We start from the raw sequence: 72,089 nt of genomic DNA on the forward strand, positions 1-72,089 counted from the left end.
GAATTACTAAGAAGGTAGAAAAAATTCTCAAGAGTGTAAAAAAACACATGTTTTTTTTTTAAATTTCAACTATGCAAAAAAGGTAAATGGAAATAACACTGGTTTATGTACAACTTTAGGGATCAACCTTTGACAAACCAGAAGATGGAATAATGTTTAGAGAACAGAAAATACATGTTATGCATTTTTGCAATGTAAAAGTCAACATACAGTTTACAGAGGATGGGAGACGGCAGAGGGTAGGTAAAGACAAAGGAAGGGTGTACTCATATTTTCTTGTAAATAAGGGGTAACCACAAAGTCAACATAAAATTGATGACTTAGGAAAGAAGTGGAGAGAAGTAACTATCAAAATGGCAAAGGAACAGAGAGAAAAAGAAATTAGCTAAATTCTTACCTTTTCTGCCCAGAGCCAACAAATAATGTCTTTAAATAAAAATGGTAGTGGCCATATAAAGGTGGCTCCCAGAAGAAAAACAACAACAACAAAAAATATTTAAAAAGGAAAACCAGAAGAGAAGGGAGAAACCAAGAAGACGAGGGGTTAGGAGACTGGATACAGTGGGGAAACATCTAGAAAAATGGCACGGTTGGCTCTTGGAGGAGGGCAGTGAGTTCGCAATACCTACAGGAGTCATGGGGCCAAGAGAAAATCACAATTTTTCTCGCCTTGTATAGAGAGAGCCCAAAGTGCTTTAATTCCTTTATGGAAAGAGCCAGTAGAGGAAGAGATGATAAAGATATTGGAGAGCGAGCACAATCAGAATTGGGGGAAGGCTGTCATCGGTTGACATGTCCTCAAGATGAGGCGGTGTTAGAAACCCACTCTCAGGACGAGGGTTCATTGTTACAGAGGAGTGAGGCTGGGAGGAGAGAGACAAGGGGGCTGTGCATTCTAGCAATGCCATCACCTGCTTCTCTCTCAGTAGGATTTTTCAATTTAAACCGGAATCTCATGGGCATTTAGCACAGTTGAAGGAAGCTGAATCCTATTTGGATGACGTGACTAAGCCAGGGTCTCTCTCTAAAGAGTCAGACCCAGGCTTCTTTTGCCTGTTTCTTTCATGTGGGTTTTTATGACCGGATGCAAACTCCTATCTACTTACTTGCTAATGCTAAGGACCTACTCCCCTCTTGGCTCTTTTCCATTGAGGTAATGTCTCCTCAGGGACATATCATCAAACTAATTCACCCGAAGACTTTGAAATCAACCTACCTACATTACTGTGTTAAAAAAAAAAAAAAAAAGAAAGAAAGAAAGAAAGAAAGAAAGAAAGAAAGAAAGAAAGAAAGAAAAAAGAAAAGAAAAGAAAAGAAAAAGAAAAAGAAAACTGCCAAAAGGAACGCCTTGCCAGGAGACAGTTCTAGAGTGAAGGAAAAGCAGGTCTGGGAGAGCCTCCAGGGAGCCTAGATGTCTGATATAAAAAGAGAACTTCAACTTCCCCCTATCTCGGTGTTTAGGACTTGAGCTTTCATTATTTTCTACCAGTCCAGAAAAGGAGAAAAAATAAAACCACGTCATTCTGGAAATAAGTGAGCTCGCTTCCATCTTATAAGAAGGGAAAAGCTTGAGGCACCTGGGTGGCTCAGTCCGTCGAGGGATCAGCTCTTGGTTTCTGCTCGGGTCAGGATCTCGCAGGTTCATGGGTTCGAGCCCCAAGTCAGGTTCTGTGCTGACAGTGCAGAGCCTGCTTGGGATTCTCTCTCTTCCTCTCTCTCTGCCCCTCCCCAAGTGACTCTGTCTCTGTCTCTCTCAGCGTAAAAAAATACACTTAGCAAAAGAAGGAGAAGAAGGGCAAGGCAAGGTGGCAGTGGAGAACAGGACGATTGTGGCTCAGGATTAAGATTAAGTTAGCGCAATCCTCCTATAGCAGAGGCCACATGACAAGGTGGGGAAGGGGGATTTGGGCTGTTTGCAAGCACATGGCCAGCGCCGGGACGAGAACTGAAGCCGCCGCTCAGCTCACGGCATCTGTATCTCGTCTAGTCTAACCAGGAGAATCAAAAGTTAGCAAATGGATGCTGGGGGTGTCAAAATCCAAATACAGCAAGAAGCCCCAGGCGCTTGACAAGGAGGTGCGCTAAACCAAGGGTCAATCTGTAGCCACAAACACAATGCGCAAAGCCTGGTTTCTCTTCCCCGAGGGCGCAGACACAGAGCTGTGGGAGGAGAGTGCTTCCTGCATTAAACAAATGGAAGGATTTTTCTTGAAATCTGATGCGCGGGATTTTCTTTGTTGATGTAGACTGTGTTACTTATGGGTCCATGTGAGAGTGAACTCCTTTGAGCTTATCTCGGGATTGAAGGCAAGATAGAGGGTAAGGTCAGTTCCATGGACTTGAGGCAAATGTCCTCATCTGTAGTGTGGGGTGATAGCATCGTTCTCGTGACAGTGTGAGAGGGTCCAGTGAGCTAAACCAAGGTCTTGGCCCAGAGGGGGGCGTTGGAAAGACGCTTCTTTCCTTTCATAAACCATGACAAAACATTTAGAGTTTTGCTTTGTCCCTGGAAAATTTCTAGGAAGAACAAAGTGAATGTAAGAAAAAGGCAGGGAAAAGTAACCTGGGGAGATTAGAAAAACCAATGTAAGTAGTCCTACATTTTTTTCCTTTTTTTTTTTTTTTTTGGTCTCTGAGGTTTTGTTTGTTTGTTTGTTTGTTTGTTTTAATACATCAGGGATTCTGGAAGTCGAGATGAGGTCCTATTCCCCAAAATGTCTATCTTCATGTTTAGTTGTTCCCAACTTCTAAATTCCCCTAAAGTCATGATCATTTGTTTGACTTTTCCCTTAAGTTCCTGAATACCTTTGAGCTGTTTACTTGCTTGTAACCTTGGGAAGTTCCTCATGGTGATCTTTAGAAAAAGTCCTCATTGGGCACCAGTCAGGCATTGTGCTGCGTGTTTCAGCCCCATTCTTTCTCCTTGTTCTCTCAAGAACACATTCAGGTCCGTAACAATACCCCCATTTTACAAAAGAGGAAACCTGAATTTAAAAGAGCATGACCCTGGGAGTGGACTTTGGAGGTACCTTGCCTGGGTTTGAATCCCAGTCTCCTGTTTACGAAGTGTGTGATTCAAAAAAGTAATATTGTTCATTTGAGACAGACAGGAACAGAGTGCAAGCAGCAGGGGGACAGAGAGAAAGACACAGAACCCGAAGCAGGCTCCAGGATCTGAGCTGTCAGCACAGAACCTGATGCGGGGCTGGAACTCATGAGACATGAGATCATGACCTGAGCCGCAGTTGGATGCTTAACCGACTGAGCCACCCAGGTGCCCCAATAACTGTGTGAGTTTGAGCAAACGGCTTGACGTCTCTGTACCTCAGATTTCTCATCTGTAAAATGGGACTGATATTTGTACTCATCCCATATGATTATCATAGAGCTGCAAAGGGAAAATGCATGTTAAGTGCTCACAGTACCTTGCACTAAGGGGGCGTAGCATAAATATTAACCATTGTTACTGGTATTGAACAGTTGAAGTAAACGACATCTAGTAACCAGAAGCACATCTTGTAAAAGGCAAGCCAGCCTGTCTCCAAAATCAGGAGTTCTTCACTATTAGGGTGTACATGTATCATGTATTGTGACATTTTATGAATTCAATTCAAACAGTCTTTGGAAGAAAATTATTATAGCTGAAAAATGCTCATAAAATTCATTTGAGAAATTTAAAGGTGGCAGAACATTGTAAATATTTTATTCTTCTTATAATTGAAATTGAAGGATGGATATGTATGGGTGCAAATAAAATAAAATACAAGTGCACATACGGTGATTTAACATGAGTGTCTCAAATAATGAAAATGGTAAAAATGTGTCTTTCCTTGCAAGGGTAATGAACAATTTACCAGAGAAGTAAATGCAATCTGCAGCTCATTAAAGTCTTAGCAATAAGCTCCCTGTGGCAAAAAGAAACTTATTAGGGCTCCAATTCAGGATAGGTGAGGTGTGATGACAGACTCTAGGAGGAGCTGTGCTGGGGAGAGGGGAGCAGTTAAAGGGATAAAGAAACAGAACAGAAATACGCTGCATGGAAGGTTAAAGAACCATTTAGGAGCCCAGCCTGGCCAACATCCCCTTTGTAACGGCAGATGACTCAAGGGTGCCCTACTTCGCACGGGGATTACAGAATGAAACACGCGTGCTTCTCTGATTTTTCTGGAACCAGGTGTTTTCAGACAGTTGAGCATCTAGATGGATGTTCTGCTTATACTTGACACTTCCTTCTTCTATTTCTGTTCGCCTCTCCTCACCCTTTCTAAGCATTCTGAATCTGAGCTTGATTCCTAAATCTGTGTAATTGTGTGATGTTAGGACAATCACTCCACTTCTATGCGAAGGCAGGTGCAAAATGGGAGCCCAGAGGGAAAGCAATCCTCTCTCTCTCTCTGGCAATATCGTAAAAAGGATCATTTCCCTGAAGTTTTTGCCCGCTGTGTAGGAGCTTGTTTAAGAGGAGAAGCCAAAGGGACCACGGTGCTTGGGGATTTGGAGGTTTTCAGATGTTTGAAAGATAATATGGAACACATTTTTTATATTACATGATATGCTCCATTGCTCTGGACAGCGCCACAGAATCAAACCAGTATTTCTGCAATAAAACAGATGCTCATTCTGCAAAGTGGGGTAAAAAAAAAAAATGCCATAATTAGCTTTTTATCAGTTCAATTGGTTGAATTCAGTCAAGTTTAACTGTTCTCCTGTTAAGACAGTTTTTCTTATAAGCATCGCTACCTCAGGTCATATCCTTTGTGTCATAATTAAATTTCTCTCTCACCTTGGGGCATTGGCCTCTCCCCAACTCCCTGCACTGCTCTATAATTTTCCTTAAGAACTTGGAGAGCAAATGCCAGACTACGTTGTAGCGAGGAAGAGGTGCATAAGCCCATGCACCAGAAATTAACATACAGGTTTCCAAAATGTCACCGCTGCTTTTTTTTGTAACTGAGACTCTGTGAGTTTCGTTTCCAGCTAACAGTGTCCTTTAAAGTCTAGCATTCGAATAGGATTTCTTTGTCTCTTCTGTGTACCACCCCACCCCCATAGACACAAGCAAGGTTTTATTGTAACCATCTCAGTCACGAGCATGGTGGATTCATATAAAGAGAGTTAGAACCTTTTTGAGAATTTCACATTGTATCGTTTCATGGATGGAAACGAGAGAGGATCCTCTTAGAATTTTTATGCTGAACAATGCGTGGGTCCACCTTACCAGACCATCACAGTAGTTCTCAAAATCGTATGTGCTTCAGAATCATCCAGAGATCCTCATTTCCAGCGTTTCTGGTGCAGGAGGTCTGGGCAGGGGCCCCGGGAATTTGCACGTCTATCAAGTTCTTTGGAGATGCTGCTGGTGCTGAGAATTACCAGGCTGTAGCACACTGCGGGGGCGGGTCAGCTGGTGGGGGCGGGGTGGGGGTGAAGGAGACCAAGATACATGGCTGCTGGGTCCCCTAAGGGAAAGGATGAGGGATGTATCAGGCCACTCAGCAGATAACAGAGGTAAGAAGGAGCTGAGCAACTGAGAACATCAGAGATGTGCCTTTGACCTTTCCAAATCACAAGATTAAAACCAGGTGGCTTCAGGGTACCTGGGAGGCTCAGTCGGTTAAGCGTTTCTCACAGGTCTTGAGTTCGAGCCCCACATCAGGTTCTTTGCTAACAATGAGAATTCTCTCTCCCTCTCTCTCTGCTCCTGCCTCGTGCTCTCTCTCTCTCTCTCTCTCTCTTTCTCTCTCAGTAAATAAACTTTAAACAAAAAGCAGATGACTTCAGCAGAAAGGTTTGTCAAGACTCTTAGAGAGCAGTGCAAGGCAAGAGGCAGAAAAGGGCCATTGAATCACATTTATGACTTATTAATGATGGCGCTATTAGGAGGCAGAAAGAGGAGGGATGAAGAGATTGAACTCTAACACCAAACATGCCTTGGTTCAATTCCAGGGTTTCCAATTTCCCCAGGTGTTTCCAGTTTTTGTAAGCGAGTTAATCTCCCTGACGCACAGTTGCCTTATCTGTAAAACAGGGGCAATTGTACTAACTTCATGGAGACCCCGTGGATGGGTCTCACGGAGTTGAAGAATGAATCTCACGGACGACAGAGAGGAAGCAAAGTGATAGAGTTTATTGAGAGAAAGTAGAAAGCTCTCAAGAGCTGAAAAGAGTGAAAGGGGCCCCCACTGGGTCGCTACTGAGGAATTTTGTCGCTGGCTTTTTATTGAGACCTTATCAGAAAGTTTGTGAGGCTCCACGCCTGGCATCTAGCCCAGATGGGTCTGGAATACCCACATCCTTTTTCTTCCCCCAAAGACCACGCTGCATTAGCCTCCAACTTGCAGCTGCATTCTGCCTCCTTGAAGGTCCCTTATCCCTCCCTGCCCAATGTTAACCCTTTCCCTATTCAATAAGAGGGTATTATAAACTGCAGGGCAGCCCCAATCCCTCACCCTCAGTTATTGGGGATGAAGAGAAATGGTTGAACCAGAGCAAAAATGTGTCACTAGTCATATGACCCAAAAGCCTTGAAGGATGTTTACGAATGTCCCTCAGGATCAAAGATCTGTTCCCAGACTCTAGAATATGTGATTCCAGAGATAACAGAAACAACAAGAACAATAATAAAAGCAATAAGAAGAATGGGTATTTATGGAATTCCTTCTAAACTTCTATGTACCAGGTTGAGTTCTATGTGTATACATACACACATTTGTGCCCACATATGTGTGCATGTTGCATGCATTTATTAGCCCTCCACAGAATTTTATGATGGGTTTTTATCACTGTCCCAGTGCACTTTGGGGGAAACCAAGATATAAACAAGTCACCCGACATGTGAGAAAAACTCCACAGCCATAAATTTCAACATTCAACCTTAAGTAAGTCTAGAATCAGCCCTCGATTCTCCTGTACCTTGTCCTGTGTTTGTTCCTTCATATCTCTTGCTTCATTGTGTCAGCTACTTAGACACTCCAGTCCTTTTTGTTTAAGAGTCCAGCCCTCTGGTCCACGACCCCTCACCATGTTCCCTGACCTTTCCTTTTTATTCCTGCCATGTTGCTTTTTTCTAAATTCGTTCTCGATAAATGACCTCTCAGGACCAACTCGGCACAACCAAAGGGTTGCTACCCATGTCCTCTCCAGTCGTGGAGTGTGAGGAGCAGTACGATATCATCCATCCTTGTGAAGGGACTCAGGATGGACTTCCTGGCTAGGAGGACTAACTTTCTGAGCAGGAATTATCTACCAAGTTTCTATCATTAATCCAGGCTGCAAAGAGAACACCGGCCCGGACTCACATGGACTGCCTTGCTTTAAGAGAGAAGAAGGTTGACAACCAAAGTTTCTTGATATTAATCACCTAATTAAAGCTCTAACTTTCCAGCTGACATAGTACCTCATTATTTTTCTAGTTATGTCTCTTTGCCTCTCAACATCCCCCCCCACCACCCCATCCCCATCTCCAGCTTCAGAAGTCACCCTACACTCTGTCCCTGGAATCCCAGTGAGAATGAATAATGCTTCAGTGTAGAAAATGAGCAAACATGAGGATTCAGTAACTAAGACATATTATTCTAAGGAGACCGAGTCAACAGAGTTTGTTTCCTTAAGCTAAAAAGCTTCAAGAGATAATTAGCACCCTAAATTGAAATAGAACACGATTTCTAGAGATTATCATGCTGGTGAGGTTGCTGGAACTTCAAACTTACATTCAGCGTAAAATTTACTCTTTTATGACTTATGGCTACTCAGAGATATGGTTGAAAAGACAATGAAATTCCCCAGAGCATTTTTATAAAGATGGAGAAGGAAATTCTCCCCTATTTGGGGTACACGGCTTCCTCTGCTTTCATCGCCTCCAATGCCTCCCATTATCAATGAGCTTATGCTGTCACACTGAAATATCTATTTAAAACTGCTTCCCCCACTGGTCTATGAGTTAATAGGACCCCATCTGATTCATCATTGTGTCTTCCGCATCTATCTCAGTTCCTGATATAGAAAACGTGTCTGAATAGTGGCTGTCATATTGAACTCAACTGAAGTGGCATGAGGGGTGTTGGGAAAAGAGGTCCTTCTCGGATTAAGAACATTATAAATGCTTGTGGCAATCCCACTGGCTGGGCAGGTGTATACCCACTGCATATCTCTAGGGCTTATGATTATTGACTCTCGTAGTAGCTCATGTAAGTACTCAAATGTCAGTTATCCAGGGTCAGGCTGATGGGTGTGCAAATTCTCGCTGGTTAACAGAGATGTCCTTCCCATTCAAGAGGGTGGGTGGAGTCATGATTAAGCAACCTCTCATTTCCATTCTCTCTAACTTCCATACACAGTCCCCCTACCCTGCATCACCCATCTCCACATGCTACTTTATTTTTTAAGGTCTATTTATTTATTTTGAGAGAGAAAGAGAGAGAGAGAGAGAGAGTGAGAATGAGTGGGAGTGGAGCAGAGAGAGAAAAGGAGCGAAAGAATCTCTAGCTCCATGGCTCCATGCTGTCAGGGTGGAGCCCGATGCAGGGCTCAATCCCATGAACCATGAGACCATGACCTGAGCCCAAACCAAGAGTCAGACACTTAACCAACTGAGCTGTTCAGAAGCCCCCCCATGTGCTGCTTCAAATCAAGTAGCTTAAACTGGGTCTGGTGTACAGTATTTAACAGATAAGGAGCTTGGGTTTTCCAGATAATTAGGATTTTAGAAGGAAGAAGTTAGCATTTTAGCTGATGGGGATCAGGACAAGGGGAGGCATAGAAGCCTTCATTGACTGGGGTCTCTCCATATGTCTCCGCTTCTCTAAGCTTTGTGAGCATAGATGACAAGCACGACATCGGGAGGTCCTTAGATGGAAAAGAGGAAGAGAAGAGAATCACACCCACAGTGGGGGAGCGGGGCGAGCTATCAACAATTAGATCAGATTTGGTGCCAGCTCGGTCATCCCTGCGGTACCCCCCGCTGGCATAATTTTGGGTTATTCATGTCCGGTTCCCTTTCATTCCTTTGTTGTCTGAGAGTCAACTATCACTTTCAGTATAAACTCAAACTTTCAGGAACCTTGATGGTCAAGGCTTATTTCTCACATGCAAATTAGATACCTGGGAGATCCTTTTCTCTTCTACTTTTGAAAAATGTATCTCATCTTTTCTTTTTGTCAAAGACAATAAATTAAGGACAAACTCGAAACTGTCAGCTCTGATCCAAATTTTTTCTTGACCCCCTGATGAGACTAAATTCAAAACCAATTAGCGATTTCATGACTTTCACCTTTGATGGATGGCAGCAGTTGCCTCTCTCCCCCCTGGAGTAAAATAAGAAGCAGAGAGCTGAAAGGGATAAAATAGCTTTTGGATCAGAAATCCTCAGTGTCTACTGTTTTAGTGATTACCTAGGGCAACGATGTAGCATTCTTCCGGCTGGGGATGGCCTTGGAGAGCAAGCAGTTCTAGCACCTCTCATAAAGGATGAGAAAGTAGTTTCAAAGTTAGGTGACAGGCTCCAAGTCACTGATGCAGTGAGGGAAGAACGATGGATGAACTAGAAATTTTAAGATTCCCCATCCTCCATCACTGAGTTTCCTCTTCCCCAGAAAGCTGCCTCCTTGGTGAATAACACGCAGAACTTCTTTGACACTATGGAAAAGGGTTCCGTTTTGCGTCTTGAATTTGTAGTATTTACTCCGAGCCCACAAGAAGTCTTTCCAAGGCCCCCTGTTGTCTCTTTTGTTTTGGGAGATTCCACTGCCTGCCGTGAACCCTTTCCCCAAAGGTGCTTCTCTCACATTCAGTGGAAGGAGGTCACCGGCAGCATAGTCAATGAGGAAATATTGTGACTCACCACTGTCTCAATATCGCTGTTGGCCTTTGCTCATCCTGGAATTCATGACTTTCACCTTTGATGGCTGACAGCAGACCCATCCACAGGTAATTTCCCTCTGCCTTCCTGGGATTCCCTCGTTCTCTTGTTCTTTAGGGCTCCAACGTTGTCCACTTAAGACTTCCTAGGTGTGTCTGAGTGGCTCAGTTGGTTAAGTGTCCAACTTCGGTTCAGGTCATGATCTCGCAGTTCGTGAGTCTGAGCCCCATGTCAGGCTCTGCGCCGGCAGCTTAGAACCTGTAGCCTGCTTCAGATTCTGTAGACACAGAATCTCCCACAGGCATCTCTCTCTGCCCCTTCTCTGCTCACACTCTATCTCATAAATAATTTAATAAACATAAAAAAAAAAAAAAACAACCTTCCTAAATATACCCAACCCCTGGTCCCTGTAACTCCGGTGGTTGTGGTTTATTGACATCTATGGAACACCCCAGTTAGCATGATATCTAGGGAATGATTTTTGCCTTGGGTGGGGGACATCAGGCTGAGCAGTGGACAGAGTTACCATATCCAACATCATGTCTCAATTATGCTGATCCAGAAATAATAACAATAGTGACCACTCATCAATCACTTACTTAGTAGAATATGCTGTCTTAGATCCTATGGTGAACACTTGTTAGACATCATTATTTAACATTGTAGCATTCACGAAAATGTGACTTGGGGACCTTCAAAAACAGGGTGCTTGCTTGACCAAAGGCCCTACCTACCATGCTCTGAAGTCTATTGTCACATTTGCACTGAGGCCACTCTTTTCGTGGACACATTCTTAGCCAGTGACTGAGATGAGTCCACTTTTGGAGACATAGCTCTCATCTGATGGCTGACCTTGACTGGAGGACTCCTTGACAATGGCCTTGCTGAACATTCCTGAGACTGCCTGTTAGTCAAGGATGGTGCCAACAACTTTCCTTTCCTCTTGCCTCCACTAGGATTAGGGCTGTTCCAGATCAGTCCCCAGTGTTTCCAGCTTCTATTTTTCTAATGGAGTTTCTACCTACTAAATCCTTGGACATTTATTCCAGTTGTGGCATCTGCAACTTGGAGGATCCAGACTAATACAAACCCTTACGATGACTCTGTGAGGCAGGTGCTATTTTCCTCATATTTGGATAAGAAAACAATAAGCCCTGAGAGTCCTGCTTTCATATTGGTTAAAACAAAACAAAACAAAACAAAAGGACTAGTTGTTTTCATAAATACTACACAGGTAAAAGACTCAAAACTTATTCTTGTCGTTGTTTGAAAGTTTAGTAGAAGAACTTTCTAGTTTGTTTCATTTGATTATTATTATTATTGTTTTTAATTAAGCGGGTTCCATGTCCAACATGGGGCTTGAACTCATGACTCTGAGTTATATACTCTACTGACTAAGCCAGCCAGATGCTCCTCATTTGATTATTTTTCAAGTTAAATATTCATATTACTGGGGAGCCTGGATGGCTCAGTCGGTTGGATGTCCAACTCTTGATTTAGGCTCAGGTCATGATCCCAGGGTCATGGGATCCAGCCCTGAATCGGGCTCTGCACTGAATGTCAAGCCTGCTTGAGATTCTCTCTCTCTCTCCCTTTGCCCCTTTCCCACTTACTCGCTCATGCTCTGTCTCTCTCTCCAAAATAAATTTAAAGAATTTATATTACTGACACATTTTTAATTTTTACAAATTGAAATATACGTTACATGTGACAAAATTTACCCTTTTAAAGTGTACAATTCAGTAGTTGTTAAGTGCATTCACACAGTTGTACCACCATCGTCATTAACTAATTCCATAACATTTTCATCAATCCCAAAAGAAACCCATACTTAATAGCATCGCTACCCATTCTCCCCTTCCCCTAACTTTTAGCAACCAATGTACTTTGTTTTCAAGGTTCCTATTGGTAAAACTTTAATTGTAAACTTTCTTTCTATCAATCTTTGTCATAAAAAACTAGGCATGTTTCCAAGTCTAAATACTTTTTTATATTTACCCTGAATTCCAATGTAAGTAAGTAGCGGACCAGTGCACAAATCCAAATTAATGGTGGTTACAGTCATCAGCTTTTAACTCAGAAAACTAATTTCCCCCCTTCAACTTCAATTCAACTTTTATCAACAGTTTGGGGAGGAAAGAGGAAAGAAATCACTGATGATAATTACACAGAATGAATATTTCTGTGAAATTAATAGAGCTGGTCATATCTCCCACTTTGCTGTACGTTTCAGGACGCTCAAATTTCAATTTGAATGTATATTTAGCAATCAATTAAGGCATTGTAATTAATATATTTAAATTATTTATTTTTCTCTGGCTTTGGACACATTAATATATTATCATTATTCTTGTTTTGACAAAATTATCTGGTTTCTGATTTTCATTTATATTTCACTTTTCATTCCATTGTACAGATTTTTGTAAGCTATTTGTTACAGTTTGAATCTTGAGGTAAGGTATAAACACTTTCTAGTAAAAACATCCTATGGAGAGGTGGATTGGGGCTAGAAAAAAATAGTATATTATGGCTAAGTGTGTTGTCGAAAATTATTTCTCTTTAATAATTTTGTTTTTCTTACCTAAAGTACCCTACTGAGTTTTTGGTGAATGTGGCTGATAAGAATTGGAAAATGTTAGTAAGAGAATGGAAAAGAGCAATTTCTTTAGAATGGTCACCACATTCCATTCACTGTTTTATCCTCTAGACCTGTCATTATCTCAGACCATGGGATGTGATCAGTCAATATTTGTATAGGATTCGATATCGGTTTCTGTTTTCTTTCTTTTGTTAAAAGCATTTTTATTTATTTTTGAGAGACAGAGAGAGACAGAGCGTGAGCATGGGAGGGGCAGAGAGAGAGGGAGACACAGAATCTGAAGCAGGCTCCAGGCTCCAAGCTGTCAGCACAGAGCTCGACGCGGGGCTCGAACCCATGAACGGTGAGATCATGATCTGAGCCAAAGTGGGACACTCAAGCGACTGAGCCACCCAGGTGCCACTGATACCAGGTTTGATTCCGGGGGCTGGAGTAGACTCCAGAGATTTTGTGTTTTCTTTTTTCTCGAAACCTGATTGTCATCCTCGCTAGCTGTATTTTCTGCCAGCATTAGTTGAGAACCTGTCACTGCTAAGTTTCAATGGTTCTTACTGGGGGTCATTTTGCCCTTTGAAGACATTTTTGGTTGTCACAGCTGGGGGTGGGGGTTATGACCGATGTCTAGTAGGTAGGATGATGTTAAAAACATCACTGGATGCACAGGAAAAGTCCCCGTAATAAACAATTGTCTGGTTTACATTTTCAATAATGTTGAAGTCAAGAAACTCTAGGCCGAAGACTTATTTTAGACGATTGGTAGGCATAGTCTTGGACATGATCTGTCATACTTTCTCTTGGATCACTTCCTCTGTGGAAAGCCAGGTCCATGAACAACTCAAACAGTCCTGTGGAGAGGAGGAGCTGGTACCTCCTGTCAACAGCCAGCATGCCCTTAACCGCTAGACACGTGAGCGCACCATTTTGGAAGAGGGTCCTCGAACCCAGTCAAGCCTTCAAATGACACGTCTGGTTAATACCTTAACTGTAACCTCATGAGAGACCTTAAGCCAGAGACACGTGAGAGACCTTAAGCCAGAGACACGCATTTAAGTCACTCTCAAATGCCCCACCCACCGACCCCCTGTGCCATCATAAATGTATTGTTGTCTCAGGCTTCCATGTTCTGCAGGAACTTGTTTTGCAGCAATTAGTAGCTAATATTCTGCTCCAATGTCATATGTCCAGCTTCCTCACTGTTCCTTCACCATCTCTGGGAGGTGACAATTGTTTAAATTTCCTTCTGAAGTGTGGCAGGAAGAATCTAGGCAACATTCTTTCCATAATCAGAAGGAGTTAAAAGAGTTGTGGAAAGAGTGGAGTTTCCTCCCAGGACGGCAAGATAACGTTTTGGAGAAGTGAGCCCATTGTTTTCCTCAAAAGCATCTGGAATTTTGGATGATTGGATTATCAGCTAACTCAATCAACCTGCACCTTGGAGAAAGCCCATTTTAAAGAATAGATCAAACTTTGTTATTCCACCAAAAATTAGCTTTTTATCTTATCCCTTGTGGCTTTGTCTGTTCTGAACAGGATGCCAAACCTTGTAGATATTTCATGACCTCAAAAGCTATGTTACTGCATAGGCATTTTTGTTCTCATGGAACTTTAGTTGTCTAGGAAAAGGGATTCTCCTTTTCCTCCTTATCTCAACCAGTAAGTATTTTCATTCAGATGACTAGTTCTTATTTTAACCACCTTCAAATGAACCCTTCTGGGATACAGCACATTGTTAACATTTGTAGTATAACTTATTACTTAATTAACAACCAACACATTGGTGATAATTGCAATACACTGGGGACAAGATGACAAGACGATAATAGTGATTTGATGAATGCTGTGGCAATAATAAGACGAGAATTGTTTAAAAGTCAGCAGGCCACTTTAAAAAAACATGAAAACATGGACTTATGAGGAAATGATTTCCTTGTATGAGTCATGAAGGACCGCTGTCTGAAAAATATAAGAAAGCGTGTCAACCATAAAACACGACCGAAGGATTTTGACATACAATTTGTTTAGAATTCCCTTAGACATTCTACAATTAAGATGATGCCATTCAAAACTCCCTGAATTGGAATACCAAAAGCTCTGCAATTGAATTGCTGGGAAGATATGGAGGCTGTCAGATTTCAGTTTCATGTTGGTGACATCAATCTGGGCATGATTTAAGTTGATCTGACTTTTTATTCAAGTATTTCTGTCTTCTAGTGAATTGTGGTTTCCTGAATGGTAACAAATAATGCTTTATTCATTATTTTTTTTTTCCATATTGCATTGTTGAACAAATAGAAGGCACTCAGCTAATATTAAAGTTAGAAAGAAAGCAGGGAAGAAGGGAAAAAATGGAAAAAAATGTCATCAAATAAGACATAAAGTGTCCAACTTCGTAATAGATCTTGAGAGTGTTCTGTCACTAATTTAGCAAACACTGAAAGCTTACAGTTTCAGAACCCAAGTACCAAAGAGAACTTTCGATAGTTCCAGTCTTGAGTAGTTTACGGTGAGACAGAGGTAATAGAATATCAATCAGTATGAAATCATGGTAGCAATTTATTAATTTCATAATAAAGCCTTAGGAAAACAATTTATGGAAAGACAAAGAAGGTACCAAATACCTTCATCAGGAAAATAAGATGGAGAAGCTTGATTGTGGGGATTTCATAGAAGATGCCAGGTGTCAAAGCACAGGAAGATATTAGAAAGGATATCCTTACGGAAGGAAACAGGTGGTATATGAAAGGCAGAAAGATAAGTAAGAGACGGGTCCTTGTAGAGACAGTAGCATGGATGTGGCAAGTTGTTTTATTTTTATCTTTTCTCTCCTACTGTAAGAGAATTTTCAATGCCGTGTGTTGACATGTGACTTCTGGTGCCACTCGCCAGCATCTAGAGATGGCTGCACATCACTGATATATCAAGATCGGCCCTATGCCCTGCTGCAGGAAGGAGAAGGAAATAAGCAGTGACCTTATCCTACTCACACAGAAGCTTTCAGATCCTTGTGTGGTTTGGATGTCGTTTTCCTTTCTTTTTATCCTAAGGTTGAGGTAAGGGCGGATTCTTAAAGCTGCGTTGTGGAGTGCAAAGAGGCTCTGAGCAGAGCCACGGCAACCTGCAGCTGCTGACACGTAAAACAAGAAAAAACTAAACCTTTGTTATTGGAGGCCGGTGAGATAGCAGATTGCTGTTGATTATCGCAGCATAACCCAAAGAAAGCTTACAAAAGCGGTAATCAAAATGATTAAACTTGACATTGCCAATGGCTGTGATCACTCTAAGTATACGCTTCTGCACACCGTGGCCTTCGTGATCAGTGTGAAAACTCACAAACACGCACACCACCTTTGGAACTGACGTGCAGTGAAAGTACAAGCCAAATTTCTTGAATGCTTCATTCAGCTCTCTCTCTGGGATCTCATGCTCACATGCTTTTTGCTCTGTGTGGGCTGTGCTGGTCCCACATAAGTTGTTTCTGTTGTTTATTAAGAAGCATCACATAGCGGTGCCTGGGGGGCTTAGTCGGTTAAGTGTCTGACTTCGGCTCAGGTCATGATCTCACAGTTCGTGGGTCCGAGCCCCGCGCTGGGCTCTGTGCTGACAGCTCAGAGCCTGGAGCCTGCTTCGGACTCTGTGTCTCCTGTCTTTGACTCTCCCCGGCTCTTGCCCTGTCTCTCTGTGTCTCTGCAAAATGAATAAATGTTATAAAAAATTTTTAAAAGAAACATCATATATGGTAGGAAATTCATTGATTTACACATTTTTAATAGAAGCATAGTTAATATACAATATTGGATTTGTTGCAAGTGTATGACATAGTGACTTGACAGTTACATATATATAATGTAGTTGAGACCACCATGATAAGTGTGGTTATCATCTGTTACAATACAAAGTTATCACAATATTATTGATTATAGTCCCCATGCTATCCTTTTTATATTGATTTTAAACTCAATTTCTATCTCTTATCCTCAATTACAATATAATTATAGATTAGATCATAATGATGTTTATTTTAGATTATTTCAGGCCAATGACTAAACTTGATGACTGTGAACATCATATTAAGAACGACGGTTAGGGTATGCTGTGTCATCAAGGGGGACGAGCCGAGGGTATCCGACTACTGGCTTGTGATGGTCAACCAAGTTCACGGAACATGATAGGGTGGGAGCATAGGAGCAAGTTAGTGCCAACAAGGAAGATGTCACACACTCATGTTTATGGCTTGGGCGATTTGAATGATTTCCAATAAAAATAAACACATTTTCCCTGGACAACTCATTATGTATCTACTAATGTGTATCCAGATGGTGTGTTCCATAAGTAAGTGACAACTGCCCTCATGACAGTCTGTTGAGAGGCCAAAGCTGACTGAAGCAAGAGGTGAGACAAGCAAGTTCAGGCATGATGTGACAGGCGGTAGCCACGGCATTCCTAGAGTATATGACAGGTGGGGCAGATCCTTTTCTTTTCTTTGTCTTTCAATTCCCACAGAGTAATATTCACCCTTTGAAAGTGTAACCATCAGTATCATCTAATTCTAGAAACTTTTCATCGCTCCAAAAAGAAACTACAGAAACTACTACATAGTCATCGGTAGTCACACCCCATTCCCCCCTCTCCCAACTCCTGGAAACAACTAATCTACTTTCTGTCACTAAGGATTTGCCTATTCTGCACATTTTCTGTGAATGGAGTCATACCAGATGTGACCTTTTATGTCTGACTTCTTTCGCTTTGCATAATGCCTTCATCGTTCATGCACAAAAGCAGGCACCAGGACTTTATCCTTTTCTATAATGGAATTAATACTCTATTTTGTGGATTTTTTTATATGTTGTTTATCTATTACTCCGTTGATAACTATTAAGATTGTTCCACTTATCAGTTATTATAAATGATGCTTCTGTGTGTCTGTGTATAAGTTTTGGTGTGGATGTACGTTTTCATGCATTTTGGATGTACACCTAGAGGTGCAATTGCTTTCAGATAGTACCTCTATGTCTAGTATTTTGAGGAAATGCCAAGCTGTTTTCCAAAGTAGCTGCAGTTTTCATTCCAAAAGTCTTTACAAATTTTATTTCAAATTCTTTACTTCCTCTCCAACACTTGTTAGTGTGCATCTTGTCCATTGTAGTCATTCTAGTATGCATGAAATGGTATCTCATTTTGGTTTTGATTTGCATTTCTGTAGCAAATAATGATGTCAAGCATTCTTTCATGTAGTTCTTGGGCATTTGTGGATTTTCTTTAGAAAAATGTCTATTCAACTCTTTGCCCACTTTCTAATTGGTGATTTGTCTTTTTATTCTTGAGTTTTAAATGTTATTCATATATATTCAGGACACTAGATGCTCATTAAATATATAAGTTGAAAATACATTCTTTAATTTTGTTTGTTATCTTTTTGCCTTCTTGATGTTATCTGTTGAAGCACTTAAGATTTTAGTTTTGTTAGAGCCAATTTATCTAGTATTTTTTTCCTTTTTGTTTCTGACGCTTTAGTATAATAATTAAAAATTTATTTCATAAAACCCAAAGTCACAATTGCTGCCTAGAACTTCCAGTACAAAGTGGAATAGAAGGGATGGGAGCAGAAATCCTTGTCTTGATCCTTATGGTGGAGAAAGATCTCAGTCTTCTACTGTGAAGTCTGATGTTAAATGTGGATTTTTCATAGATGCCCCTTATCAGGTTAAGGGAGTTTCCTTTTATTCCTAGTTTACTGAGGGGCATCTGGTTGGCTAAGTTGGTTAAGCGTCTGACTCTTGGCTCAGGTCATGATCTCATGGTTTGTAGGGTTGAGCCCCATTTGCGGCTCTGCACTGACAGTGTGGAGCCTCTCTCTGCTCTCCCTCTCTCTCTCTCTCTCTGCTCTTCCCCTGCTTGTGCTTTCTCTCTCTCTCTCTCTCTCTCAAAGTTAATAAATTAATTAAAACTTAAAAAAAATCCTAGCTTACTGAGTATTTTTATCATGTACGAGTATTGGATTTTTCCAAATGCTTATTCTGTGGGTATTTATATGATTGTGAAAGTTTGTCCATCTTTCTCTTAATATGGTGATTCCATGGATTGATTGACTTTCACATGTTGAACCAAACTTATATTGCTAACATAAATCCCACTTGGTCACGATGTATATTCCTTTACATAAGTTGCTGAGTTTGGTTTCCTCCTAAATTTTTGAAAATATTTGCATCTATATCTGTAAGGGTTATTGGTCTGTAGTTTTCCCTTATGTGATACGTTTATATATTTCAGTATCACAGAAGAAGTTGGAAAGTTTTACCTTCTCTTCTATATTTTGGAGGAGGTAGTGAATGATGGATGTTAATTCTTCTTTAAACATTAGGTGGATTTTTACCAGTGAAACTATCTGATCCTGGGCTTTTTTTTTTTTTTTTTTTTTTTTTTTTGTAGAAAGATTTTGATTAATAGCTGACTCTTTTTTGCTTGTTATAGTGTATTTTTTATTTTCTGTTTATTCTGGAGTCAGTTTTGGTAGTTGGTGCTTTTCTGGGAATACGTGTGTTTTACTTCAGTGCTAATTTGTTGACGTTCAAATATGTGCAGAATTATACGTGTTGAGCAAGGGTCGCCTGTTGTCTTCCATAAAGAACATCAGCCCCAGGATAATAACCCAGTGCATGGCTTGCGGGTGTCAGGGTCACCAAGACAGACATGACTCACACAGGCACTTGATGGAACACATAGAGGGGGCAGAGAAAGATCAGTGAAAATAACAAAAATTGATCCTCCTGGCCAATGGGTCCCATCTTGCCTCTATGCAGGGAGATAGCACTGCAAGAACCCCTTTTGTGCTGCAGGCAAAGAAGCCCTTTCCTTCCCCCCCAAGAATAGATGCCTCAGTGGGGTTAGCCAGGTGCCATATGATACATAGACATTGACTAGAGCAGAGCGGTATACATCAAGTCCAGAACAGGGAATGATAGGCTCGAATGTGGCAATGAGCACAACACAGATGTGAGGGTTCCTGTGTCCATGTACATAGTTATTCCAGGTCTGAGGTTCACTTCATGCAGCTATACAATGGCCAAACAAGTCTCACATAACTGCTTTTCATAAAACGTTATAATCCTGCCTCTTTCTGTGAGGGTCCTAACAGGGGATCATCTTGTATGCCTGATTTTAGTAATCTCTTGTTGTTGTTGTTGTTGTTGTTGTTGTTGTTGTTGTTTCCCCCTTAGTCAGTGTAACTAGCTTGTCAAATTTTTAATCTTTTCAAGGAACAAATTGGGTTTTTAACCTTCTCAAGGAATAAATTGGGTTTTGTTGATTTCTCTCTACTATTTTTCGGTTCTCTATTGTATTTCCATTCTAATGGTTATTTCCTTCTTTTTGTTTGCTTCAAGCTTAGTTCTTTCTTATTTTCTAGTTTCTTAAAATGAAAGGTTAGGCTATTGATTTGGGTGATTTCATGGGCCAGACATTTCTATGTTAAATCCTATCACTGCCTGCCTCAGATGTGACTGTATTTGGAGAGATCTTTAGAGAGGTAATTAAGTTAAGATGAGGTCATCAGTGTGGGCCCTGATGTAGTATGACTGATGTCCTTATAAGAAGGACGAATTTGGACACGAGCATGCCCATAAAGAAGACAACGTGAAGACACAGGGAGAAGGTGGCCATCTACCAGCAAGGCGAGAAGCCTCAGAAGGAAACAACCATGTGAACACCTTGAACTTGAAGTTCTAACTTCCAGAGTTGTTGAGAAATACATTTTTGTTGTTTGAGTCACCCAGGCATGTTCTCATGGAAGCACTAGCAAACCAATCCAGGTACTATTTTTTATCATTTTTAATATAGGCATAAGGACCTATAAATTTCCATTTAAGCCCTCTTTTCATTATGGTCCATGAGTTTTATTTTTCATATTTTTATAGCCTATGAGTTTTTATATGCTGTGTTTCCTTCTTCATGCATCTCAATGTATTTTCTAAGTTCCTTTGTCATTTCTCTTTTGACTCATTGGTCATGTAGGAGTGCATTGTTTCATTTACACATATTGGTGAATGTCCTAAATTTCCATCTGTTGTATATTTCTAATTCCATACAATTTTAGTAGGAGAATATACTTTGTGGGAATTTAATCCTCTAACAGTTATTGATTTTTTTTTTCATGGCTAATACATGGTCTATTTGGGAGAACATTCCATGTATTCTTTTCAACACTTTGGATGGCATTACATTGCCTTCTGCCCTGCATATTTTGGTTGTTGTCAAAAAAATCACGTGTTAATCTTACTGAGGAACACTTGTACATGATAAGTGCTTTTCTCTTGCTTTCAAAATTTTCCCTGCCTTTGATTAGACATCATGTGTCTAAGTGTGGATTTCTGAGTTGAATTTCATTGACCACTGTGGGTGTGTAGGTAAGAGTTTTTCATCCAGTTTAAAAAGTGGACTTTATTTCTTCACACATTCCCTTCATTTTCTTTCTCCTTTTCATTTCCTATGAGACTCTGGAAACTCCTTTCTATGAATGTGGTGTGCTTGATAATGTCCCACATGTTTCTGTGTCTCTATATTTTTCTTCATCCTTTTTTTTTCTTTCTGTTCTTCAGACTGGATAATCTCCATATTACATCTTCATGTTTGTGGGTCCTTTCTTTCACTTGCTGCAATATGTTGCGGAGCCCCTCTGGTGATTCTTTCATTTCAGTTACTGTATTTTCAACTCCAGAATTTGTGTTTAGTTCTTTTTTTTTCTAATTCCTATTTTTTTAGTGATTTTTTATTTGGTTAAAACATCATCCTAATACTTTCTTCTAGTAATTTATTTATTTTTTTTGAGAGGGAGAGGGGCAGAGGAGAAGAGCAAGAGGGAGAGAGAGAGAGAGAGAGAGAGAGAAGGAGAGAGAGAATCTTAAGTAGTCTCCACACCCAGTGTGGACCCCAAAGCAGGACTTGATCCCATGATTCTGGGATCATGACCTGAGCTGAAATCAAGAGTGGGACTCTCAACTGACTGAGCCTTCCAAGCACCCTTAACTAGTTCTTTAGACAAGGTTGCCCTATGTCATGTCTGTCTAGTGAGTCCAATGCCTGGACTTCCTCAGGTACCATTTCCACTAATTGATTTTTTTTTTTCTTGTGGATAGGCTATGCTCTGTTGTTTCTTTCATAGCTCATAAATTTTTGTTAAAAAATAAAACAGACGTTTAAAATAATATAAGATGGCAATTCTGCAAATCAGACCCTCCTCTCCCCATGATGTGTTGTTGCTGTTGTTTGCTCTTTGTTTGTTTAATGATTTTTCTGAGCCAATTCTTTAAAGTCTGCATTCTTTGTCATGTATGACCACTGAAATTTCTCTTCTATTAACTTAGTAGTCAGCTAGTTATTGTACAGAGATATCCTTAAAGGCCTGTAACCAGTGAGTATCCCAGACTTTGTCAAGAAGCTCTGTATGCATGTTTGTGCATACCTTAAATATTCAGTTAGACACTTGACACTTTTGCCTTATAAATCACTTCCTTACTTCTGCAGAGCCTCAAATGTAGGTAAGACGAGAGTTGGAATCTTTTCAGAAGAACATGTGGAAATTTCCGAACATGAACACAGCCCTACACATGTCATTTCCAGGAATATGTCAAAGCTTTTCAAGGCCCCCTGCCTATCTCATTCACCAGTCTTTCCTTTTAAATCTTTTTCATTAGTTTTTTGTTTGCCTCAACTGTTACCCACTGCCCTAGGAAACTGTGAAGTTAGATGTAGGAACACTTCCTTAGGAAGTTACACAATTCCCTGTGTATGTTTCTGACAGTCCTCAGGGAAAAGACTTTTTCACACTGAGTAAGCTCTGAGTGCGGTCAAATGAAGGCAGTTCATGTGGGGTCTTCTAAGGAAACAGTAGACTAGTCAAATGTCAATACTTCGAGAAGGAGGTTGAAGAAATTCCAACCCACTTCCACCACCACGATAGCAAGCTGTTGATTTTTAAGGTCATCATAGAACTGGACAACAGAAAATAGGACAAGGGCAAGTTAGGACACCATGAGTCTCACAGTTCCTAAAAAGAATGAGCCCTTTTTCTTGAATAAACAATCTGATATTCCTGAAAGCTTTTGGTTACTTTCCAGAGTCCTGAAAAATTTGATTATGACAATTTATGCCAGTTTTGTGTTACCTTAATGAAGGAGTGAATTTTGGAAATCTGCCATTTCCACTGACATCATCCAGAGATCATTTTCAGCATCGTATTTCCTCTTTGCAATTATTTTTTTCCAGGTATAGGTAATGATCACTAAAAATCATTATTTACTTTTTTTCACTTAATAAAAAAAAATTCTTACCAATTTTAAAATAATACACTCCAGTGGAAGAGATAGTTTTCATTCACATTCTGCAAAATAATTTTCTGCATGAACTAAACTGGATTTACCACATAACAACATTTCACGTTGTGTTTCGCTGTGTCCAATACAAACAAATATCCCAAATGTTTGTATGCAATGATAGGATTGAAATGAGCCAAGTGGAGTTTCTGCAATTTTATAATGCATGTGCTGTTGTTGTTTATTTTGAATATACCTTTTTGTGCAGAACTATGAAGTACCAAAGACCTTGGAGGCCCAGAGTCTCCCAGGTGAGCTTGAACTCGTCTGCACCCTTATGAACTTTTGTACTTACTCTCAAATAGAATACATTTCCCTAAGTACGCATGGCAAGGGGCTGATGGTACCAACTGGTGTTATCCAAATTAACTTCTATGAGGGATATAATGTTTACTCAAGGATAAGTGTTAACGTACCAACTTGAATCTCACATACAGGCTATTAAAACTCAGTGATAGCTGCAGCAATTCTTTGCGCTAACGTTGTCCACAGTTCACAACTTTATTGTCTGAACGTGGGGTGGACAGCTTCCACCATCTTGCCCTGCTGTGTCGCTATGATACGCATTTTCCTTTCCATCTTTTAGGCATAATACGGGCATGCTGTCTGTCATCTGAGCTCTTCTCCCTACTCTTGTCTCTGCACATTCTCTTCATTATAATATTTGTTTAATTCCTGCTAGCCTTTCATGCTTCTGCTACAGTGTCACATCCTCAGAGAAGTGTTCTTGATCTCCCTCACCTCCATCCCAAACCTGTTTAGGCACCTGTGCTTTCGTACCAAGCATCTTGTATATACCTGTATTCTAGCACTTGCCATGCTCTGTTGTCATTGTCTGTATGCTTGTCTCTCTTCTGCAGGCAGGAAGTAAATCTTATTCCATTTTATTACCCACAACCAGTGGCGCTTGTCACATATCAGTAATACAATAATTATTTTTGGAAGGAAGGATGGGAAAATGACCACTGTCTCTCACTGAAACGATTTTATAGCAATACAAAGTGGAGGGACTTGAGTAGTTGATGTAGCCAAGTATTGGTGGCCAGCATACAAAACCAATTTCTACTCTTTCATTATGTATTTATTCCCTAAGGGTGACTTTATCATTCAAAGGCATTTCTCAAAGTGTGGGCAATAACTCCCTTAAGGAAATATTTCTTCATAAAATGTGTAAGATGCATGAAACTTTTATAACTCTGGTGGCAGTAGGCAGACTGCCACACTAGAAATATAAGGAGATTATTCAAAGATGGGGCATTAAGTGGAACACAGTTTGAATTATCTAAGGCTGATGGCATGAATATCTTTGTACACTTAAAATAAAACAATAAGTAATACTTTGAGTATATATTATTGTATTCTTATAATATGGTTACATTAAAATGCTTATAAAATTTTATTCAGATCATCAACATGTGTAAGATACCATTCAGATCATCAACATGTGTAAGATACCAGAAATGTAAATATGAAAAATTTAAGATACTGATAGCCATAATATTCACTGTTAAATTTTCCTTATTTTTATCTCAATTTTCCCTCTCTTTGTAACTAGACATTATACGTATATTTTAATTTAAATTTGTATATATATACAAATATATATATACAAATGTATATATATATGCATTTATAGTTTATTTAAAAATTATATCACATTATATACATTATTTTGCTCCCCACTACCACATTGTTTGCATTTGTATATATTACTTAATATTCTTTTTATTTATTTATTTTTTATATTGCTTAATATGCTCGAAAAATATTATTTAACAGTTATCATTAGCTGGGTATAATATAATATGTTCAATATTTCCTCTTTTGCAGGTTATAGATTGTTTCTTTTTTTTCTTTTAATTTTGCTAATACAGGCAAGCAGAAATATTTATTATTTTATGGTATATTTCGTATACATATATGTATACACATACATACGATTTAATTCTTTTTAATGTTTAAATTTTTTTTTTTTTAGATAGAGAGAGATAATCCCAAGCAGGGTCCATGCTCAGTGTGGAGCTCCACACAGGGCTTGATCCCACGACTCTGGGAACATGACCTGTGCTGAAATCAAGAATTGGATGCTCAACTGAGAAACCCAGGTGCCCCTCGACTGCACGATTTTATGTGCTGTCTTAACCTTGATGATTCCAAATGTAGATCACAAGTCCTACATTCTCCCATGAACTTCACACCCGTTTGTCTGTCTGTGGCATCTGCCCACTGCCTAATATACACCTCAAACTTAACATCCCCCAAACCTAATGTTTGTTTTCCACCTGCACTCAAATCTGCTCTTGTCTAAGTTATCCCCATGTCACTAAATGACGAGTCAAAACTGTAGCAGGTGTGTGGGCCCAAAACTTAAAATCATTCCTGAATAATTTCTCTTCCCATGTTTACAGAGAACCCATCACAAAGTAAATATTGTTATAGCTTTAACCTCAGACTTCTTTTCACAGACCCATGTACATAACCCTCATTGTCGTCATCTAAGAACAAATACCACCATCTCTCAACATACACACACAATTTCCACACAGTTGCATGACTATGATTTTAAAATAATCACACCTGTTGAAATCTTCCAGTGCTGGCTTTTCTCACTAAGAGAAAAGCTAAAGTTTTTACAATGTTCTGCAAGATCCCACAAGTTGTGCCCCTAACATAATAACATGTTACCACACATACTTCTGCCCTAGGCTTTTTCACTATTTCTCAGAACAATTTTATGGGATCTTCCTGGTTGGGGAAATTGATTTATAAAGAATTGGCATATTGACATTACAATAGTCCCCTCTTATCCACAGGAGATACTTTCCAAGACCCCCAGTGGATGCCTGAAAACAAGGGTAGTACCATGCCTATATATACTGTGTTGTTTTCCTGTACATTCATATGTGTGGTGAGTTTTACTTTAGAAATTAGAAATTGTAAGAAGTTAACAATAATTAATTATCAACTAGAATGATTCTAACAATATATTGTAATAAAAGTTGTACGAATGCACTCTCTCTCTCTCACCTTTATTCTTGTGATAATGTGAAATGATAAAATGCCTATGTTATGAGATGAATTGAGGTGAATGATGCAGGAACTATGATATAGTGTTAGGATTCTACTGACCTGACATTATTCAGGAGGATCATCATCTGTTTCTGGAGGGCAGTTGACCACAAGTCACTGAAACCGTGGAAAGCAGAGCCACAGATATGAGGGGCCTCCTGTGTTAAGTTTCTCTATCCTAGAATAAGCTATATTTTTTCCCTCTTTCTTTTTTATACCTACATCTTATAAGAAAATTAATTATACTCTTTTTTTTTCCAAAAAGAATTCCACATATTTTTTTTCTATTTTTCTCTAAGTAAACGGCCTTGGTTGTTATTCTTAATGTGTGCCCAATTTTCTCCAATTACATTTTATAATTCATTATTATCTGACTATAACAGGTTTTTCCAACTTTGGCACAAGTTGGCATTTTGGGCCAGATAATTGATTGTCTTGTGCATTATAGGTTATTTAACAGCATCCTTGCCTTTATGCATGAGATGCCAATAGCATTCATCCCCCCCCCCCCTTTTATGTTATTAAACTTAAAAAATGCCCCCAGACATTGCCAAATGTCTTGTGAGGCACAAAATTGCCCCTGGTTGAGAAGCACTCACCTTTATGAAGGTCCAGACTGGTTTTTAAATGCCGTATACAGCCCATTCTTGTTTGGTCCAAATATTCCCCATGCTCCCTTCATCTTAATCAGTTCTTAATTTAAAAACGTATGGTACCTGACACATTGTCTATACGAAAGAGCCATGGCAAATGATTTCCTCGGAGCCCCACATAGACTGAGTCCACAATTCCAGGTAATCATAAGTCTACAGGTTAATATGCTTTAGCAAGCACTAAGTTATGGAATGTGTGTAGACGGGGGGGGGGGGGACGGATCACCCGGGTGTCTAGCAGGTACATGGCTTTGTGCCCATGGCTTAGCTTCTCCAAGCCTGAGTCTTCTCACATACAAAAGGGATGTGGAAGCAGCCGCTTCGCACAAATGTTATGAAGTTATAAATGAGGCCTGTGCGGCCCAGAGCACAACTTAGACAACTTATAATTGTAGCTATTATTATTTCCCCGAAGTCAAAGAAGTGACAATGAGGAGACTGTCCTAAGACCCGAGGGAGGGGCTGCAGGGGTGGAAAATACATACTCCTCCATCAACACTGCCCTGGACAGTACACCATTGTCGCCTGGAACGTTTATTAAATGCCCTGTCTAGGAATTATGCTAGCACTGAATTTTTGAAAGTGTAGTATCCAGACTCTGTCTGTAAGAAGTTCCCTACGTTAGAAAGAAAACATGGTGAAAATGAAGGCCTGTACTGTAACAAATGAGTGAATTAGACGAGTACAGGGGACAGAATCAAAGGGGCATTTCTGCAATGCCTCAACTCAAGAGAAAGAATTGACGTGGTAAAAATGATTATCCACGTACCGTATCTATATGACACTATTAATTTGTTAAGGTAAGAATTCGCTTGCAATGACAAAATTTCCACCAGCAGTCCAAGAGTCTGGAAATTTCCTTTTGGTGTTAGTGACTTGTGTTATGCAATGGGTCCTCTTTACCCAAACTCAAGAAATGCCTTGGAGGGAAACAGACAAGCAGTTTCTCCCTTAGGCTGCTAAATTGCATAAAATAATTAACCAGAGAGCTAAGAGGGATGTGCAGTTGTTTGGCAAAGTTAGGATTAGTAGCAGAAGAAAATAAAATAAGCCCTGATTTGCAGAGAGAGACTCCGTCCTCCTGTGGGACCCAGCTTGCTGAATGCTGAATTCTGGTCTCCAGAAAGGGAAAGAGCTATAATTCACAGCAGAAATCTATTTATCCCCCAAGTAATAATGTGTAATCTTTAAAAACGTTTCAAAATGTGTTCTACGATAACTGCATCGAGATTGTTCTCAAAAGAAAGTCTCCTTATGTCAAATCAGACATGTCACCTGTTCAAGTTCTTTTTTTCTTTAGTTTTGTTAAGAAAATGGAACCCAGAGTAATGAAATGACCTGCTCAAGTTCACACAGATACTTTCTTTTAAAGCAAAAGTTAGAGCACATTTCCTGGTACTGAGCCCAGTGTTTTTCCCCTCTACACTTTATTCCCTCTCCACATACTTCACTTTGTCATCTTTTTCAAATAAATGGTGCTTGGAAAAGTTCCAGAGGCAAATGCACCTTCAGCTCCATTTCGAGAGTTCATCCTGTAATTGTCACACCTGATCTCTGTCCCAGTGCCTGAACCCAATCACTGGGGATAATTTGAATCGACTGAAGCTTCTAGAGTCTGTGCATGTTGCCGTTGACCCTCCTCATTCAAACCACGCCGTTGTGATGGGCAAGGTTGGCCACTGCCACTTTAAATTAGTGGTTTATCTTGAGTCTTGGAGAAAGGAAGTCCTTTCAGGAGGAGAGGATGATGAATCACACGGCAGGGAACAAATGTAACTGTGATTAATGGGACATTACACAACAACAAAAAAATAGAGCCAACTGTGTGCGGAGATAACTGGAACCACAAAGACCAACTTATTGTCTAAGGTGATGTAATTAACTTCAAGCTCCTCCATAGCTTGGATGGCTGATTCCAGTGAGCTTTTCCATTGTGCTAGTAATAATGACAAGGTTGTGCCTTCTTATTTTGAATATTAGCCTATTAAGGACCATTTTTCTCCAATGCATGGCACTGATAAAATGTCAAAGACTAAGATATGGCAATTTGAAGTAGCATGATTTTAAGTAACTGCAGATTCATTCAACTTTCCCTCTTTCCCAAGGAAGACAATGGAAGAAAAGACCAAACATTTGGTTTATGATATATGAGCTTCTTCAAATATTTCCATGCAAGAAGGACTCACTGATTATCTTTTCCATTTTTATTTATTATTATTATTGGTTGCTCTAGGTAAAGTGAAAAGAAGTTTTCAGAACATGTTATATTATAGTAACTGTGATGAAGAAAGATTTCTTTTTGCTTCTCACCACCTGCTAGGGTACCTTGTCCTGTTCATGCAAGTGCATTTCTCTCATCCATAAGAAATAAGTAATTGCTTTGTCTATCAGACAGAATGGTTGCCTTGGATTTTTGTGAAATTATTATGGATTCAAAAATTATTCTCTGCATTTTAAATAAGGGAAGAATCAGTATTGTGGGTATTTTCACCCATTGCAATCTTGTCCACATACTTCAGTTAGCAAAGTTGGAATGAAAGTCTGAATTTAAAAATGCATGCCAATCCCTTTGCCAAGTTTGGAGGCTTTCCAAATATTTGATACCTGTTTCATTTCATGTTTTCAGAATCATTTGGCTACTCCCACAGCTCACAGAATAACAAATCTTCCGCTAAAATTCTGAGATATGATATATTTGGAAGGCCAACTCTGTTCCCAACCGTCAGGTGTGTTTTCCTCTTCCTGACTTTGAAGTAATAATAGCATCTTTTATTTTTACAGTGTGTCTATCTTAACAAGTAACATTCACCAGATTGATTCTACCCCGATAGATGTTAAGAGTAGAGATGTGCCGTGGGTGAAACAGTGTGGACTCTGGTGTCACCCGCCCAGGTGTGGCTTTCAGTTCAGGCAACTATTCACATAGATATTAGATAACTTATTTTCTCCATCTGAATCTCACTTTTCTTGTCCATTAACACAGGGTAATAATACTTCACACAAGTGTGTGAAAGCAGAAAGAGAATATGTATGCACGGTCTTTCCACAACAACTGCCACCCCATTTTTTACTAGAAGAAAGTACAGTTTTCTGCTTTATTTACATTTGTGTTTCCCAAGCAAGGGGAAAGAAAGGGGGTAATATAGACCTTAGTAAAGACCTACCATGGTTCAAGACCTGTCGTAGCTCGTTTCAGATACTTCAGAGTATTCAAAAGGTATTCTCTCAGTATTTGCAAATAAGGGAAGCAGATGTGGAGGTTATCAAATAAATGGCCTGAGATACTCAAGTGCCCAGACCAGTGCCTTACGTTTAACACATAATTTTTGCAGTGAACCGTGAAATGCAAGTCTGACTTCTAAGACACTGGGGCGAGCATTCTGGAATGTGTCCCGCTGTCCTGCTGCCATGCCGCCCTTCAGCGCAGGCATGAGACCTGGTATGAGACTCTGGCCACATGTGTGGTGCCCTGACCTTATACACACACTCTCTCCTCTTCCCTCCTTGAATCCGATTCCACTCCATCCTGGCCCCACTGCCATCAATCTTGCTCCTCATCCTTCATTTTCCATACTCACCTGCTCTTTGCTCTTGGCAATGACCCCCAGCTATCACTTTTAGTCCTACCCATGATTCTGGTCTTCACCAAACTCTCTGCATCAAGGACTGTTAGAGACCGGCATCTTTCCAAACTTGAGGGGTTCTGACATGCTTCTTATCTTCACTTCTTCATTAACTAAGATTCACACCTAATGCATCCTGGTCACGTAAAAAGGAACTGGTGTCGGGGGGGCTTGGGTGGCTCAGTTGTTTAAGCATCAGATGCTTGTTTTCAGCTCAGGTTCATTCTCATGGCTCATGGAATCAAGCCCCATGTCATGCTCTGCACTGACTGGGTGGAGCCTGTTTGGGATTCTCTCTCTCTCTCTCTCTCTGCCCCTCCCTTGCTTGTGTGCTCTCTCTCTCTCTCTTTCTCAAAAATAAATAAATAAACTTAAAAAAAAGGAACGAGTGTCAAAGAAAAATTATTCAATGGCACCCGTTAAAGCACCGTTTAGAAGACTGTTCAAGGTAGGGGACCATCATGGTAGGTATAAGGACAGGTGTGATGGAATTTTGCAGTGAGTTTGCAGCATTTGCAAGAGGGAGTTCATAGTCAAGGGGCAAGGTGAGGGTCAGTGAATAGAAAATTAATAAGAGGAAACTTCAGGGGTAGGGCAGGATTCTGGTGTGAGCCATCTAACAGGATTCTTGCTGAAGATAGGCCTGGGTCATCAGACATCACCTAGAGGATGGTGATGGTGAGGAACCCTAATAGATATCGAGGGTGATCAGATGTCGAGGGTGTGAGTTCTGGCTTAACTGACTCATCAGGATTCTTGCTGAAATTGGGCTATGCAGAGTCCAAACGTCAGGACTAGTTGCAAAAGAATTCAGGGAGCCTGAGTAGACCTTGGCCAGTGAGAGAATGTTTGTCACTAGACAGACGAGGAAGGGGCGTGAAAGAAAAATGGCTTTCAAGTCACACCCTGAGTTATGGGACTAGATCTGTTGTCACCTGGGGCCTGATCTACTGCCGTTCCCTTTAGACCAATGGTTTTTAGTAAGGGGTGATTTTAACCCCAGACATTTGGCAATAGGTGGAGACATTTTTGGTTGTAAGGTTGTTGGTATCTAGTAGGTAGAGCTCAGAGATGCGGTTAATATCCGACAAGGCACAGAACCCCTCTGCAAACAAAGAATTATCTGGCCCCGAGTGTCTACAGTGCCACAGTTGAGAAACTGTGGATTAAAGTTGTGAATCCTGAGGAAGCAGGATTCAGTCTCCCTCAAGTGATTTCCTGCTTTTTTTTTCCATGTGAGAACAACTTTGTGTAGCCATGATTAAAAATGGAAGTCATGAGTCTAGAGTTCTATTTACATATTTACCGTTGATTTACTTTGTGGCTTCCCATCCTTCCCTTCACTCCCAGCCGCAAACATTTGCTGAGACGCTCATGTGTGTAACTATAAAGAAGGTGTCAGGAAACAGGAGTTTTCCATATCAGCACTGACCACTTGTGCACTGGCAAACACTATTTATTCACTCCAGTGTTCATTTGACCTTTGTAGATACAAGGAAAAGTATAAATTCTCCAATTTCCCTGTTATGTTGAGGCTATAACATCCACAGAAACATGACCTAAGTGCTATATGTGCTATTGGCCAAGTATTAAATAATGCAGTGTAAATTAATAATGTATTGTAATAAAATGTTCTTTACTACCACTATATTTATATTCCTTTATGAATCTTTCTTTTGTTGGCTTTCTTTATTCTTTTCTTTCTGCCAGCCACCTGGTCACAAATATTATACTGATTCCCTGCCAAATCTCAATTACTCTCCTTCACTTCTTGCTTTTCTCACTTTCTTTTTCTTCTCTTTTCTCAGTTCTAGCTCCCTTTTATATATATATATATATATATATATATATATATATTTCATGTTTATTTGTTTTGAGAGAAAGAGAGAGTATGTGAGATCACGAGTGGGCATAGGACAGAGAGAGGGAGAGAGAGAATCCTCAGCAGGCTCCACAATGTCAACACAGAGCCAGACACGGGGCTGGATCTCATGAACCATGAGATCATGACCTGTGGCTCCCTTTTATGTTAATCTTAGGTTGCCTTTGTTTGGTGTCTCTTTTATCATCTCTTCAATTACAGCAGTTCCCCTTACCTGGGGTGGATACATGCCAGGACCTCCAGTGATGGCTGCTGCTGTAGACAATACCAAACCCTCTGTATACTGTTATTTCTCCCGCCTAGGCATACGTGTGATTAGGTTTAATTTATAAATTAAATACTAGGAGATTAACAGTAGCTGATAATAAAATAGAACAAAATTATGACAACAGGATGTAATAAAAGGTACGTACCTGTGGCCTCTTTCTCCCTCTCAGAATATCTGATTGCCCTGCATTCACCCTGCTTCTTGTGCTGATGTGAGCTCACGAAATGCCTGTGTGATGAGATACAGTGAGGCAAATGAGGTAGGCATTGTGATGTCGTGTTGGGCTACTACTGACCTTCAGAAGGTAGAGCATCTGCTTCTGGACTGTGGTTGACTGTGAGTAAATGAAACCATGGAGAACACAACTGTGGTTAAGGGATGGGAGCTACTGTAATCTCCTCTCTCTCCTTTCTTTGACTCTTTTCCTCTCTTAAAAACATGTCCCCAAAGCAGTTATAAAAGAGCAGAGGGAACTGGAAAAAAGAAGATGATTGTCGATCTTAGAGAGCTACTTCCTTTAGCTCTCTTCCACAAAATTATTGACCTTGTTTGCAAGAACTAGACAATAAGGACAACGTGGCAGCCCACACCTTCAGGAAGAGGGGCAACTTACAGAAACGACGTGCCCCTCAGGGCACACAGCATAAGGCCATGAGGCTGCTGGGTAAGGGATGCCTTTGAGATTCAATAGAACATTTACTTAGGAGGATGTAAACATGAAAGTTAGTCTTGCCACTGCTGGGCTCCTCACTGCCTTTGGAATAAGGCTATTCAAGATTTGGTTCTTACCTCTTTATTCTGATCCCTTCTATCTTGGACCCAAATGCTCTTCTTATAAGCCAGAGGAGACATGTGACATCCTTGAATGCACCATGATGGTTCTCTGTCTTTCTGTCTTTACTCCCAGTGTTCTTCTCTCTTAGGACCCCCTTCTCCTGGTTCTCTGCCTAGAACCTTTCTGTTCATTCTTAACAATTTAGCTCAGAAAGGTCTTCTCCCAATCCATCTTGACTTAGGCAGGCAGCCTCCACTGCATTTCCAAGTGCCAGCTACTTATTTCAATTAATTATATGGATGCATTTGTCTGTTTTATCTTCCTTACCACTTAGTGAATTTTTAGTGAGAAATGGGACTGTGGATTTCTCCTTTTATCTCCTGCACTAGTCCCATGGTTTTGCAAACTAGATGGACAATGGATACCTGCTTATTGAATAAGTGGATGACAATAAAATGGGGAAAGTATGTCAAGAAGAAAGAGGCCCCAATGAGATGCACTCTTGGTGTACAAATATTGCAGTCAAGAAAAAATAACAATATTGGTTTCCTACAAGATATCTTCATTTGCATGGGAAAAAATGATACACTAACTAACTAGGAATTATGGAAATAAACTTCTATCATTTTATTTTTTTAATTGCCAACTCTCAGACATTTAATAGTTCATAGTTTTGTTGTTGTTGTTGTTGTTGTTGTTGTTGAGTAACATCATTGCTTCCTTTAAGATAATTTCATTATCATTACTAAACAAGGGTCTTCTAAAAGGAATTAGAACTTAAACTCTACTTATGTACAAGTCAAATTTATTGTTTGAGCTGGACTTGGTCCTCTATCACTTTATGCTTTCCCACCAATGTCTTTCCAAAGCAATTTACTAGAGTTGCTCTTCTCTAACCTTGGATGAAATTAGAGGAAGAAATAAGTTTTCTGGTTAATTTCAAGTAATAAAAAATAGTATATTTTTTTCCGATATATTTAAAGGCAGTGCCTCTCTACATAGTATCAAGCTTTACATTACTCACCCCATTTCAAAAGTTTCTTACTCTTTAAAGCTTAGGCTTGACTTACACCAGAAAGCATGGAATGGGGAAGGAACTGTGGTCTGCTTCCCTCTTTTCCACTTCTTTTCCTCTCCAATCCCTAATTGCTGTTTGCGGTTCCCTCTCAGCAGGAAGAAATGAAGGGGAAGAATTAGGAAGAGAAAAATCTCTTATACCATTTAAAGTTTTAATTTGGCCCAAACATTTAAAATACGTGGCTAATTCCTTCCTTTATGCTGTATTTTATTGGGGGCTATTTGAAGTGCCTATCCAATATCCTCAGTCCTACTTTTTTCTTTTCTTTCTTTCTTTTTTTTTTTTTTTTAATCGAGGCCATAACTCAGCTTTCAGACACTAACAACTCAATCCTTCACCTTCTATTACCCTTCCCATAGTTGGGGACACCTTGCTCCTCGAGGCTGCCCTCTTGGGTGAACTCCTCAGGACCACTCTGTATACCCCCCTTCCACAGGATCCACACCTGGCCCAACTGCAAATGTTTTCGCTGTCTTATCTCATACAGGCTGTTTTTCCTCCATGTAACCCGTGCCTTCTCTATGCTGCTGGCAGAAGGGACTTCTCAAAGCAAGGGCCAAATGGCATTTGCTATGTCTCTCATCTTCCTGGAAATACACATTAAACTTTCTAAGTGGTCACTTGGCTTGAGTAACAGGAATACTCCTTATCTCATCTTCTGTGTTGGTATTGGCCAACAGGCAATGGCGTTCTGGTGATTAATTTCAAAGAAATCCTGTTGTCCTAAGTCACTGATGTTCACCCTTGGGTGCAAAAAGATGTTTCCTTATTCTCGGCTCTACCCTTTATAATTCTACCACTGAGATGATCTGACTGTAACGGATCAACCTTTGCTGGTGACCAGCGAGTGACATAGTTTGTGTTCTGAGTGGCGCTAACGTAAGATTTCAACGTGAGCGGGAGCTGACATCTTTGAAGGGCATTGTTCAGTTGGACAGAGCCTTCCATGCTAGTACTGGTCACTAATGTCACAAACAGGAAGATTTTTTATTGGTGCTAAAGAAGACTGGGTATCTGCTAATTGCTGCTACATAACAAACTCCCCTAAAAGTCATGGTTTAACCAAACAACTATTTATTTGGCTCGCAATTGCAGATTGGCAATTTGCACTGGGCTTCGCTGGGCAGTGTGTCTAGTCCATAGGGCTCGCTCATGCAGCTGTGACCAGCTACCAGTTTTGTTGTGGCATCTCAGTGGGAATGGCTCATTCCTGCTCCATGTGACACCGCATCCTCTGGCACTTTCGACTGGACTTCATGCGGTGACGACAAGAGTCCAAGAGAATGAGCAGAAAGAGAGCGGATGCATGCCACTCCCTGAGAGCCACGGTTCAAAACTGACACGTTGTCTCTTCCATTGCATTCTTTTGCCAAAGTGAGTCACAAAGGTGACCTGGGTTTTAGGGGGAAGAAACAGATGCCCCTTGGTGATAGAGTGTGGATACAGGAAGGGGAATAACCGCAGCTCATTTGTAAGCTGTCTGTTACGGATTGTCACAGATTGTCTACGATATCTCTCTCTAGCCTGTCTTGATATCTGTATACTCTTTTCGTATCAGATATGAAATCGACTGGCCAGAATTATGAATGGGTAAGTCATGTTTTTATATAGGAGATGTAAAACTCAGATTAGCTGAGGGCTCATTTGACAAAATAGGGAGATAAAAGCTCAAATGGGGGGTAAGATCTGACAATCTCTAAACGTTCCGTTGTAATGCTTTCTGTGAGTCCAGCTTTGAAACATTGGATCTTGAATATTGCTTTATGGTTATTATGTGGTTATTTCCATATCTCTCCCTCTAAAATGGAGCAATTTCCTTACAATTCTCAGATTATGGGAATTGGTTTTACTCGTCCTGAGAAAATGTTCAATGTATTGTAACTATCAAATATAAGATATCAACATATCTATGGGGTTTAGCAATTGAAATATGGCTATAACTTATCTTTTTTGCTGCTCTTTATAGCTTAGATTTTAAAAATCCCCAAAGATATGATTTTACATCCACATTCCTCTGACTGTTCTTTTGTTTGAGATTTCTGTTTTTTATTTTTATTTTTTGGTTTATTTATTTTTGAACCAAAGAGAGTATGTGTGTAAGGGAGGGGCAGAGTGGGGGTGGGGAGAAGGAGAATCCCAAGCAGGCTCCGTGATGTCAGCATAAAGCCTGATGTGGGGCTGGAACCCACAAACCGTGAGATCATGACCTGAGCCAAAATCAAGGGTCCGATCCTTAATTGACTGAGCCACCCAGGTGCCCTGAGAAGATTTGTTTATGCATTTTGCATGTACCAAATTGTCCTACAATAATCCATCACCAATAAACCACTTACTGGCAATATTTCTGTGCTGTAGTTATTGCATTATTAATTGATAAAAGATTATAAACATGATTTATGAATTATTTAAAAAGTATCTACTGGGAAGGAAGAAATCTGAATGCAGGTAATGCAAAAGTGTGTATGAGTTCCAGTTTGTACAGGTTACCATTTGGGGAACATCTGTTTGAAGTATACAATGGGTAGCTTGACCTTTTACCAGATAGAGGTAGCTGGCACATTCTCGGTATTATGAAAAAGTCCTTAGAATTCACATCATGGTAGAATATTGACAAGTAACGTAAGATTGGCAAGCACACTGCATATTACTTTTCCTATCAAATTAGTCAAGTGTTTTGTAAAATGTGAGGCTATGGACGAGAGATGCGTTATATTATCAGTGTGTTTGCTCTTTGAAGGATGGAAAAATAGATTATTATCCTCTGGAAATATAGGTAAAACCCTAAGAACACTGTTGATATTTTGTTTTTGTTGAGGGAATCACAAATAAAGGCACCCATCTTCTCTACCAGGATTCTGAACCAACTTAGAAGTAAGACAATGGATTCAACAGATAAGGGACAAGATATTTCTTATACTGCTCTCAGAGGCTAGGTTGAAGACATAGTTTATATGTCTAGGCAAATAGTCTTCTTAATGCTTGATGATAGTGAAGTCCAGAGTTATAGAGCCTTATCAAGCCAGTCACAGGCAAAAAGTCTTTCCCTGTAAGATGGGAGGTGAGGGCAAGAATTTATAGAAACCTAGGGCACTATCCTATCGAAGCTAACTCAAGTTCGGTGTATGGTCAAAGAGTGTGGGACATGCACGCTGAGCTGACTCTAGCAGACCTGCCTTGCAGTAAACTCTGCGTGGGTGAGATGGTCCTACAGCAGCTGGGAAACAGGAGAGCCGCATGGAGGAAATGTCAGACAATAATGTCTATACCTTGCAAAACTGAATCTAGTGTGAATGCCAGCAAAGCCAGCAGGAATAGCAGCTGAAGGCAGAGGCAGGGGACAGAGAAACTCTCTGAGAGGCTAAAAATTGTTATTCAGTCATTCGAACGTGAAATATATGGAACATACTGACATGATCAAATTGCCCTGTGTTTCATACTACATTAGATAATGATTTGTTTTATAGCCTTTCAACAAGTGGATGAGTGGCTTAGAGTGGAGAGAGAATAAATAAACAGTTCACATATATAAAAACAACAAATTTGAAATATGAATTAAACTTTGGGGTGCTACCATGTTAGGTTTGTGGAAAGAGTACTCCCTTAAAACCAGGAGGCTTGTGTTTAAAATTTAGTTTATCTACCAAATGGTTGTGTGGTCTTGGGCAATAGCTTTAATCATTATATCCCAAAACTTGCTCTTTTTTTTTTTAATTAGGGAGTTAGCCTAAATGATCTCTAAGGACTTTATCCTACCCTATAATCCCAGATATTATTTTTAACCTATCTTTAATAATAGCATATATCATATATCTATACATCATATATATCTCTCTCTATATCATATATCTATGTCTATATCTCTCTATATATCATATATCATTATATCTCCTTTACAGGGGTATAGTTAAATAGATGGCAATTTCTGAATAGGCAACCATCCCATATTTCTGCAAATTATTTCTTCTTGAGAAGACCTAATTAAAAATTGTCAAAAGGGGCTTGTCAAAATCTAAACCAAAAGAGCCTATTTTTATTCCTCATACAATGGTTTCTACTAAATCACTTATAAACTAACTTGTACACCTGTTCTTCTATCTCCAGAGTCCCACGCACATACACTTAGAAGAATTAAGGCATTGAAAAACATCCATTTAGGAAATAGTAAATAGAACAGATCAGACAGTTCCAACTATGGTTTTAAAGCTCATTTCCATGTTACTGACTTGTTTAGGTGCCTCTTGCTTAAAACAGCTAGTATTATGGATTATTTATTGTTTTGACTTTAAAAAACTGACCAAAACCGCAAACAGTGTCTGACCACTGAAACTTGACCATTGTCTTCATCTACAAGTATTACTTGGATCCTCAAATGTACTGAAAAATCTTAGTATCATCTGTTGCATGATACTGCTGGGATCTAGGCAGCTATCAAGAAATAATGCTTCCATATTCTTCTCTATTTTGATCCAGGTGACAGATACCTGAACATAGAAATCCTTAATAGTTCTTGGAACACAAAAATACCATTGATCAGCAGTAACTGGGAGACAGAACACCAAAGGTCTTTCCATATCAAATCCATGGAGAGAGTCTTGGCATGATTCAGCCAGGGAAGGGGGTGTTCCAACCATGTAAACATTTTTACTAGGATGGAAACTTTGGGTCTTTGGTGAGTGCATAAATTCATTCTGCCTTACCTAGGATATCAAAGAATGCATGATTCCATAATTCACGCCTGTAAAAATAAACAAGATTGCAAAACAAATATATTTTAAACAAGAGGTTTTCTAATCAGAAGTGTTCTACTCCATTCTACATTTGGAAAGATTTCAGAAACTCTGGCATTCATTCCTAAAGACCAAAGTTTATATTCCATATGTCTTATTCGACCTTGTGAAAAAGCACAATCATTATACAGTCAGAGGTGTGAGGCTCCATTTGGATTCTTTCCCAGATTACTTCATAATATAATATCGAGGTAAACTTTCTTTCTACACAAAGCATTACTTCTCACTTGTGTAAAATCGTGTGTCTCTTAACCTGTGGTTGCTTTGGGGAATGTGATAACTCAGGAAATGTGGTTGTGCCTCCTTTTGGTAGCCTCCCTAATTCCAATTTTGGAAGATTTGACTTCATCTTGGAGAAATGCAAGTAAACTTAGATATAGTTATGATTATTAGCACTAGAGAGGTCCACAAAATTCTCAGCATCGTATTACTCCGACAACAACAAACCCCTTTTGAGTCTGCATAGGCATGTTTATCTAAATGTATTAGCTAATTAGGTTGCATTATTTAGATAAGGGAACAATTAATTACAATTGCACATAAGGACATTTACTCTGTTCAAGATGTGTTGAACTATGAGTATAGATAAATTGATAAGATAAGAAATATTCTATTGAGGAGTACACAGATGAATCAAAAGGAAATACTTATATACGTATCTTTAATTCCAGGTGGCCAGGGATAGGGTACTTAGTTAAATAAAACTCTTCTTTACTATATCAGAGAAGCTGCCTGCATTTTTAAAAAATGTTTCTTTATGCTTATTTATCTTGAGAGAGAATGTGTGCCCAAGGGGTAAAGAGAGAGGGAGAGAGAGAATCCCAAGCAGTCTCTTCCCCATCAGTGCAGAGCCCCATGCAGGGCTTGAACTCATGAACCATGAGATTGTAACCTGAGCCGAAATCAAGAGTTGGCCACTTAACAGACTGATGTACCCAGGCACCCCAATCAGTGTGCACCTCCTTCAAGCTAGAATGCATTTTTGATGTTATATTTTACACCTCCCTCGTTTGCTTTGTCCCATACCTGAGAAAGCTGATATGAAAACCCAGGTGGTCCCTCCTTTGGTGCCCAAAGGAGATTCAAAGTACATAAGCCCCTGCCCACACATGAGGACCCTCCCCCCTGCCTGTCCCCCCTACCTGCAATGAGGCACACCCTCGTTTCTTTTCCTGATTATCTCCTGCAATTAATGAACCTGCTTAAGAGGACTGCCCTGCCTTTCCCAGAGACCTCATCTGTGGATGCTACAAACCTCCTCAGACCTCTTCATGCATGTGTCACATCACCATTCTCAATCTCCGAACTGAACTTTGGGTGGGGACCAACTGTAGCTTTGCAGGGGTGGAGACAAGATCCCCCTATGTTAGAACCAACTGAGATTTAGCCACAGGACTCAGATGTATGGAAACTCAAATATCAGCCTTTGACCTGCTAAAATGCTGAATGGAAGATGTGTTTAAATATGGGCAGAGGAAGGAGTTCCTTGTGCTCTACCCCATGTATCAGTCAGGATAGGCTGGCGGTCACACTGGGTAACAAACAGTCCTAAAACCCATGCCTGGCAATTAAACACTCCCATCTAGTTACAGGTAGACTTGAATAACCACAGACCACTGTCATGGAAGGATCCTCACGTAAGAGCAGAGAACAGACCAAAATAATGAAAAAGAAGCCAGATTGGGGAGGGAGGGCGGGGGTGAGTCTGGGAAAAAAGACTTCCCTCTTCTAAACTGATCAATCAGATAAGACTCCTGCTCCTCCCGGAAGGAGCATAAAACTGGCTGGAAAGAGACTTCCAGGATCACCAACACAGGTGTCAGGAAATCACAGCCCTCAGGCCACAGGAGCCTGCCCCCTGCTTTTGTGAATAAAGCTTTACTCAAGCACAGTCAACCTCATTGATTTACATATTGGTTATCATTGCTTTCATGTGACATGGTAGAGTTGAGTGGTTGAGGCAGAGAAACAATGGCCCGCAAGGCTAAAAATATTGACTCTTTGGTCTTTTATAGGAGAAGTCTTGTGACACCTGCTTTAGCAATTATCCAGCCACAAGGATGTTTAAGGATGAAAAATTTAAGTTAAACAATGAGTAATGTCACAAGGCAAAGGGAAAAAAAAGAAAGCAGAAAAATTATTTTTGGTCAGTATTATTTAGTACCTTTGTGAAGATCCGGTCAAGCCTCCCAGCCATATTTCTAGTACCTATTAATAGCAAAGGCAGGAAGGCCTGGGTTTTAATTCCATGTCTCCCATTTGTGGCCTTGGGCAAGTTCATCAGCCTCTCTTAGCATTAATGGATATAATAAATATGCAGGGCTGAGTACTGTGTCTGACCTGGTGGCCATTTAATGAGTGTTGCTTCTCTGTCATATGCCTCTGGGTATTTCAGAATCCATTATACAGCCTTCGGTGGAAGCTTCCAGGGATATGGAGACTACTTTTCAGCAAGACAACACTTGTTTTTCTAAGTTTATTTATTTATTTTCAGAGAGAGAGAGAAAGAGTGTGTGTGTAGGGGAGCCTGGGTGGCACAGTCGGTTAAGCGTCCGACTTCAGCCAGGTCACGATCTCGCGGTCCGTGAGTTCAAGCCCCGCGTCAGGCTCTGGGCTGATGGCTCAGAGCCTGGAGCCTGTTTCCGATTCTGTGTCTCCCTCTCTCTCTGCCCCTCCCCCATTCATGCTCTGTCTCTCTCTGTCCCAAAAATAAATAAACGTTGAAAAAAAAAAATTAAAACTCCTCCAAAATTAAAAAAAAAAAAAAAAAAAAAGAGTGTGTGTGTATGGGAGCACGAGTGGGAAAGGGCAGAGAGAGAGAGAGAGAATCTGGAGCCGACTGCACACATTCAACAAGGAGCCGGACGTGGGGCTGAAGCTCACAAACCATGAGATCATGACCTGAGCTGAAACTAAGCGTCGGGTACTTAACCGACTGAGGCACGCAGGTGTCCCAAGGCAACACTTTTTAAAAATCAGCTCTCTTTTCAAAAAAAAAAAAGGCACGAATTATTTTTCTAATTATATTTTTCTTCTTTAGTCAAATGTAGTCTTAATTTACCTTTCTTTCACCTGTTTCTGTGACTGTCCTCTGCACTTATCAAAGTGTCCCCAACTGTCATTAAAGTTCTGGCCCAGGTCTATGATAAAGTTGTCACTGATCATTAAGAGAAGAAGTTTAGGTATATTGTATAAAGTAAAATGGGCTCAAAATGTCTTCACAAGGACTATCTTTTATTCCAAGGGTATGTAATTCCTATCATTCTCACATTCAAGTAACTCTTAATTAGTAACACAATGCCAAAATGAAAATAGCTGTTAGTCTCTAGCTTTTAATTTATTTAAAAAAAAATTTTTTTCAACGTTTATTTATTTTTGGGACAGAGAGAGACAGAGCATGAACGGGTGAGGGGAAGAGAGAGAGGGAGACACAGAATCGGAAACAGGCTCCAGGCTCTGAGCCATCAGCCCAGAGCCTGACGCGGGGCTCGAACTCACGGACCGCGAGATCGTGACCTGGCTGAAGTCGGACGCTTAACCGACTGCGCCACCCAGGCGCCCCTCTAGCTTTTAATTTATAATACAATGGTTGTATATATGTATGCATGCATATATATATATATATATATATATATATATATATGAAATCAAGGCAAAAATTGACACGTGTAGCACTTTTCCAAGTCAATCATTTTGCCTCACGCCAATGATTCACAGGTTGTAACATTCAGAGCCCCTGAGATACACAGTGTAAGGAGACGTCCTTCCGCAAGTCTGACTTTCGAATTCAATGTGAAAACCATGTCATTAGGTCATTCCCCCTTTGTATTTCTCCAGGGAAAACACACCCCATTTTCTCATGAGCAGCTTTGGTATGGAGTTTTCAGTTCTACACCAACCCCACTTCCCATCCGGACTTAATCCCAGACCCACTTCAGCCTCCTGGATTCTCTCCCTTTGCCAGACGGTGTGATAGCCCTGATTCCTCCCCAGCGTCTGCACCTTCTCTCCTACTGGTGTTTGTTTCAGCTGCTTGCTGCTCTGCCCACCATACACTTCCCCCACTCATCCTCGCCAGTCTTCCTCAGCCTCCATTAATACCAGAAATGTCATTGTTCACGTTAGGACTAGTCACATACTCTTGTGCCAAAAATCGGGTGAGAAAATTCCATACCTGAGAAGTTTCTCCCTCTAATCAACCATTTTTTTTTTAACTTAAATTCAAGTTAGTTAACATACAATGTGGTCTTGGCTTCAGGAGTAGAACCCAGTAATTCATCACTTCCATATAGCACCCAGTGTTCATCCCAACAAGTGCCCTCCTTAATGCCCATCAACCATTTAGCCCACCCCCCTGCCTACCTCCCCTCCAGCAACCCTCAGTGTGTTCTGATTTAAGAGTCTCTTAGGGTTTGCTTCCCTCGCCGTTTTTAGTTTTATTTTTCCTTCTCTTCCCCTCTGTTCATCTGTTGTGTATCTCAAATTCCACAGATGAACGAAATACGATATTTTTCTTTCTTTGACTTACTTCACTTAGCATAATACACTCTAGTTCCAACCACATTGTTGCAAATGGCAAGATTTCATTCGTTTTCATTGCCGAGTTGTGTTCCATTGTATATATATAGCACATTTTCTTTGTCCATTCATCAGTCAATGGACATTTGGGCTCTTTCCATGATTTTGCTATTGTCGATACCACTGCTATAAACATTGGGGTACACGTGCCCCTTCAAGTCAGGATTTTTACATCCTTTGGATAAACAACTATTCCAATCAACCATTATACTAACGAGTAAAGCAAGACTTGTCAATTAACTACCAAGTGCAAACAGCTGGTGTAGTAGGACAAAGAAGTCCATTTCGATTTTGTGTTGAAGCCTGTGTTCTTTCCTTTGAATCACCCTTGGGCCCGGTGTCTACCTGGCAGGTCTGTGGAGCAGAGGCAAGTAGTTTAGAGGCAATATTTGAGCCCATCCTGAAGCTGAGCTTCTCTCTGACATCACATGGATCCTTCATTGTCAACTCAATCAGAGTCAGCGGGCGTTTTTTGTTCGCATGCAAGGAAGGCGGCTATACAGAGCTTCCCACTGCTTCCCTGGGGTGCAGACACCCTCTTCCAAGTGTCTCTGGTAGTCCGTAGAGCTGAAATCAACCATCCTTGTTTCCATAGGCTCTCAACCCTACACTCTTCATGCATGCTTTCCCCAGAGAGAGCCTCAGGTTCCGCAGAACGGACTTTTAGGCCACTTTGCCTATGTCAGCTCCATTCTGCTCTCTTATCAGTTTCGTAGGAGTCCCTAGAACCAGAATCTGCCATTCAGACTGCATTTGGTTTCCACTGAGGGCAGAGATTTATTTTTTTTAATTTTTATTTTTTTTTTAGGTTTGAGAAAGAGAGAGAGTAAGCTGGGGAGGGGCACAGAGAGAGGGAGACACAGAATCTGAAGCAGGCTCCAGGCTCTGAGCTGTCAGCACAGAGCCTGACATGGGGCTCGAACTCACGAACCGAGAGATCATGACCTGAGCTGAAGTCGGATGCTTAACTGACTGAGCCACCCAGACGCCCCAAGAGGGTAAAGATTTAAAATGAGCAAAGAAGAAATATGATTTCCCAGCTGAAGCAGAAATGTCCAGAGGAAGCATGAAGACAGCAAGAATTATCTCCAGTGAATGTGGTGTCCTTACAAATCCTTTCAAATTAAAAAAAAAAAAAAAAAAAGCAGATTAAAAAAAAAAACTACTCATACATATTGGAAAATTATTGTTAAAATTAAAAAGAAACAGGTATAATCAGGACTACATTTTTATACATTTTATATATTTATATCGCAGAGTACATATTATATAGTCCTATGTCATGTATGGTTTTGCATGCATTTGTACCTAGTTGCATCTGTCATTTTACAAATTATAACCGCGTTTCTCAGGTGGAGTCGGCACTCACCTGTATCGAAGGCACCCGGGAAGCCTGTTTGAAAATGCAGATTCCTTTTCAAATCCAGTGAATCAGAAATTTTAGGACTGTAGACCAGGAATCTGCACTTTGGACAAATTCCTCACTGCACTCAAGTTTAAGAACACATGATGTAAAAATATCCATTTATAAAAATGTATTTTGGAGGGTTTCCATCTAAGTGTTTCCATCTAAGTGCTTCCATGCGTCTTTCTCACAACTAAATCCTGTGTCTGTCACCTAACATGGCAGGAAAAGTTATCACATGACTGACAAGTCACTATAAACACCGTTTTAAGGCTGCATAATATAATATGTGGAGATACTCTAATTTAATCATTTTGAATATTTATTCAACAGCTAGATACTTCCAGGTTTTTGCTCTATAAATAATACTGGTATGAATCTCTCTGAGCATATAATTTTTCCCCCCACATCAAACTCTATCTATCAACTCTGGTGATTCTTAGTCTACCTACTGTATGTTAAAACTCTATTATTGCTCCATACTGGCCGGAGACAAACGTATTATTTTAATCTCTCATCTTTTTTTTTTTAATTTTTTATGTTTATTTTATTTTTGAGACAGAGAGAAACAGAGCATGAATGGGGGAGGGGCAGAGAGAGGGAGACACAGACTCCAAAGCAGGCTCTAGGCTGCGAGCTGTCAGCACAGAGCCCGACGTGTGGCTCGAACCCACCGACCGTGATATCGTGACCTGAGCGAAGTCAGACGCTTAACCGACTGAGCCCCCGGGTGTCCCTAACCTGTCATCTGTAAATGAATATGTAATGCTCAATATTACCAACATTGATATTTCTTATTTTATGAAGTGCGTATGAGCCATACCAAATACCAAACAGTAGTCACTGTTATTTTTCTTAATATTTGATCTAAAGAGCTATTTATTTATAAGAATAATAAATCTTTAATATAAGTATTTAAAATAAGTGATGCACACTTATTTCCTACTTTCTCTCTTTGAATTTCATTCATTACAGCTTTTGAAAAGCATATTTTCTTTAATTTTTTTGGACTTAGCTTTTCAGAATACTTCTCTGTTTGTTTCATTACATTTCACTTGTATTCAGATCCAAATATTTGCTAGATGTTACGTTGTCTAATCTCCCAGGCACTTTGTGTGTGATTTTTTCTTCTCTTTTGTAGAATTCTTTGGGACTTATTTTCAGTTACATTGGAGGGAGGTTATCAGTGGGTTGGTACTATTATGGTGTGGCCCTGTGAAGGGGGGATATAGCATCTGTCAACGTGAAGTACCCCGGCCAGACCTACCTCCCGGAACCAGTGCCCTAGCCTCAGGCAAACCCAAAGGCAAAATTGCTCGAGTGTTCAGGTGCACCGGGCATACACATGGGTAACTTAGAGGGTCACTGGGCACCCAAGGAGGAGAGATCTCAGATGGGTCTGGTCCAAGCTCAGGGCAGCCATCTTTAGAAGGTCACAGGGCACTGAGTAAATTTCAAGAAAGAAGACCCTTTAGATTGGGGCAGGGAGAAATGGTCAATGCCCTAAGATGGTTCCATTTCACAGTAGAACTACAGAGGTTGGGGATCATGTGCAAGACAGAGCATCGGTGAAGAGGTTGTTACCAGTATGCTTTTATCGAGTTTGTTTTAGAAGAGTGTACCCTCCTGAAACAGAGCCCCATGCTTCCCTAGGTCAAACTGCACCAAGTTGCAAATGTTTTATGACAATTTGGAAGAATGTTCTATCAAACAATGTGTATTTGCATACAAAGATAAGAAAGGAACATAGACATGACAGCATCTACGTTTGGGAGATGAGAATATATGTAATTACCTTTGTTCCTTGTTTTTCAAATAGTTTCATCAATTTGTGATATTGCTTCTAAAATTGAAAAAAAAACACAAAAATAAACAAAACATGTATATTAATAAAGACATGTTAGTGACATTACCTCTTGTAAAAGTGAATGATTCCCCCCCCCCCCCGCCCTAATAATTTAATGGTATGTGTAGCCAACTGTTCTGGAACTTCTAGTGTTTCTTTTCACCAATTTCCTTAGCTTCCTTCCCATTCTCTTCTGTGCCAGCAAGAGACAGCCTCTTCTTTTATGTAATAGCTGAAGCATTGTTTCTGGGAAAAGCTGATATAAGAGCTTTTTTCCACTTTAATTTTTCTTTCTTCTCCTTTTAATAGTTTCTTTCCCCACCATTCACGAAGGTTTCTAAGGTAATGTCTGCCACTGGATTTAAAAATGACCACACTTTGCCAGACTTTGGAAATGGGTCCCGTGCAGGATTTGTAATTAAGGGATGGCTGAGAGGCCCTCCTGAGAAGGAATGAAAGCAACTCTCAGCATGAAGCTGTGCAATTGGGGAGAATAAAGAATTGATGTTGCCAGGAGGGAAGTGGGTGAAAATAAGGATTCTCAAAATCCATTCTGTAAGCCCTCTGGACCCATCTGCTAGTTACAAGTTACTGGCCACTCAGACCTTCATCCTCAACTGTAAAATAGCATATGATTTTGCATTTAGTCTACCCCATGTGGCTATGGCAAGGCTCAAAGAAAATAAGCATTTAAAACAGAGCTGTGAGGGGCGCCTGGGTGGCGCAGTCGGTTAAGCGTCCGACTTCAGCCAGGTCACGATCTCGCGGTCCATGAGTTCAAGCCCTGCGTCGGGCTCTGGGCTGATGGCTCAGAGCCTGGAGCCTGTTTCCGATTCTGTGTCTCCCTCTCTCTCTGCCCCTCCCCCGTTCATGCTCTGTCTCTCTCTGTCCCAAAAATAAAATAAAATAAACGTTGGAAAAAAAAAATAAAAATAAATAAATAAATAAATAAATAAATAAATAAAACAGAGCTGTGATCTCCCAAGGACTTCAAAACATAGGTAGAAAAGTACCCCCAAAATGCTGGCCACCGTATTGACATGCATACAGGTTGAAAGTCGATGACTCCTGACTTCTATCTCTGCTCAGTTGACAGGAAATAATGAACAGGAACAGGACTTTGACCAGGAGAGAGATTTTTGGAACCAGTTCTGCGGGGGCAAATGAGCCAGCTGATGGCACTACTAGATCTAATTAATTATAGTGTTGATTTCTCTATCAACAAATACAAAATGACATCTTGCAGCCCAGGCTTATGTCCCTGAGCAACATGCCTGTTTTATAGTGTATAAACATCATAGAGTCCTTACTTAGTCTAAACCAAGCTGTGCCAAAATTAACCTTCAAAAAAACGCTCTCGTAACTATTGTTGGCTGAATTACAGCTACGTGAACAAAATCGTCTTTTAAAGAGAACTTGTGAGGGCAATTCTTAAAGTCCCAATTTTCTTTACATATAAAGAAAATGTCTAGTAATACCATTACTTGTCACATGTAGCCATGATTATCGAGTTTCAGTGAAGAAATCAAATACATTGTACTTCTGGTCAGTGTGTTTTGATTAACCGCTTGTTTGAATAATTAAATGACATCAATTGCTATCAGCCTCCGAGAGCTATTGTACAATGATCAGAGCTATTATTCCAGCTAATTCTTTTTATATGCAATTTTTAAAAAAGAAAATGCATCTAGACACATAATTTGAAAATTAAATGGTCAGATGGTCCCAGCACACTTCTGCAGTGCTAACACGGTCTTATGAAACCTGTGTGCCAAAAGCATTCATGTAACATTTTTTAGAAACTTTCCTTACATTGGACATTGTGATCTGCTCTGGGATAGTTTATTTTTATGTTTCATTTTCTATTTTATTTTTGAGAAAGAGAGAGAGAGAGCGAGAGAGAGCACATGAGCGAGGGAGACATAGACTCCAAAGCAGGCTCCAGGCTCCAAGCTAACAGAGTCTGACGCAGGGCTCGAACGCACGAACCATGAAATCGAGACCTGAGCCGAAGTTGGACGCTTAACGGACTGAGCCACCCAGGCGCCTCACGCTCTGGGATATTTGGTAGAGGCATGTTGTCTCATTACATCTCCAAATGGCACTATACATCTTGCATTCTGTTGCCATTGAACAGCCTTTATTGGACCCTGAGAATTTGTATATTTATCAGAAATAGAGATTTTTGGCCAGGGGAGGGTTTGTGTGGTCAGTTCCTTGAAACAGAGACTGTGGTTTGTTCATCTTTGCAATTCCTGCAGCAAACAGTCAAATCTTTTGCGCATGATAGGTGACCAGTGATTATTAGCTTAATTAAATTAACCGGGAGGGCTGGTAGGGCCCAAGTTTTATACAGTTTCTTTTACTTCCTTCTTTCTCTTTCCTTCTTTCCTTCTTTTCTTTTTTCTCTTTCTCTCTTTCTCTTTCTCTTCTTTTGTTTTCTTTTCTTTTTTCTTTTCTTTCGTTTTCTTTTCTTTTTTCTTTTCTTTTGTTTTCTTTTCTTTTTTCTTTTCCCTCCTCTCCTCTTCCCACACCCTCTCCTCCCTTCTCCTTTACTCTCCTCTCCTCTTCTTTTCTCTCTCTCTCTCTCTTTTTTTAAAGGAATGGTGTGCTTTCTTAGTCAAATGACAACTGCTTTTTGTCCTCTACCAAAAAGGATGCCTATAGAGAGATAAACCATCCAACTCTGAAAGGCAGGAAAGGTGGAGTGAAACCATGAGGCTGGAGATAAGGGAAAAGGAAGAACAAGGGGTATTTGTCCAGTGCCCTCCTATGGCGTAGGCTCTAAATGGTGCTGGGCTTAGTTAGCACTGTGCCTCCGTCCTTGGCTGACACACCCTTGTTTGGTCACCCTGCCCCGCACTTTGGACACTTTTTGTTTATTTAGCCACATTTAGAAGCTCCTATTTTGTACCGGCCTCCATGTCACGTGTTTTTTTGTGACCTGGCCCTTAATGATTTCTCCACCTGCAGTCTATGTTGGCCCCTGGTAAGTTCATTAGCTGCCCAGGTATTCACCACTCTCTCCACATCGTTGCCCTCGTTGCCTCTTCTTGGAACATAAATGAGCAGTAATCTGCAGGACGGTTGTTTGCACGTCTTTAGATTTCAGCTCAGGTGTAATTTCACGCAGTAGAGGTCTTCCGTTTCTATTGTAAATAGTAAATACTTCCCTGTTACTCTATGTCAGTCACTGGTTTAACCACTTTGGAAAAACTCACCACGCACAGATATGTCTCTTCTGCCTCACTTTAATTGTTCTTGACTGGTATTCATTTGCACCACGTCCTCTCCTTAAAATGTAAGCACCATGAGGCCAGGGGGAATAAGAAACTTGGCAGAGGATGTATCTGAGGAATTGTCCCTGTCACAAAATGGAAGTCAATGCATATTTGACTGAGTGAATGCATGTAAGACATGTAAGTCCCAGTCCTTGCTATCAGAACCTCCTAATCCATTGCAGACGGACTTGCTAGAAAAGGAGACAATGAGCTAAGTGTCTGAGAGATGTAAACCAGAGATCCGTGGTTGCCCAGTGGGAAGGGGGGCCAGAAACCAGACCTGGGAAGTCAGAGGTAAAGGTGCAAAACTGACCTCAAAAGACTCAGCCTGACCTGAATTTCCAAGGAGCACAAGACTCAGGAATAATAACATAGCTCACAATTTAATGTTAGAAGTATTGTGACAGATTGGATTGTGTCCCACCTCCCCAAATTCCTAAGCCAAAGCCCTAACTAATCCCAAAGGCGATTCTATTTGGAATGAAGGCCTTTTGGTGTCATTTAGGGTTAAATGAGGTGACAAAGGTGTGGCCTTAATCTTCTAGAACTGGTGGCCTTATAAGAAAAGGAGCGCGCTCTCTCTCTCTCTCTCTCTCTCTCTCTGTTTCTCTGCTTGCTCAGAGGAAAGGCCATGTGAGGACGAGTGGCTGTTTGCAAGTCAGGAAGGAAAGTCTCACCAGAAACCAACCCCTCCAGACCTTGATCTGGGACTTCCAGCTTGCAGAACCGTGAGAAATAAATTTCTGTTGCTTAGCTGCCCTGCGGTGCTGTGATGTGGCTGCCTGAGCTGACTAGTACAACTATGAACAGGAGAGATTTCTTAATTAAAGTTTCTCCGGTAAAATTTCTTAATCCGTGCTGAGCGTGAATAAGCTTTTTTCTCCACTTCTTTTCACTTCCTCTCTTACTACACCTCGCTCTGGAGATTTAAATCATCTCTCCTACCTACCGTTAGACTATAACTTGACTCAAATATCATTTGGAAATGATGAGGTTATTTATAAATAAGTAGATAGTGATAAAGCTTTCCTGGGCTAAATACCAGCAGTCAGCAATTTATATACATATTAGCATTTTTAGTTAGAGGAGAAGAATATTCATTGATTGCTGCCTCTCTGTCTTCAGTTTGCTTCCTGCCTCTGGCAATATTAAACCTGTATCTTTAGGCCTGCTCTCATGAGAATTTATTTGAATTGTGTGGGCAGCTGGGTTCTGACTCTCTCCTTTGTTGCGCCTTTCTACACCTTTCTACACCTACCTGGCTACTTAACAGCACTGGGGCAGCTGGATGGCTCAGTCAGTTAAATGTCTGACTTTGGATTTCGACTCAGGTCATGATCTCACTATTCATGAGATCAAGCTCCACGCATTTGGGCACTGCACTGGCCGCGTGGAGCCTGCTTGAGATTCTTTCTCTCTCTCTCTCTCAGTCTCTCTCTGCCCCTCCCCTGCTCATGCTTGCTCCCTCTTTCTCTCAAAATAAATAAATAAAGTTAAAAAAAAAAAAGCATTTAGCATTAGTGTTGTTTGGCTTCTAACTCTAAATCACTGTGTGCTAACACCCAGAGGTCTGGGACAGTGCTGTGTTTCCCAAACGACAGTCGCAAAATCTGCATCTCAGTGACACAATCAGGAGGCAAAAGAGTAGGCTTCCTCTATATGGGCTTCAAAAACATAACCGATGAGGAATTTCCTAGTGTAATCCCTTTTATAGAGAAAGCCAAGAATTTACAACATCAAGTCATGTCTTCAAGTCAACTAAGGAGACGGTAACAGACGAAAGGGTAACTTTCCCTACTGTTTTTCTATCATTGCTTCAATGAGTATTTTTTTTATTTTTTTTTATTTTTAGGAGCTCGGCTTCTATAGGTAATTCGTTCCATAACCGGTGGAAAGAACACAGATTTTCAGGCAGAAGACGTCAATAACCAGTTCTACCTGCATGGGTTATTTAATCATGCTCGGTCTTATTTTCCATAGCTAGAAAGAGAAGATGCTTATCATACCTTCTGGAATGGATGAAGCAATGCATGAGATAATACATGTAGCAAGCACACAGAAAATACTCAAAAATGATCCTATAGCTGGAATGGTGTGACTTCTTAATATAGTATGGTATTGGGATGCTTAATTTTATGTGTCAGCCTGGCGGGGCCACACTGCCCAGACACGTGGTGAAACTTTCTTCTGAATGTTTCAGCGCGGATGTATTTGAATGAGATCGGCATTTTAATCAGTGCCCTTTGAGTAGAGCAGATTGCCCTCCAAAATGGCTATGGGCCTTGTCTAATCAGGTAAAGTCTTGAATAGAACTAAAGTCCCACCTGCCCCAAGGAAAAGGAATTCTACCCACAGACAGCCTGGGAATTTGAACTGCAGGTTTTGGATTTGCCAGCCTCTGTAATTATGTGAGCTCATTTCTTAAAAACATCTCTCTCTCTTAATGTATCTACACACCTCCTCCCAGTTCTATTTCACTGGAGAACACTGAGTAATACCTATAGGATTTTATTTATTTAAGCTCCGATGATATATGTATCAAATACTTAATGTGTACCATGCACAAGTCCAGGCAACAGAGATAGAATGACACATAAAATGGGCCTCATGGAACTTACACACTGGAATGGGATAGATGCAAATAACACAATGGGTAGGTTCATGTAGTAGCCAAGTGCTGAAAATTAAGAGAAACAGGGAGGGATGATAGCGAATGCTTAGGGATGAAATACCAAAACAGAACGTCCTTTATTTGTCCCTACATATTTGCTTATCTCTATGCTACCCTCTATTTGGAAGAAAGCTGACTCTGGGAGGTTACATCATAGGTGCCCTTGGCTTTCTTGACCATTTGGCCTCCTGTAGAGATTGGAGGAGGGAGGAAAGTCAAATCAGAATATTTGTCTCCTCTGCTCCCCCTCTGCAGGGTCACCTTGGGCTGGCTCTGTACGAAGGTTAATTTTCCTAGGACTCTACATTCCTCTTCTTCATTCTGGCTTCTGGTCACCACCACTACTAAGGGATCCTGATATATCTCTCCCTTGTGGTTCTCCTATACCTACATGGTCATAAATAGTCTCCTTGACAATAAATCGTCAAATTACCCTGCTCTGAGTGTGCCATCTGTTTTCTGTTGGTATCTGACTGATACAAAGCCATCACAGTCCCCGTGAAGGGTGATACTCAGCTGAGCCCAGCATACTGAGAAGTGGGCTCTGTGAACATTTTCAGAGCACTTCGAGTAGGAAGAACCGTGGAAACTTCCCTAGAGACAGGAACAGATATGATATGTGAAGAGCAGGAAGAGGGCCAATGTGGCTGGTGTGTTCAGTGATGGAGAGAGTGTGGGAAGAGGTCAGAAAAGGTAGATTGTGGCATATATATCAGCTGGAGTAAATGAGATTAAAGCCTTTGAAGTGTTTTAAGTAGAGGAGTAGGATGATATGAGGAGTTCTTTTTATGGTAGAAGACCTCTGCCATGGGCTGAATGGAAGGCTCCCAACATATATGTCCACCTTGATCCCGGACACCTGTGAATGTGAACTTATTTGGACAAAGAGCCTTTGTGGGTATAATGACACGAGGGACCTTAAGATGAGATTATCTTTGATGACTCATGTGGGCCCTGAATCCAATAACAAGTATCTTTAGAAGAGAAAGGGAGGGAGAGACATGAGATACACAGAAGAGAAGACAGGGAAGACGACGTGAACTTGGGAGCAGAAATCCGTATGACAGGCCAGGAGTCGCAGAAGCCAAGGATTGCCCAGAGCACCCAACGTTGGAAGAGGGAAGGAGGGAGGGATTCTTATTTATGCCTTCAAGTTTATCACATCTTCCCCAAACCTCGATTTCAGACTTTCAGATTTCAGACTCCAAAATGGGGAGGATACGGGAGTCTGAGTAACTCCGTCGGTTAAGCGTCCAACTTTGGCTCAGGTCACGATCTCATGGTTCATGAGTTTGAGCCCCACGTCGGGGTCTGTGCTGATAGCTCAGAGCCTGGAGCCTGCTTCAGATTCTGTGTCTTTCTCTCTCTCTCTCTCTCTCTGTCTGCTGTCCCCTGCTTGTGCTCAGTCTTTCTTTCTCAAAAATAAATAAACATTATTTTTTTTTAACTGGGAGGATAAATTCCTGGTATTTTAAGCAACACCATTTGTGGTGATATGTTTCAACAGCCCCAGGAAGCTAATACTAGAAACTCCATGTCACTCTCTCTGTACTGCTTGTTCTTTGGGTCGGTTTCCCTAGAGCTTCTGTGTTCAGTTCCCCAGAGCTTCTAGAACTCTAGCTAACAAGCTGTTGAACTTTGGTTTTATCTTGCAGAATCCCAGAAAACAAATGAACCAACGAATCAACCAGCTTGGTTATACTAGCCAGCAAAGTATAAAACAGCCACAAAGACAAACTCCTGAGTGTCATCGTTTTTCTTAGAAAGCTAATCTGACTATTTTAGAATGACTCATAAAAGGACAGTGGACTAAAAACATATATAAACGCCAAATTGTATAATGATGCGGTGAAATATATCTGTAAGATACAGAAAGATACTTTAAAGTTTTGATTAAATGCTATGTAAATATTGTCTGAAAAGTGTCTTTACAATCTGATCCATTTTAAGGAAAATTCAACTGGAAATTACAGATGATTCACGGTGGCTGTGCTGTGTCCAGGAAAGAGGTAAAACTCCAGCAAGAATCTGGTCAACAACACAAGACCAGTGAATTCATATGCATTTATAGTTTCAAGTTAAAATAACATGTATTTGCAAGCTATCTGTGTATCATTTCAGTCATTTCCTCACATTAACAAAAGATTTGGGGGGCACCTGGGTGGCTCAGCCAGTCGTTTAAGCGTCGGACTCTTGATTTGGGCTCAGGTCATGATCTCACAGTCGTTGAGTTCGAGCCCTCTGTTGGGTCCTGCACGGACAGTGCAGGGCTTCCTTGGGATTCTCTCTCTCTCCATCTCTTCTCTGCCTCATCCCCACTCTCACTCTCATGCTCTCTGTCTCAAAATAACTAAGTAAACATTTAAAAAAATAAAAGATTTTTGGGATGCCTGGGTGGTTCAGTCGGTTAAGTGTCCACTCGTGATTTTGTCCCAGGTCAGGATCTCATGGTTTGTGAGTTTGAGCCCCAGTTGGGCTCTGTGCTGACAGCGTGGAGCCTGATTGGGATTCTCTATCTCCCTCTCTATCTGCCTCTGTCTCTCTCTCTCTCTCTCTCCCTTTCTTTCAATAAATCAATAAGTAAATAAATAAATATTAGAAAAAATATTTTTCATAAATTGACAAATATTACTTCTTAAAGAAGTCTTTTCCTCCATCAGGTGCTGACAGAATATTGGGTTATGAACACTTAGGGATTTTTTTATCGTGAAATGCACCGCAATTTTTTTTTTTAATTTTTTTTTTTCAACATTTATTTATTTTTGGGACAGAGAGAGACAGAGCATGAACGGGGGAGGGGCAGAGAGAGAGGGAGACACAGAATCGGAAACAGGCTCCAGGCTCCGAGCCATCAGCCCAGAGCCCGACGCGGGGCTCGAACTCACGGACCGCGAGATCGTGACCTGGCTGAAGTCGGACGCTTAACCGACTGCGCCACCCAGGCGCCCCAGCACCGCAATTTTTTATTCTTGCCTCTTTTTTCCCCAAATTACCACCCTTAGTTTTCGTCAAGAGGAAAGACACCGATCTGCCTTAATGTTGGTAGAATCTGGCACCTACCATGTTGCCTGGTGCAAAGTAAGCCCCGGCAAGAGTTGTTGCTTTAAATTGATTTGGGTATTAGCCACCCGGTTTGTTAATTCAGTGATTACCCAGTTGTGACCCAGTTGGTTTCAGCAAAGGCTTCCTGATCTTTCTTCAGTCGATTTAAAAATGGCTCAAGTCAGAGCCAAGGTTAATGAACAAGAGGTGAGATCCGGTTAAGGAAATGCTGATTTTAATTAGGCAGTAAGGAACTCTAGAACAGGAGGGCAACACATCCTGCTTGTGAAAACTGAATGTCATGGTGACTTGAAGTCATCAAAATTTAACCGTGGATGCAAATAGGTATTTGCTCTTCCCCACTAAGTTCCAAGAGAGAAAGAGCTGCCCCTATTTATTTAATAAATAAATAGAAGTCTATTGAGTACTTACTGCTTGTCAGGTACCGGGAAAGTAAATGCCAAGGGTCATTTTATTTAATCATTTTAAAAAACCTTGAGCATGTTGAAGAAGTATGGACTATGGGCCTGGGAAAGTCAGCTGGGGATTTCACCCCCAATCACAGTGAAATGTACTGAGCTCAGAGCGTGTGCTGGTCACTGTCCTAAGCAATTGACTTGGATTTCCATTTCATTCCTCACAACCTCTCCACGAGGGAGAAAATTTCATTGTACCGTGTTCCATGAGAAAACATGGCCAACAGTAACAAATGATTACTTCTTAGATCTAATAAGTGACAGAGTCTTGACTTGAACCTGGCCAGGCTCCAGGGCTTGGGTTTGCATGTCTGGTCTTCCTCTGGGGTTTTCTTTTCGTCCTGTTCCTATGCAGTTTATACTTAGTTTCTCAGTTTCCTCAAATGGAAATTTGAACAAGAAGCAAGAATTTGCAAATTAAAGCACCTTGTGCCTCAGGCCAGTGAGTAAGTGGCAATATTCTGCCAAGTCCATTATACTGTGATGGTTCAATCTTTGCATTCCTGGGAGAATAGCCCCGTATTGGGAATGTAGTACGTGCTCAGTAAACACTTAGGAGAGCCAACTATTTAAAACTGTTCTGGTTTTCCAATCCAGGAATTTTTATGTCATTTACACTCATATGCATTCATATATTCTGAGGTTTGCTCAAAACTGCTTTGTAGTTTTACTGAATATATGCAAATTTATTAGAAAGACGAGACTTCAAAGTCAATCTTAAGCCACAGCTGACATTTATGTTGTCACAATATTTACCTTATCCTTTTAGGTTACAGTAGGTTTTTCATCCTTTCTGTTTTAAAAACAAAGCGCAATAACATGAAATCAAGATGTAGTCTCTGTCTAGTTGAAGGCAAGGCCCTACACCTCTAAGGCCTTCTATTTCTGGCCACTCAGCCTCATTTCCAAGCTGTATCACTAAATTTCAGAGTCCTAGACAAAAGATTAAGGACTAAAGGGAAAGCCTTAAAGATACAGAAGAACAGAGAGTATTTTTTAAAATGACAAATTGGATAATTTAGTAGAGAAAAACAAACCTTGAATACAAAGGCAAAGACTGAAATACCAGAGAAATAAAACACACACACACACACACACACTTTCAAAAGCACCTATAAAAATCAATGTACAAACCTATGAATTAATAATAACAAGAAATTTTTTATTCATGATCATTTTTAATAGCTAAATTATTCATAACTGTGTTTCCAATGTGGGACTTAGTGAGCTTAAGTAACATTCAAAGCGTACAACTATTCATCATTCATTCTTCCTTCCTTCATCAATAAATATTGAATACCCACCTATACTAGACAGCGTTAACTCAGGCAAAGAGCATTTGTGTGTTTGTTGGTGTTATCTGGGTTGTCTGGAGCAAGGGTCTGCAAAATGGGCATGTGTGCCATAAGTAGTATTTAGCATGCCGATGAGCACAAGAAATCTTGCTTGACATGCCAGACGCTCTGATTAGGGACTTGAAGTGGGCTGCATCAATGGCTCTGGTCTTGCACTTTACTCTACCCAGGTCCTCCATTGCCTTGGCCTCATACCTCTTGACTCTGGCTTGGCTGCGTGCCTTGCTTTGTCAAACGGGATGTGGGTGTGGGGACAGTGTGCAGGTCTGAGTCTAGGTCTGAAGAGGGCTTGTGAGTTGCCATTCTCTTTCTTGGCGTCACTTCGAGGAGAATGTTCTTTGTCTTTGCTGGGCCTTCAGGCTAGGCCCCAGAATAAATGCATAGGGATTGCAGTTACCTTAGCCCACCCGGCAAGCCTGCGGGTTGAGGCACAGCAACCCAGCACTGCCTCACCTACAGCATCCGAGTTTATCTGAGTTTCAGATCAGTAACGATCCATGACTGTTCCCTTTAGCCACCGAGTGTGGACATGTGTAGGGACCCATTCTTTCAGGGCCAATGGCCAAGTGATTACAAGTTAGCCTAATGCTTCTGACCTCTTCCCATCACCTCATTTCTTCCCTTTTACTGAGGGATTACCTGACGGTTGAGTTTAGAAGAAGAAATCAGAGACACATTTCTCCCTCCATTATTCTTGGGTGCATGGAGCTCTCAGGGATACGTGTTCCACTCTACTTCTTAAGGTACGTTTTCACAGAGTGGAATAAACACACACACACACACACACACACACATGCACAAACACACACACACAATATGTAGTGAGATCTGTTCCAGTTTGAGATGGTCATGCTGAGTGGGTAAGTTATGTAAATTATTTGAAGTTTTGAGGGCACCTGGGTGGTTCATTCACTTAAGTGTCTGACTCTTGATTTGGCTCAGGTAAAGCTCTCATTCTTTGTGAGATCCAGCCCTGCCTTGGGCTCTGCTCTGACAGTGCGAAGACTGCTTGGGATCCTCTCTCTCTCCCTTCCTCTCTCCCTCTCTCTTCCCCTCCCCAGCTCTTGCTCGCTGTCCCTGAGTGGAGTTCCTGGGTGGCTCAGTTGGTTAAGCATCCGACTTCAGCTCAGGTCATGATCTTGAGGTTCATAAGTTCGAGCCCCACATCAGGCTCTTTGTTGACAGCTCAGAGCCTAATGCCTGTTTTGGATTCTGTGTCACCTCTCTCTCTGCCCCTCCCCAGCTCATGCTTGCTCTCTCTCTCTCTCTCTCTCTCTTTCTCTCTCTGTCAAAATAAGTAAACACTAAAAAAAATTTAAAAAAAATTGAGTTTCTGTACCAGCCAGCTCATAGGAACACAAATGTAAGCATAATCATTATTATTAACTTTATAGTAAAAAAAAATTGGTATTTTAGACTCCTCTTCCTTATCTTTGTCCTCAATTTGTTCAGATGTAAGGAGAGAAAGAGGAATGTGAATCACTGAGCGTTTTCAAATCCTAATGTGGGCCAGATGGACTGGGACAGATGTTCCATGCACTAAGCTTAACGGTCAAGCTTCCATGGTGTTGGTGATGACAGTGAAGGAGCTGAAGTCTGGAGATTGACTTCATTTCACTGGGTGCATTAGCCCATGGGTTTTGAGAAATAGGCTGTGATAAATTAATTAAGGTATGCATATATGCTTAAACACTTACAGAGCACTTGTGGGCCTCATATATATGAACTCACTTAGTCTTTATAACAACACTATATCATAACATTGTCAGACTGTTACCCTCATTGTAATGAGGAATTTGAAGCATAGTGAAGGGGAATAAGTTGCCCAAGGTCACATTCTTAGTAAAGGGCAGAGCAAGGATTCCAACCCTGGGCCTATGTCTCTAATATTAATATTTTTAACTCTAAGCTTTATCTTTACAACAGATATTTACATTAAAAGAATGGGGCGCCTGGGTGGTGCAGTCGGTAAAGCGTCCGACTTCAGCCAGGTCACGATCTTGCGGTCTGTGAGTTCGAGCCCCGCGTCAGGCTCTGGGCTGATGGCCCAGAGCCTGGAGCCTGTTTCTGATTCTGTGTCTTCCTCTCTCTCTGCCCCTCCCCCGTTCATGCTCTGTCTCTCTCTGTCCCAAAAAAAATAAATAAACGTTGAAAAAAAAATTAAAAAAAAAAAAAGAATAATACATGGGAACATGCTTAGCGTTGAGTCTATTGTATGGAGACTGCATTTGAAGCTTCGTTTTTCAGCCGGGCTTATGATGGGATACAAGCTTATTTTTCATCAGTTGGATTTTAACCACTGTCATTTGAGCACCTACATTAGGCCTTAGAGCCCATGGGACTTTGAACTTAATTGACTTCCGCATTGTCAGGCAATTCTGTGCAAAGGCAAACATCATGTTTTATAGAATCACCACCATAAATACAGATACTGATGTAATAGGTGATTAGATCTTATTTGTTTCATGCAACCGTGAACCTCGGAAAATATGTAGGTCATGGAGCCCAGTCAAATGACAGCCCCTGGACTCAATAATGGAATAGATGTTCTTGTTCTTCAACAATAGCACAGACATTAAGGTCTGGTAAGCAAATATTGGCCATATTACCCTCAGAAAAGGTAGAGAGTTCAGTAAAGTTATGGACTGTAGACTCCATGGTGAAAGGCCCGAGGTAGCTGTTAAAATCCTGACCACACGTTACAAAATCTTTGGCCATAGCACAAATGCAGGTTGCTGTGGAAGCCCCAGTCACACACTGTCCTTAATAACGGCCCCAGTGGAGGCTTGCTCTGTGGACCATTGTCACAAATCAGGTCAGGCTACAAATAACCTCAGCAGGAAGGTAGGCCAAATTTCTATGACTTGATCTTAAACTATGACAATGCAGCTTTTCTCGAGAATGATTGGCCAAGGCAAACATTTCACCATAAGAGAAAGAGCCTTCTTGGCCTTTCAGATATTCTCTAACAAATGGCACATGACTTACTCATGAACTAGACAAAGGTAGCGCAGCTCTGATTTCAAAGTGTTTGTACTGAGAGTAGTTATGTGGTGTTAGATTAGGGGCTCCAAATTCCATTCTGTTAGGACCGGGGGCTACCCTTGGATTCATGAACACACCTCTCCATAAGTGGCGTTATGGTGAAACCAATAGTGTAGGCTTTAGGGTCCCCTTTGTGTAGTTTCCCCCCAAAACCCTGTGAGGCTCCCCAGCAAATGTGTTCATAGGTCCTGTGCTTTTTAAAGTTGGCAAAAGTAAGATATTTTAGCCACAGTCAGTTATGACCATTGCTGTTTAGACCCTGACTCCTCCTTCATATCTCTTCCCCAATTGATGGGTGGGATGGGAGTTGCCATGACATTTTTGGGGGGATCCAATTAAAAGGAAGGTAAAGTGGGGGCACATTTATTTTGAGTTGGGTAAGGTAGATGTTTGTGGATATAGTCACCTTCCTGAAGGGCCATAGTGTTAGCCATCCTGGCATAGGCCGTGATTCCAGGAATATCCCTGCTGTCTCTGTGCCAATGCGCTCCAGGCACTACACACAGGAACAGGACCAGAGGGCATAGTTGGTTTTATCATTGAAATTCCACATTATTTTGTTTGTAAGTGAATATTGTCAGTTGTACAAACTTCAGATCCCACAAAACCTGAATCTGACCCCACAGATTCATCCTTTTCAAATGGTCTCCAAGGGTGCCTGGGCGGCTCAGTCGGTGGAGCATCCGACTTCAGCTCAGGTCATGATCTCACAGTGTGTGAGTTCAAGCCCCGCATCGGGCTCTGTGCTGACAGCTCGGAGCCTGAATCCCGCTTTGGATTCTGTGTCTCGCTCTCTCTCTGCCTCTCCCCTGCTCATGCTCTGCCTCTCTCTGTCTTAAAAATAAATAAAAACATTAAAAAAATTCAAATGGTCTCCAGTCAGCTCTAGATTTAATAATTCCTCATGAGGGTAAAAGCATGGCTAGGACAAACTCCACAGAAAGTGGGAGAAAGTGGCACTGAACCAAAGGACTTAAAATGGCTAATCAGGAAAGAGTGGACATTATATTGCTAGAAGGAATCTGTGCATCAGAAATTGTTTTCAAAGATAAAAGCAGAAATGGAAAATAGGAGGGTAAGTATAGACCCAGTTATAAATACGGGTATAGATATATTTTTAAATAGACACAAGATAGTAGACAAAACTACTCAATGTACCTGGTGACTGGAGGTACTATTATTTCATGTTCTTAAACCTTGCAAGAGGATAGTAATAACTCACATGATATTCTCTGAGTCATGATATAACTCACATGATCACTGGTGCTGCGACAGGGTGAATTATATTTAAACTCTTTAAAAAGTGAGATACAGATGAAGCCAAGTGAGAGGGAGAGAGAGGGAGGGATAGAGAGACAGAGACAGGGACAAAGAGAGACAGAAACACAGAGATAGAGAGACAAAGAGTCTGCTGGGTGCTATAAAAGGGATCCTGACCCAACCAGACATCAAGAGTGTCTTGTTGAAACTGAGCCAAATAAGAAGTTGCAAAGGATGAATTTTAGACTTGAATTTTCTTGAACTTTAATTCACAAGGAAGAAGAATTTTACTTTAAGCTTTAATTCCTTTGGACTTTAACTTGCAAAGTTGTTTAATTTTTAATTTTGGGACTTTAATTTCTTCCTGGAATTATGGGACACAGTTTAAATTCAATGTGGGGGCATCTTCATATGGTTGGCATTTTGAGTGTCTTAACGGCATTTAATCTCATTGCAGAGTCACCAGGACGATGCACTGCTCAACGTGGCTGGACATCATTCAGGATGGAAACTAGGATATGGAATGAATTTTTAATTTCGTTTTGTGACCGTGATGAAAAGAAAAAGTGCAGAATTACTGTCCTGCCATATAAGCTAAAAAGAAATGGCTAAAATATAGGAACATTCTAACATTTTAACCATGTTGGGCAACAGGCAGCAGAAAAAACAAAAACAAAAACAAAAACAAAACCCTGATGTCTGAAAACAAAACAAAACAAACAAGGTGAGCCCTGTGATCGTCCCAGCTTTCTGACTAGAGGAAATGACAGAATGAAGTGCCGTCAGGGGAAGCCAAGCAGAGATCAGCAGTTTTACTGAGAAGAAGAGGGAGAGAGAAGGATAAGGAAAACCACAGCAGCTAGAATATGCAGACCTTCTCATGCAGGACATGTGTAAGAGTCCTAGATGTCTTTACAGGGGTCCTCTTGAGTCTATTTTTTTCATGTGTATTAATTTATTTTGAGAGAGAGAGTGAGAGAGTGTGAACAGGGGGAGGGACGGGGTGGGGGGGGGGGTGCGGCGGAGAGAATCCCAAGCAGGCTCTGTGCTGTCAGTACAGAGCTGGACGCAGGGCTCATCACATGAACTGCGAGATCATGACCTGAACCGAAATCAAGAGTTGGGTGCTTAATTGACTGAGCGACCCCAGCATCCCGTTTTCTTGAGTCTTCAGCTGAATACCAACCTGCCCATGAATGGAGTGACATCCCACAAAGCTGATAACCCAAAGGAAAAAACATTCCTGGGGAACTGTCAAATAGTTCTACGATCACACAGAATTGGGCATTATTAGAGATCCCTCTGGGAGATAACTTGTTGAATACACAGAATAATCACTAAAGACAAAGAAGAAAATGTGCAGTGGAGGTAAATACAATGTTTTCCTATAATACATGCTACCTTAATTTCATCCCTTCCGAACAAACCCTTTAAAAAACAGTCTTCATACTTTTTAAAATCTAATGCTTACTCTGACTTATTACGCTCAACATTTATTTCATCATAGAATCACCCAATGTGGCATAGCCATAAAGTAATTTTTATTTTCTAGGAATTGAATATATCATATTTAAATATCTGTGTAACAAGATCAGTTTACCAAGCATTAGATCAAATCTCCATTTACATTCTTCTATGAAGCTTCTTTGGCAAGGACTATGATAAAAATAACTTCAGTAGGATGCAGCAAGCCATTTTTCAGTAAATTACCATTATATCTTACTTTAGAGAATAAATATACTAAATCAAATCTTGATTTAAAAGCACAAGAGAATCAGATAATTTAAAGAAACTTGTAATTTTTTTAAAAACTTGGGAGTCTTTCTATAAAATAAAGGGTAGTCATTTTCTTTTTGCTTTAAAAAAATCCTTAAATTATTAAACCAGCACAAAAGTAACTAAACTGCCAGCCAGATAAAGCCTAACTCTTTTGGGGCGCTGGGTGGCTCAGTTGGTTAAGCATCTGACTCTTTATTTCAGCTCAGGTCATGGTGGTACAGGTCATGATCTCACAGTTCGTGAGTTCGGGTCCCACACTGGGCTCCATACTGACAGTGCAGAGCCTGCTTGGGATTCTCTCTCTCTCTCTTTGTGCCCCCCCCCCATGCTCTCTCTGTCTCTCTCTCAAAATAAATTAAAAAAAAAAACAACTAAAAACAAAAGCCTGACACTCGTTAAGGTATTGAAATCTAGCAATCAAGGATATAGCATTCACAAACTCCAGCATTCAATTAAAAATGCCTAGATTATGAGAAAGCAGGAAAATATGACCCATGGGAAAAATTTTTTTCAGTAGAAACAGATCTTGAAATAATGGAGAGCATATAATTAATGGAAAAAGGACATTAAAACAGACACTATAATATCCTCCAGGTATTTTAATAGGTATTGAAAATATAGTAATGACTTGAAAAATGGAATATATATACATATTATATATATTTTATTATATTATATATATATTGTACACAATATATTATATTAATTATATTACATTATATTATATTATATATACAATATATACAATATATACAATATACTATATATAGAGAGTGTGTGTGTGTGTGTGTGTATGTATATATATACACACACACTATATATATATATAAAACAAGAGAACCTATAGAGATTAAAAACATAATGTCTGAAATAAAAAAGAACCTGAATAGGGTTAATAATAGTTTAGACACTCATGAAGAAAAGATCAACAAACTTAAAGACACAGCAATAGAAATTATCTAAAATGAAATACAGAAAATAGATCCTATATGAGTGAATATAAAGTAGCTCATATAGTATAATATATATGTATGCATATGATTGTTAATTTTATTTCTCAGCTTAGGTGGGCTATGGCTGCCTGATATTTGGTCACACGTTACTCTGGCTGTGTCTGTATGAGTGTTTTGGGATGACTTAATATCTGAGTTGGTAGACTGAGTAAATCAGATTATTGTCTTCCATCCAATCAGTTGAAAGCCTGAACAGAACAAGAAGACTGATCTTCCCTGAACTCCTCCTACCTGACTGGTTGAACTGGAATATCAGTTTCCTCCTACCTTTGTATGCAAAGTGAAACATCAGCTTTTCTTGGGTTGCCAGCTTTCAGAACTTAGACCTTCCACTCTCCTGGGTCTCCACTTGCAGGTCTTGGGACTTCTTGGCCTCTATTATCATCTAAGCCAATCCCTTACAGTTACTCTATCTCTCTTTGTCTCTATCCATATATTTGTGTGTGTGTGTGTGTGTGTGTGTATCCTCATATATTTATTATATATAAATATCTTATTATATATTATATATTATATCATATATATTATACAGTATACTATGTACTATATATACTATACAATATACTATATACTATATAGTATAATGTAGTATAGTATACTATATAGTATATATAGTATATTATTACATTATATATTATATATTATATATTATATATTATATATTATATATTATATATAAATGTTTTCTGAAGACCCTGAATAATATACTAATATACTCTGTGTGTGTGTATATATATATGTATATAATATATACACATAGATATATATTAGTATATAGTGTATATGCATACATATACATAATACATATAATACGTATACATATTATACATACATATATATGTACATAGATATATATGTATATATCTACACACACATATGCATACATGTAGTAAGATATATATGTACATTGGTATATATGTATATCTATGCGTAATATGTATATGTATGTATATATGTATATACACAATTGCATATATTCATCTATATATATACAATCAAATATGTAATTTCATAATTGTACGTAATTATACAGACATAATTGTATATAATTACAATTATGTATACATAATTATATATAATTATATACATAATTATATATACATAATTATATAGTATATAATTGTATAATTATATAATTTATATAAATACATATACATAATTGTGACCTGAAAGACAGTATTAAGTGATGCGGTAATACAATCAGTTGGAATACCGGAGAGAGAACAAAAATATTTTTGAAGAAATAATGGTTAACATAAGTGATAAAGAGAAATCTTTTTTTTTTTAATTTTTTAATCTTAATTTCCGGAAGGGGGATGGGGAGAGAGAGAGGAAGACAGAATCTGAAGCAGGTTCCAGGCTCTGAGCTGTCAGCACAGAGCCCGACAAAGGGCACAGACTCACAAACTGCAAGATCATGACCTGAGCTGAAGTCGGACACTTAACCGACTGAGCCACCCAGGTGCCCCCAATGAAAGGAAATCTTAAAACATCCAGAAAAACCAGAGAGACATTTTATGCAGAGAAACAAAGATAAGGAGTAGAGTAGACTTCTTACTTCTTTGGTCTGTTTCTTTTTCTGATTCAGACTGGAAAGGGAGACTCTCTTTATTAAATCTCCTGAAATATGACTAAATTAAATGCCAATGTAATATACAAGGCATAGTAGAGAGATAGTAAAAACTAGAGTTTGCATATATCTCTTCTCTTGTTGGCATTCCTTCTGCTTACCTTGGCTTCAGGAAGTTTATGCTGGCCCAGCTAAGTGGATTTTCAATTGGTATGATCTAGTTCATGCAAACTAATCGTCACGTGATGAACAAATGGCTTAGAAATTCCAACAAAGAAGCTGGTAGAACTAATGTTTCTCTTCTTTCTAATACAAGTTCATATTTAGTTACGACGCATTTAAACTCATGATATAATTTTCTGTAAAAAGTGAACTAAGAGAATTTCGAGAGTGTCAAACAGACTTGAAAGATGCTTGCGGCTGATCTTTCCTAAAAAAGAATTCCTAAAAAATTTCCTAAAAAAGAAGGTTCATTATTTAGATCATGGTTATAGTTAACTAATGTTTATGAGCCTGTATGCAATTTTTGTGTATGCATAGTATCACATACACGTATCAGGTAGGTGTACAATTAAAAACAGCTGGTGCCCAGTGGCTTCAATTACTCTTGTGAGATCAAACAGCACTGGGTTCAAATCCAGCTTCTGCCACACAATGCTTGAGAGATATTTTGCAAGTCCCTTAAGTTTTCATGCTTATTTTCTTATCTTTATATAAGGAATAACAAAGGGGCACTTGGGTGGCTCAGTCAGTTAAGCATTTGACTCTGATTTCCTCTCAGCTTATGATCCCAGGGTCCTGGGATTGATCCCTGCATTGGGCTCCACACAGAGCATGGAGTCTGCTTGGGATTCTGTCTGTATCACTCTCTCTCCCTCTGCCCCTCTGTCTCTCTCTCTAAAATGAAATTTTCAAAAAGCAGAACAAAACAAAACAAAAAACACCGCTTACAAAGATAGTTTAATTATCAGCTAAGACTAGGTAAATATGTTACTTGTCATACAAGATACAGTCTCTCGTAATGTTCGTTTTCATTAAGAACATGGCGACCATTTTCCAAGTCAATAATTACAATAACAAACCACATCCTCAAATGAATGAAGATGATTTTATTTTTTGGATTTGCCATTAATCAGTTGATTAATTCCCTGTCGTATGATATGTCGATTGTTTTTAAGAGCTTAACATATATAAATGATGTTTTATAAACATCCACATTCTTACATTCTGATTTTTTTGGCCAGTTGTTTTAGGCAGCTCAGGCTGCGATAACACATTTCCAGAGACTGGGGAGTTTAAACAACAGGCATTCATTTCTCACAGCTCTGGGGGCTGGGAAGTCCAACACTGAAGTGTTGCCTGATTCCTGGTGAGAGCTCTCACTGGCTCCTAGATGGCCAGCTACCTTCTCACTGTGTCCTCGTATGGCAGGGAGAGCTGTGATATTTCTTCCCATTCTCGTAAGGATGCTAATTTCATCATGAGGGCCTTATGGTCAGGCCCTCATCTAAACCTAATTATCTTCTTCTTTAAAAAAAATTTCTTGAATGTTTATTTACTTTTGAGAGAGAGAGAGACAGAGTGTGTGTAGGGGAGGGGCAGAGAGAGAGAGAGAGAGAGAGAGACAGAATCTGAAGCAGGCTCCAGGATCCAAGCTATCAGCACAAAGCCGGACATGGGTCTGGAACCCATGAACCGTAAGATCATGACCTGAGCCCAAGTCAAACGCTTAACTGACTGAGACATCCAGGCACCCCATAAACCTAATTATCTTCTAAAACCTCGATATCTAGGGGTGCCTGGGTGGCTCAGTTGGTTGAGCCTAGCCTCCAACTCTTTTTTTAAAAATGTTTATTTATTTATTTTTGAGAGAGAGAGAGAGAGAGAGAGGACAAGGGGAGGGGAGGGGCAGGGAGAGGGACACACACAGAGAATCTGAAGCAGGCTTCAGGCTCTGAGCTGTCAGCACAAAGCTTGACTTGGGATTCAAACTCACAAAGTGTGAGACCATGACCTGAGCTGGAGTCAGATGCTTAACCGACTGAGCCCCCGGGTGTCCCACAGCCTCCAACTCTTGTCCCAACACAGGTCATGATCCCAGGGGCGTGGTGTTGAGCCCCACGTCCGGATCTGCACTGAGTGTGGAGCCTGCTTGATCGTCTCTCTCTTCCTCCCTCTGCCCCTCCGTTCTGCTCTCTCTCTCTCTCTTTCAAATAATATTACAAGAAAGAAAAAAGAAAAAAGAAAAACCCCATATCCAAATACTACTACATTGGTGATTAAGGGTTTAACATGTGAATTGGCGGGGGAGGGGGCATAATTTACTCCATGACCAGTTATTTCTTCCGTATAAATACTTAGATATTCCATGTTTTACTAGTATGAATATGTAAGAATATACTAGAAACCTACCCTTTGAGAGAATTGGACTGTTGCTCGATTACATTTGCTTATGAAAGTGTCGTGTTTCTCTGATGCTAAATATCATTTACTATCCCTCATCAATATATTAAAATAGCATAACCTCTTACTGCATTTTTAAAATTCTCATTGGTAAGTAATGGGCTAAAAAACAATTATATTCATTGTTTATTTATGTTACTCCATTGACTAATTATATACTTTGTCTATTTTCATTGTCTTTAAATGTGGTTCTGTTTGCTCTAGACTTTAAGCTCTCCTATATCTTATTTATCAAACCTTTTCTGTTGCATGTTAAATTATTTTTTTAATAATTGTGTTCACCATATTTTCATTTTATAATAGCTTAACATAACTTACCAACAGGTTTTTTTTTCTGTTTGTTAGTGTCGTTTGTTTTGTTTTGTTTTTAATGTGGAAAGAGACATCCAATGTCACTGTGCAGAGTCCAAGACTGAAATTCCAATGCTGTAAGCAAGGGATAGAGGTGAACAGGGGCGCCTGGGTGGCTCAGTCGGTTGAGCGGCCAACTTCAGCTCAGGTCATGATCTCGCGGTCCATGAGTTCGAGCCCCGCGTCGGGCTCCGTGCTGACAGCTCAGAGCCTGGAGCCTGTTTCAGATTCTGTGTCTCCCTCTCTCTGACCCTCCCCCGTTCATGCTCTGTTTCTCTCTGTCTCAAAAATAAATAAACGTTAAAAAAAAAAAGGGATGGAGGTGAATTTGGAACACTGCTGTGATCTATGGCCATACCACCCTGAACACGCCCCATCTCGTCTCAGCACTGGTGTTCCGATTTGGAATTTTTTGCTCTTAATCTCCATGTTGTAACACTATGTGACTCTAGACAAGTAACTTAGCTTCTCTGATTTTTCATCACATAAGGGGGGGGGGGTCACATAACAATACGTATCTTATGAGGATGGTGAAAGATAACAAATGTAAAATGTAAAGCATTGAACACATGGTACATACTGAAAAATGTCAGTTTTCTCATTAAAAAGCATAAATTAACTCTTTGTAATTGGAAAGAGCATGCTGTTACCCAGTATACCTTCCAATATTTTATAATTTGAAATTTCAATTAGGATGCCTCCTGCTTCTTTCTTCTTCCCTCTACATCGGAAGGGCCTGATGACAAGATAAGAGAGATGTAAAAAAGAAAAAAAGAAAAAAAAGAACCTTTTTTAAAAATCTGAGTGCTTGGAGACCAGTTTCTCCATTTGGTGAAGGGAGAGTCTTTCATTAGAGGCAGATAATAGCATTCTTTATAAAGCATTGCACATTAACAACCGGCCCTCAAAAGCAAGCTTTCGGATATGCAGTCCCATTACCTGAGCCAACACTCAGCCTCCTGCGAGCTGAAAGTTTTACGTACTCCAGGAAGCACCAAGCCTTAGCAGTTTTGACTGCCAGTGGAAAATCAGGCCCTGAGCAGTTCCAGGAAACTAAAACAGTAACGTGGAAACGGACAGTGGAACAATTCATTCCCCAAAATCTACAAAGGAGCCCTTGGTAGGGAGGGAGGTGAAACGCTGGCTTTCTTTTCACTGCGGCCATTAAAAATGAAATTTATATTTTTACTTTAAAAAAAAAATCATGGCATTCCAAGCTGAAGTTTTTGACATTTGGCCACACACCTTTAGTTGTACAAATAAACACATTAATCTCAATGGAACTGTAGATTTGCTTTTTTTGTATTAGTGCCAACCTCAGAATGTGCTCTGATTGCCTGGTTTGAAAGAAAACAGGATGTGAAGATTGGGTGAGGTGAGGCTTGCATGTTAATGTAATTCTTTGGAGTTAATGTTAGAAAATTGCTCTTCTATTTAAGGCAGTACCTGATGTGAGTGTTTTTTGTAGTTTTCCATAAGGTCGTTTTACAAGTGAAACTTGACAAGAGACCTTGATATTCTTTGAGGGAACAGTTGCAACTTACACAAGCTTCCAGTTATATGGTGCCGTGGATACTGTGTTCTAGGCCACTGAAATCGCAGGAGGGAAAATGCTATTTTCCTTCGGGTTGGGGGCAGATTTTCTAAGAAGGGTAAGTCACTGCCGATGTCAGCTTATTGGGGAGACTGTCATTTCTCATAGTGGAAACCACAACGAACAAGGAGCTCCAGGTAGGGGTGACCTTCTTGGTTCTTGATGAGGAAGGGGGCATGATGACCAGGATGAAGCTGATGATGAAGGTGAACTGCCCTCAGATACGTGCACCTGTTAGGGTTCCTGATTCTGGTAAGATCCCGGTCAGTGTGTAGAAGAGAGCAAGTGACCTCTAGGGACTTAAAAAGGTTATACTTTGAAATCGTGTTGCTTATCATCAATGATAAGGACACCAAAGTGGACTACCCAAGCCTACACAGCTTAGGTGAAAGCTACTGCATCAGCAAATCTTGACTCCTTGGCCCAGCACTATTCCTTCCAGAAAAGATTGCCTTTCTTATTCTTTCCTTTGCCACACCTGGCCCAAGTCCAGCTTCCCAGCATGATTTTTTGTTTCTTTCCAACAAGAAGGAATTTCATCATGGTTGATGAGTATTCTATGAGCCCTTGGTTCCAAGCCCACTCCCTTGTTTTTCAGAACTACACAAGGAAAGATGATAGCATTGACAAATTGAGTTTGACACTAAAATAAGGCTCATCTATCAGGCTTGCAGTGTAGGCAGAACAGCAGAGGTGGGGTGAAGAGGCAGAGTCAGCAAACATTCTTGGGCACTGGAGCAGGGATCGTCCTTGAGAAACAGTAAACACGTTGCCTACTGAAATTCGGGGCTGGATGGGAGCTAATAGAAACAAGTTGTCTTCTCTAAGTCCAATGGTTCTTCTAGTGAGAAAGGACAGAGAGGGCAAGAAAGGTACCTTTATTTATCACAAAGAAGCAAAAAAGGCAACGTAAGGAAAATAACATTTACATCGAGATCAAATCGACAAGCATTAGAACACTGACCCTTCAACATCCCAGGTAAGTTATGGGTCCTAACTGAGCCCCAGTTTCTTAATCAATAAATTGAGGTTAAGAGTAATACCTTAGATGGGCACCTGGGTGGTTCAGTTGGTTAAGCATCCAACTTCAACTCAGGTCATGATCTCACGGTTCATGGGTTCCAGCCCCGCATCGGGCTCTGTGCTGACAGCTCAGAGCCTGGAGCCTGCTTCAGATTCTGTGTCTCCCTCTCTCTCTGCCTCTTCCCTGCTCACACTCTGTCTCTCTCTGTCTGTCTGTCTGTCTCTCAAAAATAAATAAAAGATTTAAAAGAATTTGTTTTTAAAAAAGAATAATACCGCGGCGCCTGGGTGGCTCAGTCAGTTGAGCGTCTGACTTAGGCTCAGGTCATGATCTCACAGCTCTGTGAGTTCGAGTCCCGCATCGGGCTCTGTGCTGACCCCTC

The 72,089-nt window shown here is 40.4% G+C and overlaps 1 long non-coding RNA gene across 1 annotated transcript; it reads left to right on the forward strand.

Annotated features, from left to right (window-relative positions):
• The first annotated feature begins 32,644 nt into the window (after positions 1 to 32,644).
• Positions 32,645 to 54,544, forward strand: LOC123583681. Its single transcript, XR_006704985.1, has 4 exons — positions 32,645 to 32,978; positions 35,691 to 35,757; positions 38,638 to 38,836; positions 54,391 to 54,544. It is a non-coding gene; the product is annotated as an uncharacterized LOC123583681 (long non-coding RNA).
• Positions 54,545 to 72,089: the final 17,545 nt, after the last annotated feature.

The sequence above is a fragment of the Leopardus geoffroyi genome, chromosome B1 (genome assembly GCF_018350155.1).
Source record: "Leopardus geoffroyi isolate Oge1 chromosome B1, O.geoffroyi_Oge1_pat1.0, whole genome shotgun sequence".
Classification (NCBI taxonomy): domain Eukaryota; kingdom Metazoa; phylum Chordata; class Mammalia; order Carnivora; family Felidae; genus Leopardus; species Leopardus geoffroyi.